General features: G+C 51.8%; 2 protein-coding genes across 2 annotated transcripts; both read left to right on the top strand.

The window, feature by feature from the left end:
• The first annotated feature begins 17,955 nt into the window (after positions 1-17,955).
• LOC148815956 (uncharacterized) lies at positions 17,956-25,195 on the top strand. The gene is made up of 4 exons (XM_088904822.1): positions 17,956-18,372; positions 19,802-19,977; positions 21,344-21,443; positions 22,598-25,195. The coding sequence occupies exons 1-4, from the start codon at positions 18,138-18,140 to the stop codon at positions 23,788-23,790; spliced, it is 1,704 nt and encodes a 567-aa protein (XP_088760948.1). The 5' UTR covers positions 17,956-18,137; the 3' UTR covers positions 23,791-25,195.
• A 2,188-nt stretch (positions 25,196-27,383) lies between these two features.
• LOC148815955 (immunoglobulin superfamily member 11) lies at positions 27,384-43,305 on the top strand. The gene is made up of 6 exons (XM_088904882.1): positions 27,384-27,465; positions 33,787-33,944; positions 35,143-35,341; positions 39,424-39,579; positions 41,019-41,141; positions 43,085-43,305. The coding sequence occupies exons 1-6, from the start codon at positions 27,402-27,404 to the stop codon at positions 43,303-43,305; spliced, it is 921 nt and encodes a 306-aa protein (XP_088761008.1). The 5' UTR covers positions 27,384-27,401.
• Positions 43,306-53,249: the final 9,944 nt, after the last annotated feature.

Genomic DNA, 53,249 nt, shown 5'->3' with positions numbered 1-53,249 from the left:
CACCCGTATTCTCCGCCTCGGTCGGTCCACTGCCGTCAGTGCCTTCCGGGCTCACGCCTGCCTGTGGATCGTCCGTATCCGCTGATGATCTCTGGAGCTCCGCTTGTGCGTTATCCTCCGGTTCGGAATCCTTACTGATCCTCCTCCTCTGCTCCCAGGCCCTGAGCACTTGGGTTCTGACCTGTTTCCTGTCCTCGTGCCAGACCACCGACAACCACTTCTTGTGGTTGAGACTGACCTCTCCAAAGACTCGCTGTGCCAGTGCGGACCAAATACTCTCCTGCCAGTGCATTCTTTTTTCCAGCTTGGAGCACTTCAAGAATTCGCGGATCAGATTCCGAACTCCACCGGCCTGGGCCCAGAGGTCTGGTCTCCCTGACCCCCGTCCTCTGCTAACACGTGGCATCGCAGCCGATCTGCAAAATCACAAAAGCACATGGGAGAGCGAAGCTGAGACATCGTTGACATTCAACACCACATGGATGTTAAAAAGTGTGACAGTCGTTCATATAATTATCTTGTTTCTGTCTTTCCCTATTGCGGGACCCTACCCTTTTATTATGGGAGTTATTACAGAATTGCCGTTTCAGTGGCCTATGATGAAAACATCTCGGACCAGAATTTTGAATTCCATTCAACAAGGTATTTATTCGGACAGGCTGTGACCTGCCTATCCTCCAGGACCTTTACATCTCCAGGACTAACAAGTGTGCTGGCAGGATCATCGCAGACGCCTCTCAGCCTGGCCATCATCGTTTTCAATATGTAATATAATAATAATATAATAATATAATATAACGTTTTTCCCCCCAGGCAGCGACTCGTATTAATCACTCCTCTTAATCACTGAACGGTACTTAAATGTGCATGATTAAAACTGAATACTGATTACTTCGTTTACAACTACGGTATTCCGTGCATTAATAACATTATTATCTGGTATATGGATATTTATTATGGACAGCTTATTTATCATTTACAGATATGTATGTATGGGGTTATCACACGTAGGCAGCAGCAAACCAATATATCTGTTTTTCCTAGCTAGTTTTGTATTATTACTGTTTATACTCATTAATATACAGAAATAAAGATTGCTATAATAAACATGGTAGTATGATCTTCTAATTTATCCCTAGCTTGTTTTACAGACTTAACAGTTTCCTACCATTTGTAATCAAATAATAGAGGACAGAAATCAACATTTCTATAATAGACATCATAGTATCATCTTTGTTGTGTTGGGATAGGCCACATTTAATAATAATAATATTAATTGCTTTCACTTCTGTTGCTCTTTTCTGGACATTCCACTCAAAGCGCTTTACAGGTAATAGGGATCCCCTCCACCCCCACCAGTGTGTACCCCCACCTGGATGATGCGACGGCAGCCATAGTGCGCCAGAACGCTCCCCACACATCAGCTCTCAGGGGGGAGGAGAGCAGAGTGATGGAGCCAGTTCAGAGAGGGGGGTTATTAGGAGGCCATGATGGGTAAAGGCCAGGGGGGAAATATGGCCAGGACACTGGGGTAACACCCCGACTCTTCTCGAGAAACACCCTGGGATTTTTAATGACCACAGAGAGTCAGGACCTCAGTTTTACATCTCATCCAAAGGACGGCGCCTGTTTACAGTCTAGTGTCCCCGTCACTATACTGGGGCATTAGGACCCACACAGACTGCAGGGTGAGCGCCCCCTGCTGGCCCCACCAACACCTCTTCCAGCAGCAGCCTCAGCTTTCCCAGGAGTCTCTCCTCCAGGTACTGACCAGACTCACACCTGCTTACAAATTACAAGATTTACGCAAATAAGTAACACAAGGAGATATGGTAGGAATAAGAGGTTAGAAATGTCTCTTCTGAAACTCTCAACCGGCGGTGTATTTAAAAATGACACACACTGTTCTGCAAATCCTGCTTCTATCCCAAGCCCTTAAAAATTGAGGCCGTTGAATGATTTAATCAAGACAATGGCTTACAAATAAAGGTATTCAAAGGAATAATTTCGTGATGGAGCTCAGTATATTTAGCCAGCAGCCATATCACCCTGCAACTCACAACTGGCAGCCCCCACTGGAGCTCAGCAGGTGTGAGCCTGGCCAGTACCTGGAGGGGGAGACTCCTGGGAAAGCTGAGGCTGCTGCTGGAAGAGGTGTTAGTGGGGCCAGCAAGGGGCGCTCACCCTGTGGTCTGTGTGGGTCCTAATTTCTCGAAAAGAGTAGGGGTGTTACCCCAGTGTCCTGGCCAAATATCCCCCCTGGCCTTTACCCATCATGGCCTCCTAATAACCCCCCTCTCTGAACTGGCTCCATCACTCTGCTCTCCTCCCCACTGAGAGCTGGTGTGTGGGGAGCGGACTGGCGCCTCATCCAGGTGGGGGTACACACTGCTGGGGGTGGAGGGGATCCCCATGACCTGGAAAGAGCTCTGAGTGGAGTGTCCAGAAAAGCGCTATATAGGTGTAAGCAATAATAATAATTTGGCAATTGCAATTTGTTGTATCCGACTCTGTAACCTTAATTCTAATCAGCTTCTGTCCTGTCTCTCCTGGCGAGCTTGCGGGAAAGGCATTTCATTACCGACAACCACCGCTGTAGGCTGTATTGTTGTGCATCGATCAATAAACCTTGATTGATTGATTGGAGAACATTTCTTGTGAGATGTCTCCATGAATGAAAGCCTTTATTTCATGTTTGATCACCAACTGGTTATGCTCTCTTCTGACCTAACCCCAACTCTGCTCCAGTTCATTGTGGTTTAAAAGGATTTTCTCAAAGACCAGATAAGTAAATATTATATACTCCGTATTTTATCATATATGTACATATAATATACAGGATGTATTATATACTCTTTATAATATATGTACATATAATATACTGTATATAATGATTGTTTTCACCTCAGAAATATCGCTAGACTACGCCCTGTGCTATCACTAACTGTGGCTGAAAAGCTGATCAACACATTTGTGTTCTCTCGAATTGACTACTGTAATGCTCAACTCGCTGGGGTATCTAAATCTACTCTGAACAAACTGCAGTAATTCCGCAGCCAGAATCCTGACCAGGTCTAGTGCAAGTGTTCACATTACTCCTATCCTGGAGTCCTTGCACTGGCTTCTGGTCAAATTCCCTGTGTACTGTAAAATCCTCCTGCTCACCTACAAGGCTCTGCATGGCTTGGCACCTCAGTACCTGTCTGAGCTATTATCGCCCTACTCCCCAGCTCGCAACCTTCGCTCTTTGAATTCTGCTCTCCTTACTGTCCCCCCAAGCCCGTCTACACTCTGGGGGTGACCTCAGGACCTTCTCCTGTTATGCCCCCAAGCTCTGGAACTCTCTGCCCAAGGATATCAGAGAGTCACCTTCTCTAAACTCCTTCAAATCCAGACTCCAAACCCTCTTCTTCAGAAGAGCCTTTACTGAACTGGCTCCATTCTTCACCCCTCTGCTTGTCTTAGTACCACCATCCACGGTCTCCTCTGTGTATTGTCATTGTGTTTTATCTTGTGTATTCTTCTTATTTATTGTTGTTGTCATCCTGTAAAGCGCTTTGAGAAGCCACCTTTAAAGGCGCTATATAAAATAAAGTTTATTATATTATTATTATTATTATTATTATTATTATACTGGATGTATTATATACTTCATATAATATGTTATAATTCTAACTAGTTATATTGTAATATATCAGTAGTGTAGATTTAGAAACACTTGCAAACAGGTAGATGGTACAATGGAGAACTGGATTCTTATTCAGAGAAACTGGTATTTTTATCTCTCTTTTGATGGTTGGGTGGAATATCAAAGTCAGCGTTTGACCTCAGTTTTAATACATGTTGAAGTCTTGAAGCATTTAGTGATTTCAAACGGGCTGCAGCCCATGAACAACCAGTTTCAGAACTGGGAGAAATTTAGAAACAGAATAATCTCCAACAGCCACTGTAAAATACAGACGAACTCAGAGACGAGTTAATGCAATTGGAAAAGGTACTTACAGTTCTGGGAAGAGCAAAGTTTTGTTGTTGTCCTTGACTTAATCGGTGAAAAAAACGTTAATTGTGTCCCAGAGAGCTGGAAAAGCAGATGTGGTGATAATCCTTCGGCCTTTTAGAGGTTACTTATGGATTGGGCATCAGTGGTATAATTGAGAAAAAAGTACTTTTTTTCCCCACTCGGTCAGCTTTTGGGATGTGAGATTGTGTCCACAGCAGCAGATCAGAAGCAGCGAAAGACACAGACACTGCCTACAGCTCATTTATCACCCTCCTAATGCAAACAACAACTTCAAACAACTTGACTACTATGGAAAGGGTTGTGCTCACAATGGGCTCAACCCATCTGAAGCATGTTTTCCTGGGAACATGAAGTTTTATACAGTTGAATGCTATTTAAAACCCCCCAAAATATATTATGTTTAACCTCACCTAATAAACACAACCCCTTTAAACCAGAGGCAGATACTCTACACTGTCACACTGTCGGAAAAGACACCTTTTACAATAATTTGGGGGAGATACGTTTATCATTAATTCAACTATTTTAAGTTTTGTCATTCCAAAGTCTTTAAAACTTCGGACATGTACAGTAACTCCCATATAAGAAGTTTTCAAGATTCAAGAGTCACCACGTCTGTTATCTGTATTTTTGTATGTTTGCATGGAAATATTGCTGGGTATACAGTACATTCCATGTGTTAATCTGAAGTGCCTTTGACTTTATGTGGTGTTTTTACAGAACAAAACTTCACACTTCTACTGAGCTGCTACTTTGAATTGAAGTTCTGAGCCATGTTGTGTGTGTGTGTCCCAGTGGGAGAGGCAGTGTTGTCCAGTGTGCTCTGCTGCAACCCCTGTTCTGGGTCCAGATGGGCTGGCAGTGCCCAGGTGTGACAGTACTGCTCCAGCAGTGCCAGGCTCTGCTCCTGACCCTGTTCTGGGTCCAGATGGGCTGGCAGTGCCCAGGTCTGACAGTACTGCTCCAGCAGTGCCAGGCTCTGCTCCTAACCCTGTTCTGGGTCCAGATGGGCTGGCAGTGCCCAGGTCTGGCAGTACTGCTCCAGCAGTGCCAGGCTCTGCTGCAGTCCCTGTTCTGGGTCCAGATGGGCTGGCAGTGCCCAGGTCTGAGTACTGCTCCAGTAGTGCCAGGCTCTGCTCCTGACCCTGTTCTGGGTCCAGATGGGCTGGCAGTGCCCATGTCTGACAGTATTGCTCCAGCAGTGCCAGGCTCTGCTCCTGACCCTGCTCTGGGTCCAGATGGGCTGGCAGTGCCCAGGTCTGGCAGTACTGCTCCAGCAGTGCCAGGCTCTGCTCCTAACCCTGTTCTGGGTCCAGATGGGCTGGCAGTGCCCAGGTCTGGCAGTACTGCTCCAGCAGTGCCAGGCTCTGCTCCTGACCCTGTTCTGGGTCCAGATGGGCTGGCAGTGCCCAGGTCTGAGTACTGCTCCAGTAGTGCCAGGCTCTGCTCCTGACCCTGTTCTGGGTCCAGATGGGCTGGCAGTGCCCATGTCTGACAGTATTGCTCCAGCAGTGCCAGGCTCTGCTCCTGACCCTGCTCTGGGTCCAGATGGGCTGGCAGTGCCCAGGTCTGACAGTACTGCTCCAGCAGTGCCAGGCTCTGCTGCAGCCCCTGTTCTGTGGACCAGGTCATCAGCGTAGACCAGGAACGTGATCTCTGTGTCGTGTAGTGTGAACACAGCTGCTACAGACTGTTCCAGCCTGTGCTGTAGACAGCTCTCCGGTAACTCATTTATACAAGCATTGGACAGTGTCTGACTGCAGCCCTGTCTCACCTGAATGAAGAATTCTGTCCTTTTGCTAATGATTTTCTCCAAAAACACTGACTTAATTACTCGGTAGACTTTGAAGGAGTTTGTAAAACAATCCCAGGATTTTAAGGCCTGAATTTAGAGGGGTCCAAAAAAGTTATTGAACTGTTTCACGACAGGAACTGGAGGCGGAGAGATGAGCACCTAATTTGTCCGAAGATTTTTCCTGCTTTCTGGAATGTGAGCGCATGAGCGCAGCTCCTTACCGGCTGTGAGCTACCAGACCAGGAGATCTACTCGGCTAGATGTCTGAAGAAGGCCAGGTCCATTCTCAAGGACCCCAGTCATCCCAGTCACAAACTGCTTTCCCTCCTACCGTCCGGTAAACGGTACCGAAGCATTCGGTCCAAGTCCAACAGACTACGGCACAGCTTCTACCTCCAGGCAATAAGACTTCTAAACACCCAACCTGCAGCTCCTTCAGCAGATCACCTGTAATGGCTTCATGGACACACAGTCTTCACTGTATTCAGCATAACTGCACTACTTGGATATATATTGCACACACCATGGACACATAACAGCCCTATTCATATTGAGTTTGATTCAATTTCTATTACATCTATTATGTAACCTTATTTTCGTAACCTCATTTTTGTGTTTTTGTGAATTTTGTGATTTTTGTGAGCTTGCAGAACAGACGTTTCATTACCAGCGACTACCGCTGCACGCCGTATTGTTGTGCATTGGATAAATCAATTTTGATTGGATTCAATGATGGGGGAAAAAAATACCAGAATTAATCACCAGACAACTCGAGAACTGAAGGCACAGTCTTACGCCACACGATAAAGACGTTTGAGGAGAAACTGCAAGAGACTCACGGGCCAAAACAGGCGTTGCTGTGGCACTGTGGCTCAGGATCAGTGCCTGTGGCTGGGAGGTTGCCGGTTCGAATCCCGCGGCCAGCAGAGGAATCCTACTCAGTTGGGGCCCTGAGCAAGGCCCTTCACCCCAGCTGCTACAGGGGTGCTGTATAAATGGCCGACCCTGCGCTCTGACCCCCAGCTTCTCTCTGCCTGTCTTTGTGTCTCCTGGAGAGCAAGTTGGGGTCTGTGAAAAGACACATTAGCCAGCAGCCATATCACTCTGCAACTCACAACTGGCAGCCCCACTGGAGACTCAGCAGGTGGGAGCCTGGCCAGTACCTGGAGGGGAGACTCCTGGGAAAGCTGAGGCTGCTGCTGGAAGAGGTGTTAGTGGGGCCAGCAGGGGGCGCTCACCCTGCAGTCTGTGTGGATCCTAATGCCCCAGTATAGTGACGGGGACACTAGACTGTAAACAGGCGCCGTCCTTCGGATGAGACGTCAAACCGAGGTCCTGACTCTCTGTGGTCATTAAAAATCCCAGGGCGTTTCTCGAGAAGAGTAGGGGTGTTACCCCGGTGTCCTGGCCAAATTTCCCCCCTGGCCTTTACCCATCATGGCCTCCTAATAACCCCCCTCTCTGAACTGGCTCCATCACTCTGCTCTCCTCCCCACTGAGAGCTGGGGTGTGGGGAGCGGACTGGCGCCTCATCCAGGTGGGGGTACACACTGGTGGTGGTGGAGGGGATCCCCAGGACCTGTAAAGCGCTTTGAGTGGAGTGTCCAGAAAAGCGCTATATAAGTGTAAGCAATTATTATTATTATTACATTCCTAATACAAGAAATTGTATATGGCCAATAAAGTGATCTGATCTTAAAAAAAACAACAGCTGAGGGATACCAAAAATAGTAACGCAGGAAAAATATGACAGGGAATATGAAACCATAGAGGTGATGGAAAAACAAGGAGAAGCCCACAGAAATTTGGCCAACAGCACCAAAATTCTGTAATTATTCTGTAAAGTGCTTGGAGGAGCCAACTTTAAAGGCGCCATCTAAAACACAGTTCCTTTTTTATTATAAAAAGGAACAAAACAGGAGGAATAGAAAACTAATAACAAAAGCAAGAAAAGGCAGGATAAATTGCTTTCCTTCAGAAAAACCATCAATCTCCCTAGTTTTTTTTTCTGTTTTTATTTCCCTTGTTTTTGAAAGGGTGATTGTATTGAAAACATTTGCACCAGAGAGCCTGTTTAGATATCCCCTTGCCTTCCTGCCTGGGCTGATGGCACTCAAACAAGATAGGAGCTGAATCCAGCTGGGATTGTCCTCAACCAGCCCTGACCTGCCTCAAGCACAGCTCCAGATTGCTTGTAAAACCAGTGTCAATACAATGACCATAAAACTGAAATCTACAGACCTTTACAACAGACAGAGAGAGAGAGATAGAGACAATACACACTAGCTGAATATTTGACCAAAATAAAAAATAACAAACAGAAACAGACCCTGACGAAGTACAGGCTCAGTGACCACAACCTGGCCATAGAAACTGGGCGACACAGGCAGACCTGGCTGTCCAGAGAGGACAGGCTGTGCTCCCACTGCCAGCGGGGAGAAATAGAGACAGAGGTGCACTTCCTACTGCACTGTGACAGATACTCTGGGATTAGAGAAACATTCTTCCCTAAATTCAGAAATCTAATCCCAGAGTTCCCACACCTGCCAGAATCACAACGGGTCCCAATCCTACTGGGAGAGGGAGGAGGGAACTCAGTTGAACTGGCAGCCCAGTATGTGATCTCCTGTCACAGCCTGAGGAACAGTGAGTCTGTCTCCCAATAATGCTCCAGCCGCCTACAGAATATGTCAATATTGTATAATATGTCTTTGTTGTAAATGTCTGTAATATGTCTGTAGATTTTATTTTACTTCTATTTTTGTTTTGTTTCATGTAAATATCATTACTTTCATTTGCTTTGGCAACACTGATTGTACCCATCGGTCATGCTAATAAAGCACCTTGAATTGAATTGAATTTAATTGAGAGATAGAGCAAGGAGACTTTTATTGATGCCAAAATGATGAGAAATTGAAGTGTTGCAGCAGCCCAGCCCAAGATGAGCAAAAACAGACATCAGAATAGACTCAAAATTAAAATCAATTAAGTAATAATAATAATAATAATTGCTTACACTTATATAGCGCTTTTCTGGACACTCCACTCAAAGCGCTTTACAGGTAATGGGGATCCCCTCCACCACCACCAGTGTGCACCACACATCAGCTATTAGTGGGGAGGAGAGCAGAGAGTAATGAAGCCAGTTCAGAGAGGGGGGTTATTAGGAGGCCATGATGGGTAAAGGCCAGGGGGGAAATTTGGCCAGGACACTGGGGTAACACCCCTACTCTTCTCGAGAAACGCCCTGGGATTTTTAATGACCACAGAGAGTCAGGACCTCGGTTTTACATCTCATCCGAAGGACGGCGCCTGTTTACAGTCTAGTGTCCCCGTCACTATACTGGGGCATTAGGACCCACAAAGACTGCAGGGTGAGCGCCCCCTACTGGCCCCACTAACACCTCTTCCAGCAGCAGCCTCAGCTTTCCCAGGAGTCTCCCCTCCAGGTACTGACCAGGCTCACACCTGCTGAGCTCCAGTGGGGCTGCCAGTGGGGACCTGCAGGGTGATATGGCTGCTGGCATATGAGAAAAATTTCATAGTACAGCAATGAAATTTGATGAATTTCAATGAAATACTGCAATGAAATACTTCAGCAATGAAGTACAGCAATACAAAAGGAAATATATAGAGTTAGGTGTGTGCAGAATATGCTCATAGTCACTGGAAAGCAATAAAATATGGGCAAAATGCACATAAGTATATACAGATTGAAAGTACCACAGTATAAATAGGATATTAATGCAGTGTCCAACATGTACAATAGTGCAACAGGCTGTCCATAGATGAGCAGATGAGGGGTTAACAGTCCTAGCCTAGTCCTAGGGCAGTGTTATACACCCTGACAGCCCCCGGGAGGAAAGACCTGTGGAAATACATCTTAAGAGCCAGCAGCCCTGTCACCCTGCAGCTCACCACTGGCAGCCCCACTGGAGACTCAGCAGGTGGGAGCCTGGCCAGTACCTGGAGGAGAGACTCCTGGGAAAGCTGAGGCTGCTGCTGGAAGAGGTGTCAGTGGGGCCAGCAGGGGGCGCTCACCCTGCAGTCTGTGTGGGTCCTGATGCCCCAGTATAGTGACGGGGACACTAGACTGTAAACAGGCGCCGTCCTTCGGATGAGACGTAAAACCGAGGTCCTGACTCTCTGTGGTCATTAAAAATCCCAGGGCGTTTCTCGAGAAGAGTAGGGGTGTTACCCCGGTGTCCTGGCCCAATTTCCCCCCTGGCCTTTACCCATCATGGCCTCCTAATAACCCCCCTCTCTGAACTGGCTCCATCACTCTGCTCTCCTCCCCACTGAGAGCTGGGGTGTGGGGAGCGGACTGGCGCCTCATCCAGGTGGGGGTACACACTGCTGGGGGTAATAAAGATAATAAATAGGCCACTACATAATGCAATACTGCTGACAGCAGGAAAGATCAGCTTTTGTACTCTGCAGATTTTTAAGAAGGACATCTATGAGGTTTCAACCAAGCGCTTTACTTAGTAAACATGAAGACATTTTCAAGGGTCAGGGGTTAATTATTATCATTTTTTTTAATTTTTAACCATTAGACAGGCAATAGAGTGGGGTAAGGGGTGCTCTTCATGAGTCAATAGCTCTTTCGCCACAACACTCAAGATGATCAAACAAAGCGTTTGACACAGTAGGTAGGCCCCCTGACCTTCCTTTAATTTGTAACTTTTATTTCTTTTGGGGATTTGGGGAATATGGCACCATTACACAGGCAATACGCTGGGAGAGAGGGGGGGGTGCTCTTCATGAGTCAGTATTCTGTTCAGCACCCAAGAATCTCATACAGATCATACAGAACACAGCAGACCCGTCACAAACTTCCCAGACACCCTAAAAGACGTCACATTGGCCTGACCCCACTTGGCTCTTACAACCCACTTGAGTGGGAGATGTTTCGTGATGCGTTAGAAATGTTACATGTCGTTATGTGTTAGACAGGTGCGGTAGAGTGAGGGGCAATGTTTTTCTTATTTTTTTTGTAATAGAATAATGTAATAATAATAATAATAATAATAATAATAATAATTGCTTACACTTATATAGCGCCTTTCTGGGCACTCCACTCAAAGCGCTTTACGGGTCATGGGGACTCCCCTCCACCCCCAGCAGTGTGTACCCCCACCTGGATGAGGCGCCAGTCCGCTCCCCACACCCCAGCTCTCAGTGGGGAGGAGAGCAGAGTGATGGAGCCAGTTCAGAGAGGGGGGTTATTAGGAGGCCATGATGGGTAAAGGCCAGGGGGGAAATTTGGCCAGGACACTGGGGTAACACCCCTACTCTTTTCGAGAAACACCCTGGGATTTTTAATGACCACAGAGAGTCAGGACCTCGGTCTTACGTCTCATCCGAAGGACGGCGCCTGTTTACAGTCTAGTGTCCCCCGTCACTATACTGGGGCATCAGGACCCACACAGACCGCAGGGTGAGCGCCCCCTGCTGGCCCCACTAACACCTCTTCCAGCAGCAGCCTCAGCTTTCCCAGGAGTCTCCCCTCCAGGTACTGGCCAGGCTCACACCTGCTGAGCGTCAGCTGGTGTGTGGGGAGCGGACTGGCGCCTCATCCAGGTGGGGGTACAGGTGTCTGGATGGGCCGTTAAGCGCAGCTCAGCGCCCCCTATTGGAAACCCACAGACCCAGCACCTATTTTTATTTCTATCTCCTGTGTTCTGGAGATCAAACGAGCAGTTCTGTGATCTTGGTGAGGTTTTCTTTTGTTTGGGACTGAGGTGGGACGTGTAAAAATCGAAATTGAAAATCCTTGGGGTGATATTCGATTCTGGCTTAATATTCGACCCACATGTGCAGCATATTGTCAAAACATTTTTTTTTCACCTCAGAAATCTCGCTCGACTACGCCCTGTGCTATCACTAACTGGGGGCTGAAAAGCTGATCAACACATTTGTGTTCTCTCGAATTGACTACTGTAATGCCCTGCCCGCTGGGGTATCTAAATCTACTCTGAACAAACTGCAGTATGTCCAAAATTCAGCAGCCAGAATCCTGACCAGGTCTAGTCCAAGTGTTCACATTACTCCTATCCTGGAGTCCTTGCACTGGCTTCCGGTCAAATTCCGTGTGGACTGTAAAATCCTCATGCTCACCTATAAGGCTCTACATGGCTTGGCACCTCAGTACCTGTCTGAACTATTATCGCCCTACTCCCCACCTCGCAACCTTCGCTCTTCGAATTCTGCTCTCCTTACTGTCCCCCCAAGACCGTCTACACTCTAGGGGTGACAGGGCCTTCTCCTGTTCTGCCCCCAAGCTCTGGAACTCTCTCCCCAAGGATATCAGAGAGTCACCTTCTCTAAACTCCTTCAAATCCAGACTCCAAACCCTCTTCTTCAGAAGAGCCTTTACTGAACTGGCTCCATTCTTCACCCCTCTGCTTGTCTTAATACCTCCATCCACGGTCTCCTCTGTGTATTGTCATTGTGTTTTATCTTGTGTGTTCTTCTTATTTATTGTTGTTGTCATTCTGGAAAGCGCTTTGAGAAGCCACCTTTAAAGGCGCTATATAAAATAAAGTTTATTATTATTATTATCTCACATGTCCAGCCTTGCAATATGACCCCTTCAGCCCACTGTGGATAGGGGTTGCTGGGGTCTGTTCATTTAGCCTTCAAACAAGGGGTAGGCTGAGATGCCATGAAGCTGACTTGTTTTACCAGCCCCAGTGACCTAACGCTACAGAACAAAAGACAGGACCCACACCCACACCCACACCAACACCCCACACAGGATAAAACAGATCAATGTCTGCTGCGTGTCAAAGGACAGAGCCCAGAGCAGGACAGGAAGTAATTATATATCGAAGAACACCTGAGCGGAAACGTTGCGTTTTCTCTCTTCTCTTTTCAGCCTGGAATAAACCTATTCCTTGTTCCTTATCAAAGAACAGGACAAGCACTCAGATTGGGAGACCCTATATAAGTGCTGGGAAGCCCCTGCAAGGCATCTGTCCTGTGGGGCAGACCCAGTGGGGGCTGCGGTCTTATTTAGGCTCAATCACACTGAATCTGCACAAGACTTGTGTCCCTGTGACTCTGTCCTTCATCCCCTGTCCCTGTGACTCACTGTCCTTCACCCCCTGTCCTGTGACTCTCTGTCCTTCACCCCCTGTCCCTGTGACTCTGTCCTTCGCCCCCTGTCCCTGTGAATCTGTCCTTCACCCCCTGTCCCTCTGACTCGCTGTCCTTCACCCCCTGTCCCTGTGACTCTGTCCTTCACCCCTGTCCTTGTGAATCTCTGTCCTTCACCCCCTGTCCCTGTGACTCTGTCCTTCACCCCCTGTCCTGTGACTCACTGTCCCTTTAGCCTCTGTCCTATGACTCTGTCCTTCATCCCCTGTCCCTGTGACTCACTGTCCACCCCCTATTCCTGTGAATCTCTGTCCTTCACCCCCTGTCCCTGTGACTCACTGTCCCTGTGACTCTGTCCTTCCCCCCTGTCCCTGTGACTCTCTGTCCTTCACCCCGTCCCTGTGAATCTCTGCCCTTCACCCTCTGTCCCTCTGACTCGCTGTCCTTCACCCCGTCCCTGTGACTCTGTCCTTCACCCCCTGTCCTGTGACTCACTGTCCCTGTGACTCTGTCCTTCATCCCCTGTCCTGTGACTCACTGTCCCTCATCCCCTGTCCTGTGACTCACTGTCCTTCACCCCCTGTCCCTGTGACTCAGTCCTTCACCCCCTGTCCTGTGACTCACTGTCCCTGTGACTCTGTCCTTCACCCCCTATCCCTGTGAATCTCTGTCCTTCACCCCCCGGTCCCTGTGACTCACTATCCTTCACCCCCTGTCCCTCTGACTCACTGTCCTTCACCCCCTGTCCCTGTGACTCTGTCCTTCACCCCCTGTCCCTGTGACTCACTGTCCTTCACCCCCTGTCCTGTGACTCACTGTCCCTGTGACTCTGTCCTTCACCCCCTATCCCTGTGAATCTCTGTCCTTCACCCCCTGTCCCTGTGACTCACTGTCCTTCACCCCCTGTACTGTGACTCACTGTCCCTGTGACTCTGTCCTTCACCCCCTATCCCTGTGAATCTCTGTCCTTCACCCCCTGTCCCTGTGACTCACTGTCCTTCACCCCCTGTCCCTGTGACTCACTGTCCACCCCCGATCCCTGTGAATCTGTCCTTCACCCCCTGTCCTGTGACTCACTGTCCCTGTGACTCTGTCCTTCACCCCCTGTCCCTCTGACTCACTGTCCTTCACCCCCTGTCCCTGTGACTCTGTCCTTCACCCCTGTCCCTGTGAATCTCTGTCCTTCACCCCCTGTCCCTGTGACTCTGTCCTTCACCCCCTGTCCTGTGACTCACTGTCCCTTTAGCCTCTGTCCTATGACTCTGTCCTTCATCCCCTGTCCCTGTCCACCCACTGTCCATCACTGTCACTGTCCACCCTCTATCCCTGTGAATCTCTGTCCTTCACCCCCTGTCCTGTGACTCTTTGTCCTTCACCCCCTGTCCCTGTGACTCACTGTCCCTGTGACTCTGTCCTTCCCCCCTGTCCCTGTGACTCTGTCCTTCACCCCGTCCCTGTGAATCTCTGCCCTTCACCCTCTGTCCCTCTGACTCGCTGTCCTTCACCCCGTCCCTGTGACTCTGTCCTTCACCCCCTGTCCTGTGACTCACTGTCCCTGTGACTCTGTCCTTCATCCCCTGTCCTGTGACTCACTGTCCCTCATCCCCTGTCCTGTGACTCACTGTCCTTCACCCCCTGTCCCTGTGACTCAGTCCTTCACCCCCTGTCCTGTGACTCACTGTCCCTGTGACTCTGTCCTTCACCCCCTATCCCTGTGAATCTCTGTCCTTCACCCCCCGGTCCCTGTGACTCACTATCCTTCACCCCCTGTCCCTCTGACTCACTGTCCTTCACCCCCTGTCCCTGTGACTCTGTCCTTCACCCCCTGTCCCTGTGACTCGCTGTCCTTCACCCCCTGTCCTGTGACTCACTGTCCCTGTGACTCTGTCCTTCACCCCCTATCCCTGTGAATCTCTGTCCTTCACCCCCTGTCCCTGTGACTCACTGTCCTTCACCCCCTGTCCTGTGACTCACTGTCCCTGTGACTCTGTCCTTCACCCCCTATCCCTGTGAATCTCTGTCCTTCACCCCCTGTCCCTGTGACTCTGTCCTTCACCCCCTGTCCTGTGACTCACTGTCCCTTTAGCCTCTGTCCTATGACTCTGTCCTTCATCCCCTGTCCCTGTGACTCACTGTCCACCCCCTATCCCTGTGAATCTCTGTCCTTCACCCCCTGTCCTGTGACTCTTTGTCCTTCACCCCCTGTCCCTGTGACTCACTGTTCCTGTGACTCTGTCCTTTCCCCCTGTCCCTGTGACTCTGTCCTTCCCCCCTGTCCCTGTGACTCTCTGTCCTTCACCCCGTCCCTGTGAATCTCTGCCCTTCACCCTCTGTCCCTCTGACTCGCTGTCCTTCACCCCGTCCCTGTGACTCTGTCCTTCACCCCCTGTCCTGTGACTCACTGTCCCTGTGACTCTGTCCTTCATCCCCTGTCCTGTGACTCACTGTCCCTCATCCCCTGTCCTGTGACTCACTGTCCTTCACCACCTGTCCCTGTGACTCAGTCCTTCACCCCCTGTCCTGTGACTCACTGTCCCTGTGACTCTGTCCTTCACCCCCTATCCCTGTGAATCTCTGTCCTTCACCCCCCGGTCCCTGTGACTCACTATCCTTCACCCCCTGTCCCTCTGACTCACTGTCCTTCATCCCCTGTCCCTGTGACTCTGTCCTTCACCCCCTGTCCCTGTGACTCTCTCCTTCCCCCCTGTCTCTGTGACTGTCCTTCACCCCCTGTCCCTGTGACTCGCTGTCCTTCACCCCCTGTCCTGTGACTCACTGTCCCTGTGACTCTGTCCTTCACCCCCTATCCCTGTGAATCTCTGTCCTTCACCCCCTGTCCCTGTGACTCACTGTCCTTCACCCCCTGTCCTGTGACTCACTGTCCCTGTGACTCTGTCCTTCACCCCCTATCCCTGTGAATCTCTGTCCTTCACCCCCTGTCCCTGTGACACTCTGTCCTTCACCCCCTGTCCCTGTGACTCACTGTCCACCCCCGATCCCTGTGAATCTGTCCTTCACCCCCTGTCCTGTGACTCACTGTCCCTGTGACTCTGTCCTTCACCCCCTGTCCCTGTGACTCACTGTCCCTGTGACTCTGTCCTTCACCCCCTGTCCCTCTGACTCACTGTCCCTCAGCCCCTGTCCCTGTGCCTCTGTCCTTCACCCCCTGTCCCTGTGACTCTGTCCTTCACCCCCTGTCCTGTGACTCACTGTCCCTGTGACTCTGTCCTTCACCCCCTGTCCCTCTGACTCACTGTCCCTCAGCCCCTGTCCCTGTGCCTCTGTCCTTCACCCCCTGTCCCTGTGACTCTCTGTCCTTCACCCCCTGTCCTGTGACTCACTGTCCCTGTGACTCTGTCCTTCACCCCCTGTCCCTCTGACTCACTGTCCCTCAGCCCCTGTCCCTGTGCCTCTGTCCTTCACCCCCTGTCCCTGTGACTCTCTGTCCTTCACCCCCTGTCCTGTGACTCGCTGTCCTTCACCCCCAGTCCAATAGGCACATGGTGCTACCACCCCCTGAAGAAAAAATATCCCTTTCAGAACAAAAGAAGCAGAATTTCCCATTGACCTAAATAATCTCCATCAGGCTGTCCGAAGTGCCACTATGTCCGTTTCTATATGAAACAACGGGGGGTGGAGAGTCGTTGAATTCGACTGCTCTTGTTAAGAGCAAGGACATCTCTGAAGTGTCGGGTGTGAAAAATAAAAAGGTTTTACCTGTTACATGGGGGATTGTAATGAATTTAAGTCACACTTCTAAATAGAGTTCATTCAATGTTCATATTGACAGACATCAGGTTTTACTAGAATGTCTTCAGTGTGAGAGTTTAAGCCGGAATTCATTACGTACGTTATTTGTCGTCATGCTTTTTAAAAGTGTCTTTTTATTAAAGGTCTTTACTGGGTTTTTTTTGCGAACGAATTGTCTCTACAGAAAAAAAAAATCCATCATTTGTTGAAGAGAAAACATCCCCTAGATAATGTAATTTCCAGCGCATTCACAAAAAAAAATAACCTGTTCTTCAACGTTTCAGAGTTTATTAAGACGAAAACACAACAGGCCCGCGAAAATTATGTTGTACCGGCGGGGGATTAAACATTGAGCACCCTGTTTGTCCTACAGTACAGACGTGTTCTGGAATTGCGGGAAATCATGTTTCAAAACTCTCACGAAAACGAGAAACCCCACACTGACTTCTATTCAAAAATGAAAATGGTTCGCAAGATGAAACCATTTACAATTTCAGCCGAAGAAACGTTTCAACTCTTAAAGGGTCAGTGTCGCCTGCCCCAAGTTCTGAATTATAACTCTGAAAAAACGTGATTCTCTTCTTCAGCTGAATATCGGTCCCCTCTATATATTGAAATTGTGTTTTATCTTGTGTGTTCTTTTCATTTATTGTTGTTGTCATCCTGTAAAGCGCTTTGAGACGCCACCTTTAAAGGCGCTATATAAAATAAAGTTTTTTTTATTATTATATAATATATAAACTTATATATTATATAATATCGCAGTGGTCACTCTAATTGTGGACAGTAGAGGAATTTCGATGTTTCCTGTAGATAGATCTTGCTCAGTTTGAGGAATTTGAAAGCTAAAATATTGTGCCGCCCCACGAGTTACTCGTACTTAAAAGACTATCGGCCGTCTTTCACATGTCAGACGCACTAAATATTCGCCTCAGGTTTGCGTCGAAGTATGAATCTCATGATTATTTGGTGAACTTTCGGCGGGTTGGGAGTTTTAATTCGATAAAAATCGCACCGCCAGCCCTGCGCGTCCGGTTTTGTGAAAGAGGTGGGGGGGGGGGGGGGGGGAGCTCGTTTGTAAGGGGAATTAACCGTCACGTCGCGACCAGGAGGGATGGGGAACCTTCAAAAGACCTGTGGCTATTCACGCCGACCAAAAATAAATAAAAACTTGTACAGTTTTCCGCTTGGCGTCTCTTTGCGGACACGGCCGGGCGCCCAGGAGGCGGCGCTGCGGAGTCGCGCTAGGCCGCCCCCCAGCTACGGACATGCGCACTGGCCACGGCCGCGGAGGCGCCGGCCGACCATAAAGAAACACTGGGTGACGGTGCAGAAGCGGCTCCCCTCCTAAGTCCAGAAACAGCTGGAGCGTTGAAAAGCATAAAAGCTCAAACAAGAGGAGGAGGAGGAGGAGAAGAAGGAGAAGAAGAAGGGGGGGAACCTGGGCTCGGCCCGCATTTCCCAGCAAGGATGTCGGATACCGCCGCAGCGTTTCACACCCAGCTGGCCTCCGTCCTGGAGATCCTCGTCCGGGCCGCCGTGTGCGAGATAACCGAGCTCGTCCGGGGCAGTTTCGCCGACTTCGAGGTCCAGATCGCGCGAATCAAGGAGGAAAACGACACCCTGAGGTGGCGCTTGCAGCTGTGGCAGAGCGCGGCGGCGGTGGGGCAGCCCGGGGAGGCTGTCTGCCGGCGCCCCGCTGCCGGTAAGATCGCCTTCACGGGTGAAAACCCGGGTCTCTCCCGATCCTTTCATTCAAACCCCGGGCAGTTCAGAGACGAGGCGTTATCATGGGTCCCCCTCCTCCCCGCCCGTTCGTCCGGTCGTTATCTGCGTCGTGTTTTATTCACCTTTGGCCCTTCTTGCCGGCCGGGGCCGGCCCGCCCCGTCTCTCCTGTGGGGGTTTCTCAGATCGGACTCGGCTCAAGTCTTTTTTTTGGGGGGGGGAGTCACGCCGAGCCCACCCCACCCTTTCGGCCTCTCTAATAAGCCGTGGCGTCTCAAACGCAGAAGATAAGAACGCCGGGAGGTAGTTCGCTGATTTTCTCGGAAGAAGCCCGACGTTGTGGGCAGCCTGTTCCACCCTCCCACCACCCTTTGTGTAAAGCGCTCAATTCGCTTCGGTTTCTTTTCAATATAGCACACAACACGGTTGCCCCAGGGCGCTTACCAATGCAAGGGACCACACATTTTGTGAAGACAGAACAGAAAAGACCCGAAGACAAAGGAGGAGAGGAACCAAAACAGTCTTAATAAGGAGGAAAAAAACCTCTAGGGGGTCCAAGGTCAACTGGCCGCCCAACCCATTTGGGCATGCTAACATTATAGAATTAAAAAAAAAAGGAAATAAATTAATAAGAGTATTAATCCATCCATCATGTCTTCTGTGTGTCAGTACTCCATGCAGATCTCTGTAGACCAGCAGGTGCCATGAGCTGAGGATCTCAGGGGGGTTTATGAAAACATGGCTGGGCGGCCTGTTCCCTCTCCCCGCCACCCTTAGCGCAAAGACGTGACTTCCGGTCGCGCTTCTGAGTTGCCATTCTCAGACTCATTATCAGCCAGCAGCCATATCACCCTGCAGCTCCCCACTGGCAGCCCCACTGGAGACTCAGCAGGTGGGAGCCTGGTCTGTACCTGGAGGGGAGACTCCTGGGAAAGCTGAGGCTGCTGCTGGAAGAGGTGTTAGTGGGGCCAGCAGGGGGCGCTCACCCTGCGGTCTGTGTGGGTCCTGATGCCCCAGTATAGTGACAGGGGACACTAGACTGTAAACAGGCGCCGTCCTTCGGATGAGACGTAAAACCGAGGTCCTGACTCTCTGTGGTCATTAAAAATCCCAGGGCGTTTCTCGAGAAGAGTAGGGGTGTTACCCCAGTGTCCTGGCCAAATTCCCCCCCTGGCCTTTACCCATCATGGCCTCCTAATAACCCCCCTCTCTGAACTGGCTCCATCACTCTGCTCTCCTCCCCACTGAGAGCTGGGGTGTGGGGAGCGGACTGGCGCCTCATCCAGGTGGGGCTGCACACTGCTGGGGGTGGAGGGGGGTCCCCATTACCTGTAAAGCGCTTTGAGTGGAGTGTCCAGAAAGGCGCTATATAAGTGTCAGCAATTATTCTTCTTCTTTCTGTCCACAGGCACGGACGACAGGAGCGCGGCGGCTGCTGGGGAGGTCCTCAAACCTTCTCCGGATAGTCACCGGGCCGCAAGAGACACCGCCTCCGTTGCAGCTGAAGAGGACATCGCTGATCTCTATCCTGCTGGTTTCATGGAAGGGGTTGCCGACCAGCGGGCCGAGACCATTAAACAGGAGGTACGTGATCAGAACAGATGTAGTCTACTTTACAGCCACAACATCCAGTCATGCTTTATCCAATTTCAGTATTGTGGGGTGGGGCGAGCTGGAGTCTATCCCAGCAAGCAGGAGGCACAAGGCAGGGCACACCCTGGATGGGACGCCAGTCCGTCACAGGGCAGACACACAGACACGCCAGGGCCAGTTTTCCCAGAAGCCACTTCACCTCCCAGCAGGTCTTTGGGCAGTGGGGAACACGAGAGCACCTGCAGGAGACCCTTGCGAACCGAAGGAGAACATGCAAACTCCACACAGACAGCACCCCCGACTCAGGATGTTTCCCCTAGGGGGCCCCAGCTCTGCCAGGCAGCAGTGCCAAACCACTGTACCTACAGTGCCACTCTCCTTCAATGGAGGCCAGGGAGAACATGCAGACTCCACACGGACAGCACCCCAGGTGTGGATTAGAACCCAGGGGTGCCGAAGCCCCTGAACCCAGAGCGTCTGCACTGCTCTGATCTCATGATTATTGTCCCTTCCACTGTCGGCACATAAACGGAAACCTCTCAGCTCTATTGCTTCTCCACTCTGAGCTCTTTCCAGGTCATGGGGATCCCCTCCACCCCCAGCAGTGTGTACCCCCCACCTGGATGAGGCGCCAGTCCGCTCCCCACACCCCAGCTCTCAGTGGGGAGGAGAGCAGAGTGATGGAGCCAGTTCAGAGAGGGGGGTTATTAGGAGGCCATGATGGGTGAAGACCAGGGGGGAAATTTGGCCAGGACACCGGGGTAACACCCCTACTCTTCTCTAGAGACGCCCTGGGATTTTTAATGACCACAGAGAGTCAGGACCTCGGTTTTACGTCTCATCCGAAGGACGGCGCCTGTTTACAGTCTAGTGTCCCCCGTCACTATACTGGGGCATCAGGACCCACACAGACCGCAGGGTGAGCGCCCCCTGCTGGCCCCACTAACACCTCTTCCAGCAGCAGCCTCAGCTTTCCCAGGAGTCTCCCCTCCAGGTACAGACCAGGCTCCCACCTGCTGAGTCTCCAGTGGGGCTGCCAGTGGGGAGCTGCAGGGTGATATGGCTGCTGGCTGATAATGAGTCTGAGAATGGCGACTCAGAAGCGCGACCAGAAGTCACGTCTTTGCGCTAAGGGTGGCGGGGAGAGGGAACAGGCCGCCCAGCCATGTTTTCATAAGCCCCCCTGAGATCCTCAGCTCATGGCACCTGCTGGTCTACTGCAGGGTGATATGGCCGCTGGGTATAATTGGCAAAGGATCCAGACTTGATATATTATGAAGTGCGATCTGGACTGGTCACAGGGCCCTGGTCTTTGGCGCGTGATTTTGTCTGAGTAAAACGTGCTCTTCTGTCCCAGGCTGCAGATCTGGAAGAGTCTCTCCTTCTCAAAGAAGAGGACCTGGAAGAGGAGTCCGTCGGCGGCGATCCGGAAGGAGGGCTGTTGACTTCCGACATAAGTAAGAAGACTGGAATTTAACTAACGAACGTCCTGAGCACGTGTTTGATGACGAGAGCAGGCACAGTTCAGTTCGCACCGTGTGTTAAGTGCTACTTGGGCCTTTGAGCTGGTGCAAGGAAAATTGATCAAGTTTCAGATCCGAAATGTTTTTTTTCCATTGTCTGCTATTGTGATTTCCTGGATCGGGAATATTCCGATTCCAGCAGGCATATCGCCCTGCAGCTCCCCACTGGCAGCCACACTGGAGACTCAGCAGGTGGGAGCCTGGCCAGTACCTGGAGGGGGAGACTCCTGGGAAAGCTGAGGCTGCTGCTGGAAGAGGTGTTAGTGGGGCCAGCAGGGGGCGCTCACCCTGCGGTCTGTGTGGGTCCTGATGCCCCAGTATAGTGACGGGGGACACTAGACTGTAAACAGGCGCCGTCCTTCGGATGAGACGTCAAACCGAGGTCCTGACTCTCTGCGGTCATTAAAAATCCCAGGGCGTTTCTCGAAAAGAGTAGGGGTGTTACCCCGGTGTCCTGGCCAAACTACCCCCTGGCCTTTACCCATCATGGCCTCCTAATAACCCCCCTCTCTGAACTGGCTCCATCACTCTGCTTTCCTCCCCACTGAGAGCTGGGGTGTGGGGAGCGGACTGGCGCACTATGGCTGCCGTCGCATCATCCAGGTGGGGGTACACACTGGTGGTGGTGGAGGGGAGACCCCATTACCTGTAAAGCGCTTTGAGTGGAGTGTCCAGAAAAGCGCTATAGAAGTGTAAGCAATTATTAATTATTATTATTATTAGCGGCTAAAGATAAGATTTCACAGCTGGGAGGGTTGCGGCCTGGGTCCTAGGAATATTTCCGAGGATAACTGGGATTCTGCGGCAGTTCGCATTGGCAAGGCCCTGGATTCACTTCCTGAGGGGCTGTCTGGGTGGAGTTTGCACGTTCTCCCCTCGTTCGTGTGGGTTTCCTCTCGATATCCCATAGATAAGGGAATGAGGTACATCTGGCCTCTTCTTCGGTCTCGGTCGCCGAACTCGCTCATTTGTACCACTTCCTCCAGTTTTAACTGCTCTGCTTTCCTGACACCTTCCTATTGGCCACCCCTGACCTCTGACCCCTGACCCCTGACCTCTGACCTCTCTTCTCTCCTCGGCGTTCCTAGGCCCCGGTGACGACGCTGGACGGGCTCCAGCCGAGCAGCCGGGCTGCGAGGGGCTGTGGGTCCCCAGTCTGAGGCAGGACGCCCACCCTGTGCCGACCGAGAGCGAGAAGGAGTGGCTGGGGCCCCGGAGTGAGGAGGAGATCGGTGAACCGCAGTCCGCGTGCGTCGGAGAACCAGGAAACGGGAATGTGACCCAGAGACTCAACGCGCTGGGATATGAGCATGGTCTAGAGGGGGCTAGCAGCCACACTGGTATCCAACCACAGCATTGCAGCCCAGCAGGAACTGTGGTGACCACAGGGCATGACCAAGAGGTACTGAAGGAGCAGGGCATCGGGTTTTGGTCGGATCACGCCGAGCCACAGCCCCTCCGTTCGAACCCCAGCGGGCCCGGCGAGAGAATCCCGCAGCCCTGCGCCGGGGCCCCTGGTGGGCACCCGGAGCCGGATCCCGTCCGCATCAAAGAGGAGACCGAGCCCGAGGGCGACGGGGACGGCGGCGGCGGCGGCCCGGAGCCGGATCAGAACCAGCAGATCGGGCCGTGGGGGTTTCTGGGCCGGACAGGGGGGAGAGGGGAACCGATCGCCGGGGAATCCTGCCTGGAATGCGGGACCTGCCGGGGGGGCCCGCCGGGGGTCCCGGGGCCCCAGCGGCGGGCCGAAACCGGGTCCGGGGCCGGCCCGTTCCCGTGCGCCCTGTGCGGGAAGCTCTTCGGCCAGCTCAGCCGCCTGTGGACCCACCAGCAGATCCACGGCGCCACCAGGAGCTTCCAGTCCGCCCCGCCCCCGGCCCCCGCCAGGCCCAACGTCTGCCCCCAGTGCGGCAAGGGCTTCCTGCACCCGGACAGCCTGAAGACCCACCTGCGGGTGCACACGGGCGAGCGCCCCCACCCCTGCGGCCTGTGCGGCAAGGCCTTCGGCCACCTGCGCAACCTCAAGCGCCACCTGCGCATCCACACGGGCGAGCGGCCCTACGGCTGCCCCTACTGCGGCAAGCGCTTCAACCAGTCCAACAGCCTGAAGACGCACCAGCGCATCCACACGGGCGAGCGGCCCTACGGCTGCGCCCAGTGCGGCACCCGCTTCATGCGCCTGGTGTGCCTGAAGAAGCACCACGCCGTGCACCTGCGCGACCGGGCCCCTGGAGGGCCGGTAGGGGCCCCCCCCCTCCGCCCCTATCCGGTTCAAGCCTAGGAATCGCACTGCTGCTGCTGCTGCTGATGATGATGATGATGATGACGCCCGCCGCGATTCCACTGCCGTCCACAAGGTGGCGCTGTCGAGACCGGGCCCCCGAACCCTTCACAAGGAGGCGGCGTGGGTTCGAGGGCGAGGGACTGGATCTGGCCCAGTCTGCCCGGTTGGGGAAACCTACAACGTTGCAGGCCGGGGAGGTGGGGGAGGGGGTCAGGAGCAGGGCGGGTCGGATTCACTTCGGCGTTTGGGTGGGGGGGGACGGACCGCCCGTTGGCGCGTCTCCCAGAGCCCAGCTGCGATTCAAACCCCCAAATCCGCCCGGGTGGCAAGAACTCCAGTGCGGAACCCGTGGGTCCGGGCCGGGTTCCTGCGCCCCGAGACATCCTTACTGGTGTCAGCGGTGGGATCGGCTCGAACTCTGACGCTTGGACGTTTGCCGTTTGCTCCACGCCCGCCCGGGCTGCCGAGCCGGCATTGCGCGCATCTCGGCTCGGATCGGCCTGCAACTTTGGCTCCGACGCCGACACGTCGGACCTCTGTAGCTCCCCGGTGTAGGTGTGGAATTGGAACTGGCTGTGCTGGTTTAGGCGTCCTGTTTTCCGAAAAACACTTTTGCACCATAGCGTTGGCCATGTGTTAGCACCAAGAAATCTGAGCTCTTTACTGTGCAGCGAGTCTTGCATCTGACTCGCTACGGTCCCCCTTAAAAAAGAACTTGAGCCATGTGATCACAGTTGCTCTCTCAAGTAAGAAGATGCAACACATCTCAACACGAGAGATGGACGTAGCAGAGATTTTGCGTTCAGAGTCCCTAAAGCTTAGAACAAGAGACGCTCGCGTCTGGCGAGACACAGCTGGTCCAGATCCTCCCAGCGGAACAGGAGGAAATGGGGGTGGTGGGAGTAAGGCACAAGCCGCCCCCCCCCCTGCACAAAGGGTGGTGGGAGCAGGGAGCAAGCTTCTCAGCCGTGCTGTTGAGACCGCTGCCCTGGCTTCCTCCAGGAAACTCCTGGGTGAGAACCTCTGCTCGCAGCAGGAACCACTCCTTTACACCGAGGGGTGTGGGAGTATGGAACAGGACGCCCAGCAGTGTCGTTGAAGCCGATCCCTCGGTTTTCTTCCAAGAGGCAGCCTGACGAGATCCTCCGTTCAGAACAGGGGGCGCTGTCTTTGCACAGAGGGTGGTGGGGGCGTGGAACAAGCTGCCCCGTCAATGCCTCGGTTTTCTTCAAGGAACAGCTGGATGAGACCAACCAGCTCCTAACTTCTGAATGAGGTCGACAGGCTAGATCAAGTTTTTCCTCTGTTCTCACTTTTAAAGTTGCAGCAGCCTGCCACCATGTGTAAGGAAGTCTTCCTGATGCTGCTTCTAAAACAAGATTAAAGACATTTAATGACCCAGCCTTTATTTGTGTCTGATCTTGCTTTTGATATATAGTATTATTATTTTCTAGGAAGTTCTCCTTTAACCAGAAGATGAAAGCCATCCCCACTGCCTCCTGGGTAATGTAGTTCAGACAGGAGCCGCCATCTTGTCAGACCTTACACTAGATTCGGTGTAAACAAAAAAAAACGATGCCTTGGTCATGATTATTGGGTTTCGATTCTCGAGTTGTGGAGGGGTTGGAGCCCCTCTTATGTAGCAACCGGTGTCCTTGTTCTACCGGAGTTTCCATTATTCCAAAATCCTCAAATAGGTGTCCTGTGCTTCACCATAACCTGTCTCTCTTTAAGGAAGAAGAAGTAGGTTTATTCCCTGCTGAAAAGAGAAGAGAGAAAGAGGTGTTAGTGGGGCCAGCAGGGGGCGCTCACCCTGCGGTCCGTGTGGGTCCTGATGCCCCAGTATAGTGACGGGGGACACTAGACTGTAAACAGGCGTCGTCCTTCGGATGAGACGTCAAACCGAGGTCCTGACTCTCTGTGGTCATTAAAAATCCCAGGGCGTTTCTCGAGAAGAGTAGGGGTGTTACCCCAGTGTCCTGGCCAAATTTCCCCCCTGGCCTTTACCCATCATGGCCTCCTAATAACCCCCCTCTCTGAACTGGCTCCATCACTCTGCTCTCCTCCCCACTGAGAGCTGGGGTGTGGGGAGCGGACTGGCGCCTCATCCAGGTGGGGGTACACACTGCTGGGGATGGAGGGGATCTCCATGACCTGTACAGAGCTCTGAGTGGAGTGTCCAGAAAATTATTATTATTATTATCTTTCAAGGCACAATGGGGTGAGCTGACTTGGGCCTAGCAATATTTATTGGACCTTTGTGTGTTTCTCACACAAAGGAATATGGAATAAGAAACCAGAAGGAATACCGTTTCTTTACAGGAGACTACCAGGAGCATCAATAAGAAACTTCTATTTATGCAGTGCCATGAAAAGTGGCTACTAGGAGCTCTTTACAGTAAGAAAACGGCACACCGTGAGAGGAGACTGCAGCATTAGACGATTACAATGAGGTTTTGGGAAACAGTTGGAAAGCAGAGGGACAGACACAGAGCCAGTTAGATCAAACCATTCTGAAGGAGAAGGAGGTCAGGGGAGGTGACTCTCTGCTACTCTTGGGAGTAGCTCTCTTGCTCTGGGGCGCAGCAGGAGAAGACCCTGATCTTGCGCTTATACTGGTAATAAAACTTTAAAAGTTACTTTACAGTAAGGACACAGAGGAGACTGCAGGATTAGACAATTACAGTGAGGTTTTGGGATACAGTTGGAAAGCAGAGGGACAGACAGAGCCAGTTAGATCAAACCATTCTGAAGGAGAAGGAGGTCAGGGGAGGTGACTCTCTGCTACTCTTGGGAGTAGCTCTCTTGCTCTGGGGCCCAGCAGGAGAAGACCCTGATCTTGCGCTTATACTGGTAATAAAACTTTAAAAGTGGCTTCTTAAAGTTACTTCACAGTAAGGACACAGTGAGAGGAGACTGCAGGATTAGACAATTACAGTGAGGTTTTGGGATACAGTCGGAAAGCAGAGGGACAGATAGAGCCAGTTAGATCAAACCCCTTCTGAAGGAGAAGGAGGTTTGGAGTCTGGATTCGAAAGCGCTCAGGGGAGGTGACTCTCTGCTACTCTTGGGGACAGAACTCCACAGCTCTGGGGCGCAGCAGGAGAAGACCCCGATCTCGCGCTTATACTGGTAATAAAACTTTAAAAGTGGCTTCTGAAAGTTACTTTACAGTAAGGACACAGTGAGAGGAGACTGCAGGATTAGACCATTACAATGAGGTTTTGGGATACTGTCGGAAAGCAGAGGGACAGACACAGAGCCAGTCTGGATTTGAGGGAGTTTAGAGAAGGTGGCTCTCCGATATCCTTGGGGACAGAACAATAGAGAGAGAGAGAGAGAGAGAGAGTGTGTGTGTTTCAGGGCTCTCAGGACTATCTGACTGTGTGTGTGTGTGTTTCAGGGCTCTCAGGACTATCTGACCGTGTGTGTGTGTGTTTCAGGGCTCTCAGGACTATCTGACCGTGTGTGTGTGTGTGTGCGCGTGCGCGTGCGTGCCTGTTCACCCAGGTCAATCCGCAGCTCTCTTCCGCCCACCCTGTGGATCGGATCGGGACACACTCCCGACACAGCACCAGCCAGAGGCAGAGGACGGGAGCCGGGCGACAATGGGTGCCCTCAGAAAGTTACTGCTCTGGACGGCGTGCCTGGCGAACTCCTTTCTTCGGAAGGGTGAGTGGGGGGGGGGGGTCGTCGTCGTCCCCCAGGTCCGGACACCGTGCTGCTCCGGTTGGGATTGTGCTGTTAGTATGTAGGTGGAAGATTGGAAAAGGGGTTAGATTCCATTCCACTCCGAGGAGGGGTAGCCATCCTGGGCTGGTTAACACATTCAGGGATTATTTTATTGGGGGTACATTGAAAGGAATAATACTGGTGGTCTGACATTAATTGATTAATTGATTAATTGTATATTTACAGCTCTGCGTTAGACAGTGATGTGATGTTTCACAGGACATAACCAGACATGCAGCACTGTGGGGGAAAAACAGGGCACTTTTTAATTAAGCCAGTCTTTGCACATTTACAGATTTGTTTAGAGCCATTGCTGGTTCACAGTGCTGGGGCCCTGGGCTCCATTGCAAATCCGGGGGTGCTGTCTGGGTGGAGTTTGCATGTTCTCACTGGGTTTGTGTGGGTTTTCTCCGGCTGCTCCAGGTTTTTACCCACAGTGTGTGTGTTCAGAGCTGTGTTTCAGAGCTCTCAGGACTATCTGACCGAGTGTGTGTGTGTGTGTGTGTGTGTGTTTCAGAGCTCTCAGGACTATCTGACCGAGTGTGTGTGTTTCAGGGCTCTCAGGACTATCTGACCGTGTGTGTGTGTGTGTGTGTGTGTATGTGTGTGTTTCAGGGCTCTCAGGACTATCTGACCGAGTGTGTGTGTGTGTGTGTGTGTGTGTGTGTGTGTGTGTGTGTGTGTGTGTTTCACACCCTGCCTTGATCCTGTTGCTTGCTGGGATAGGCTCCGGCTCCACACGTGACTCTGAATTGGATAAACTTATTGAAATGGCCATGGTAGTGTGATAATAACTAAACGAACGAATGAATGAATGAGCACGTCTCTTCATTCCTGAGACGCAGCATAAATGAACTATATCGGCTAACACCTTCAAAAAACAAGTCAGTTTAGTTGTTTTTGTTTGTCATTTGCGCTACAGAGCTGTGCAGGAGCACAGCGGGTGAGACAATGCTAATACAATTCTCGTGACGTTGTTGTGGACCCTGCATAAGCTTGTTGAGTTAATTTATGTTGGCAAACGGGGGGGGTGCATCTTGGATAGAACTGCTATTCCTGGGACCTGGGTTCGATTCTGGACTTAACCACCTTCTGGGTGGAGTTTGCATGTTGCTCTCCACGTTCACAGGCCTTTTGTACCAGGTCCCTCTGGCTGCCAGTGATACCAGCTTGGTGAAAGGGGTGTCTCTGAAGTGCTCTTGGGCATTGCGAGTGTATACCCAGGGATGGGCAGGCGTTTCCAGTCCTGCCCCAGACCGAATTAAAGAATGGGCAAACCTCAATGAGAATTGAACATTTCTTTCTCTACTTCGCTTAATGTGGCTTGGTCCGATCACCTAAATGATCCAAACTGCGCATTTAAATCTATTTCCAAAATGTTATCAACGTCTTTCGAACAGCACACTGTCACTCAGATAGTTGCTGTATATGTATTCAAACATAAATCTTAATCAGTAGCCTCCCCGCCCGATCCGATCTCTAATTTCTCCTGTCTTTTCTCGCAACTACTTTTCGTGTGTTTTCGGGGGTTTTTTTTTTTTTATAATTATTTCCAAGGTTCGTGTTTGGTTTAACAAACCCAGCCGGCGATTGGCAAGAGCCCAGAACGACTCGACAATGGGGGGGAAAAGACGAAAAATACAAAAAGACGTCAAATTCGGCGGGTCTAACCGGCTGGGAGGCGAGGCGCGCCGTGGAAAAGCGGTCGCGTTGTGAATATCTAATTATTTCTCGATCCCCCACACTCACCGTCTCTCTCTCTCTCTCTCGGCCTCATTAATTTAACTTGGCGCCCCGCGGCTCGCTGTCTGTGTCTGTGTGGGAAACGGTCAGTGCCGCCCGTAGTTAATCAGACATGACACCTCGCCTCAAACCGGGGTCGAGAGAGGCGGGACACAGCCAGGCCGCAGCCTTGATCTGCCCAGATAAAGCACAATGGAACTTATTATCAAGAGATTCAGTTGTTAACTGAAAAACAAGTATCTACGGTTTTGGATCATATTACTGAGGGGGCACTGTGTCTGCAGCAGGGGTGTCCAGTCCTGGTCCAGGAGGGGGCGCTGTGTCTGCAGCAGGGGTGTCCAGTCCTGGGCCAGGAGGGGGTCAGTGTGTCTGGAGCAGGGGTGTCCAGTTCTGGTCCAGGAGGGGGCGCTGTGTCTGTGGCAGGGGTGTTCAGTCCTGGTCCAGGAGGGGTCAGTGTGTCTGCAGCAGGGCTGTCCAGTTTTGATCCAGGAGGGGGCGCTGTGTCTGCAGCAGGGGTGTCCGGTCCTGGTCCAGGAGGGGGTGCTGTGTCTGCAGCAGGGGTGTCCAGTCCTGGTCCAGGAGGTGGTCAGTGTGTCTGCAGCAGGGCTGTCCAGTTCTGGTCCAGGAGGGGGCGCTGTGTCTGCGGCTGGGGTGTCCAGTCCTGGTCCAGGAGGGGTCAGTGTGTCTGCAGCAGGGGTGTCCAGTCCTGGTCCAGGAGGAGTCAGTGTGTCTGCAGCAGGGCTGTCCAGTTTTGATCCAGGAGGGGGCGCTGTGTCTGCAGCAGGGGTGTCCGGTCCTGGTCCAGGAGGAGTCAGTGTGTCTGCAGCAGGGCTGTCCAGTTCTGGTCCGGGAGGGGTCAGTGTGTCTGCAGCAGGGGTGTCCAGTTCTGGTCCAGGAGGGGGCGCCGTGTCTGCAGCAGGGGTGTCCAGTCCTGGTCCAGGAGGAGTCAGTGTGTCTGCAGCAGGGGTGTCCAGTTCTGGTCCGGGAGGGGTCAGTGTGTCTGCAGCAGGGGTGTCCAGTTCTGGTCCAGGAGGGGGCGCCGTGTCTGCAGCAGGGGTGTCCGGTCCTGGTCCTGGAGGGGTCAGTGTGTCTGCAGCAGGGCTGTCCAGTTCTGGTCCAGGAGGGGGCGCTGTGTCTGCAGCAGGGATGTCCAGTCCTGGTCCAGGAGGGGGCGCTGTGTCTGCAGCAGGGGTGTCCAGTCCTGGTCCAGGAGGGGTCAGTGTGTCTGCAGCAGGGGTGTCCGGTCCTGGTCCAGGAGGGGTCAGTGTGTCTGCAGCAGGGGTGTCCAGTCCTGGTTCAGGAGGGGGCGCTGTGTCTGCAGCAGGGGTGTCCGGTCCTGGGCCAGGAGGTGGTCAGTGTGTCTGCAGCAGGGCTGTCCAGTTCTGGTCCAGGAGGGGGCGCTGTGTCTGTGGCAGGGGTGTTCAGTCCTGGTCCTGGAGGGGTCAGTATGTCTGCAGCAGGGCTGTCCAGTTCTGGTCCAGGAGGGGGCGCTGTGTCTGCAGCAGGGATGTCCAGTCCTGGTCCAGGAGGGGGCGCTGTGTCTGCGGCAGGGGTGTCCAGTCCTGGTCCAGGAGGGGTCAGTGTGTCTGCAGCAGGGGTGTCCGGTCCTGGTCCAGGAGGGGTCAGTGTGTCTGCAGCAGGGGTGTCCAGTCCTGGTCCAGGAGGGGTCAGTGTGTCTGCAGCAGGGCTGTCCAGTTCTGGTCCAGGAGGGGGCGCTGTGTCTGCAGCAGGGCTGTCCAGTTCTGATCCAGGAGGGGGCGCTGTGTCTGCGGCAGGGGTGTCCAGTCCTGGTCCAGGAGGGGTCAGTGTGTCTGCAGCAGGGCTGTCCAGTTCTGGTCCAGGAGGGGTCAGTGTGTCTGGAGCAGGGGTGTCCGGTCCTGGTCCGGGAGGGGTCAGTGTGTCTGCAGCAGGGCTGTCCAGTTCTGATCCAGGAGGGGGCGCTGTGTCTGCGGCAGGGGTGTCCAGTTCTGGTCCAGGAGGGGTCAGTGTGTCTGCAGCAGGGCTGTCCACTTCTGATCCAGGAGGGGGCGCTGTGTCTGCGGCAGGGGTGTCCAGTCCTGGTCCAGGAGGTGGTCAGTGTGTCTGCAGCAGGGGTGTCCAGTCCTGGTCCAGGAGGTGGTCACTGTGTCTGCAGCAGGGCTGTCCAGTCCTGGTCCAGGTAGGGGTGCTGTGTCTTCAGCAGGGGTGTCCAGTCCTGGTCCAGGAGGGGTCAGTGTGTCTGCAGCAGGGGTGTCCGGTCCTGGTCCAGGAGGGGTCAGTGTGTCTGCAGCAGGGGTGTCCAGTCCTGGTCCAGGAGGGGTCAGTGTGTCTGCAGCAGGGCTGTCCAGTTCTGGTCCAGGAGGGGGCGCTGTGTCTGCGGCAGGGGTGTCCAGTCCTGGTCCAGGAGGGGTCAGTGTGTCTGCAGCAGGGCTGTCCAGTTCTGGTCCAGGAGGGGTCAGTGTGTCTGGAGCAGGGGTGTCCGGTCCTGGTCCGGGAGGGGTCAGTGTGTATGCAGCAGGGCTGTCCAGTTCTGGTCCAGGAGGGGGCGCTGTGTCTGCAGCAGGGGTGTCCAGTCCTGGTCCAGGAGGTGGTCAGTGTGTCTGCAGCAGGGGTGTCCGGTCCTGGTGCAGGAGGGGTCAGTGTGTCTGCAGCAGGGGTGTCCAGTCCTGGTCCAGGAGGGGTCAGTGTGTCTGCAGCAGGGCTGTCCAGTTCTGGTCCAGGAGGGGGCGCTGTGTCTGCAGCAGGGGTGTCCGGTCCTGGTCCAGGAGGTGGTCAGTGTGTCTGCAGCAGGGGTGTCCAGTCCTGGTCCAGGTAGGGGTGCTGTGTCTTCAGCAGGGGTGTCCAGTCCTGGTCCAGGAGGGGTCAGTGTGTCTGCAGCAGGGGTGTCCGGTCCTGGTCCAGGAGGGGTCAGTGTGTCTGCAGCAGGGGTGTCCAGTCCTGGTCCAGGAGGGGTCAGTGTGTCTGCAGCAGGGCTGTCCAGTTCTGGTCCAGGAGGGGGTGCTGTGTCTGCAGCAGGGGTGTCCAGTCCTGGTCCAGGAGGTGGTCAGTGTGTCTGCAGCAGGGGTGTCCGGTCCTGGTGCAGGAGGGGGCGCTGTGTCTGCAGCAGGGGTGTCCGGTCCTGGTCCAGGAGGGGTCAGTGTGTCTGCAGCAGGGGTGTCCGGTCCTGGTCCAGGAGGGGTCAGTGTGTCTGCAGCAGGGCTGTCCAGTTCTGGTCCAGGAGGGGGTGCTGTGTCTGCAGCAGGGGTGTCCAGTCCTGGTCCAGGAGGGGGTCAGTGTGTCTGCAGCAGGGGTCTCCAGTCCTGGTCCAGGAGGGGTCAGTGTGTCTGCAGCAGGGCTGTCCAGTTCTGATCCAGGAGGGGGCGCTGTGTCTGCGGCAGGGGTGTCCAGTCCTGGTCCTGGAGGAGTCAGTGTGTCTGCAGCAGGGCTGTCCAGTTCTGGTCCAGGAGGGGGCGCTGTGTCTGCAGCAGGGGTGTCCAGTCCTGGTCCAGGAGGTGGTCAGTGTGTCTGCAGCAGGGGTGTTCAGTCCTGGTCCAGGAGGGGGCGCTGTGTCTGCGGCTGGGGTGTCCGGTCCTGGTCCAGGAAGGGTCAGTGTGTCTGGAGCAGGGGTGTCCAGTCCTGGTCCGGGAGGGGTCAGTGTGTCTGCAGCAGGGGTGTCCAGTTCTGGTCCAGGAGGGGGCGCCGTGTCTGCAGCAGGGGTGTCTGGTCCTGGTCCAGGAGGGGTCAGTGTGTCTGCAGCAGGGGTGTCCAGTCCTGGTCCAGGAGGGGTCAGTGTGTCTGCAGCAGGGGTGTCCAGTCCTGGTCCAGGAAGGGTCTGTGTGTCTGGAGCAGGGGTGTCCAGTCCTGGTCCAGGAAGGGGCTCTGTGTCTGCAGCAGGAACTGTTCTCTTTGAGGAACTGAGTCTCTTTAGTCTAAAGGGAGTGTCCCACACTGACAGGCTGGAGGAACTGAGTCTCTTTAGTCTAAATTTACTGCAGTAAATTGGACACACCTGCCCTGATTGACTGATTGGAAAGGAAGTCCACAGGCAGGAAAGGGATCAGCTTATTGGCCATGTGCTTAATTGGTACGTTCCACCGGAGTAGTAACAGTCACTATAACAGCAGACGGGGAGCTGTGATTAAGCTCCTACAGTTCAGCGGGGGGTGAGTGTGTTAGTGAATTTCTGAATCTTAGGGGGGCTTAGCTAGCACAGGAGTGTTTGGATCTGTTGCTTTAACATCAGCTATCCAGCAGTCCACACCAGGATTAGGCTTGAAAAGTTAGGAAGAGATCAACAGAGTCCCCCAGTGGACATCTTCAGAATGAACGGTGAAACATGAACCATAGGACACGAATGGGGAAAACGGGGGGCACCCCTTTACACAAAGGGAGGTGGGGGCGTGGAACAAGTGACCCAGCCCTGCCGCTGAAGCGGATACCTTGGCTTCTGCCACGAAGTGGCGGGGTGAGATCCGCAGGTCAAGAGGCTTCTAGATCTCAAATGGGCCGGCTGGTCTTCTCTCGTGAATGTTAACGTGACTTCATCTGCCCCTCCTGCAGGGGGCGGTGTGAGGGTTACAGTCCGGGAAACGAGCGTGGAAGTGGTGCGCGGGGACTCCGTGGTGCTACCCTGTTCCTTCCTCACCATGGCCCCCCTCAGCCGTCTCAACATCATCTGGACAGTCGCCCCACTCTCCGACCCCAGCTCCCCCTCGCAGGTAGGACAGGTCTTGACATATTGATAATAATAACTTCTTACACTTCTATAGCGCCTTTCTGGAGCCTCCACTCAGAGCTCTTTCCAGGTCATGGGGATCCCCTCCACCCCCAGCAGTGTGTACCCCCACCTGGATGAGGTGCCAGTCCGCTCCCCGCACACCAGCTCTCAGTGGGGAGGAGAGCAGAGTGATGGAGCCAGTTCAGAGAGGGGGGTTATTAGGAGGCCATGATGGGTAAAGGCCAGGGGGGAATTGGGCCAGGACACTGGGGTAACACCCCTACTCTTCTCGAGAAACACTCTGGGATTTTTAATGACCACAGAGAGTCAGGACCTCAGTTTGACGTCTCATCCGAAGGACGGCGCCTGTTTACAGTCTAGTGTCCCCGTCACTATACTGGGGCATCAGGACTCACACAGACCGCAGGGTGAGCGCCCCCTGCTGGCCCCACTAACACCTCTTCCAGCAGCAGCCTCGGCTTTCCCAGGAGTCTCCCCTCCAGGTAACTGGCCAGGCTCACACCTGCTGAGCTCCAGTGGGGCTGCCAGTTTTGAATTGCAGGTGCTGCTGGTGATACTGCTGTTTCCCATCAGAATGATGAATTCTGCATCCTCTCGGTGGAGGTATTAATGTCTTAATGGAGTTCAACAAAGATGCACAGCTGTAGGAGAAAGGCGAAATTAATTTTAATTAAGTTCCACACAGTGATCATTGTGCTCCAGCATACCGAGAAATCTAAAACGCCGTCCTGCGGCTAACTATTGAGCCTAAGCACTTTTTTTTGCATTTTTAAAGCACCATTATTATCAATGCTACCATTTGCACTAGTGCTCTGAGACTGGACAGATCCTCTGAGGTTATGAGCTACATTGCAAGAGAGGGGAGGCCATCTCCGTCTCCACACTTCAAGCTAACTAAATCACCGTGGTTCAGACCCAAGAAGGTCATTCACAAACCGAACATTCCCTACATTTTCTCCTGTGAGGCGCCAAAACGTCACGGTACTTCAGGAGACGTCCAGCAAGTGTAAGACCTGCCAGAGGAGCATTTACAAAATGCTTAACTACAGAGGTGTGAATTAGTCCAACCTTATGTGTTTTCTGGGCGTGTGTTATTTGGATCAGAATGATTAGTTAAGTGGTCCAAGGGTCTCATCTAGTCCTCCTGTAAACCGGTCTGACCCCCCCCTCTCTCCTAGGTAATAGTGTACGATCACAGGGAAGTGATTGAGAGCCCTGCCTTCGCCGGCCGCGTAGGCTTCGTCGCTCTGCCGTGGAGCGCCGACATCATCCTGAACGGCACCCGGCTGTCTGACGCAGGAACGTACCGCTGTGTGGTGAGCAACCCTCCGGAACCCGGGTCCCCAGGGATCGGGGAGCTGAGCCTGACGGTCCTTGGTAATTCTCCTCCTCCTCCTCCTTTTGTTTTTCCTTTGCCCTCCTCCCTGAATACTCCTGCTTGTCCGTACAGTGCCCTGCGGATCTGTTCATACCCCCGAACCGATTAAGAACACCGCGCTGCACAGAAATATTGACAAGATTGGGTCTTGCTAAAGGAAATCTGTAAGGGTCCTGTGATTATAATCCTCCTGTCCAGAGCAAGTTGGGGGAGTGGGGAATCCAGAAGGGTCATATTTCTTCACACCTCTGTAGTTAAGTATTTTGTAAATCCTCCTCCGGCAGGACTTACACTTGCTAGAAGCCTCCTCTGGCACTTCACAGCAGAAATTGATCACCACTCAACCCCCCCCCCCATGAAGAGTTTCTCCACTTCACTCGGATCCATCGGCTTCAGTCTGTGATCGACCTTCTCGAGTCAGAATCCCGAAGATTTGGTTGGATTGAAGAAGTGTGGCAACTGAGATGGCCAGCTGCTAACACTGGTGTCCAGTTGACCATGCCCTTGTCAATTTCCGTGCATGCTTTGGACCACTGTCCTGCGGGAATGTCCGTTTTTTGGCCAAGTTCAAGCAAACTTACCAAGAGGAAACCGAATGTCCGGATATCTGTTCAAGTTAATGATTTTCCCTTATCCTGACGAGCTCCAGGATCCATACAAAACATAACGGACCTCAGGCAATATATGGCAATGAGCATGAGTGTTTTCTCCACATGAGCCTCACTGTTCTTGCACCAAACCCTACTCAGCATGTCTCAAAGTTCCTTTTTCATGGCATGTGACCATAAGACGTTTCTAATTGTGATTCAAATTTTATTTCGGCAAATTTGAATACTATATCACCCTGCAACTCACAACTGGCAGCCCCACTGAAGCTCAGCAGGTGTGAGCCTGGTCAGTACCTGGATGGGAGACCTCCTGGGAAAAACTAAGGTTGCTGCTGGAAGAGGTGTTAGTGGGGCCAGCAGGGGGCGCTCACCCTGCGGTCTATGTGGGTTCTAATGCCCCAGTATAGTGACGGGGGACACTAGACTGTAAACAGGCGCAGTCCTTAGGATGAGACGTAAAACCGAGGTCCTGACTCTCTGTGGTCATTTAAAATCCCAGGGTGTTTCTCGAGAAGAGTAGGGGTGTCACCCCGGTGTCCTGGCCAAATTTCCCATTGGCCCTTACCCATCATGGCCTCCTAATAATCTCCATCTCTGAACTGGCTCTATCACTCTGCTCTCCTCCCCACTGATAGCTGATGTGTGGTGAGTGTTCTGGCGCACTATGGCTGCCGTCGCATCATCCAGGTGGATACTGCACACTGGTGGTAGTGGAGGGGATCCCCATTACCTGTAAAGCGCTTTGAGTGGAGTGTCCAGAAAAGTGCTATATAAGTGTAAGCAATTATTATTAATTATTATTATTATTATTTTGAGGTTCACTCTGGGACTAGGCTTATTCCTTGCCGCCTGACCATGAATGATTATTATTAAGACTCCTTATAAGTGAAAGAGCCCGTCTGTGCTGGAGATCTCCAACTGGTGCCTTTGGACTTATCTCGTATAGGCTACATGTGATCCCAGTGTAATTTCCAGCTCATGCTACCAGAGCCGCATCTCAACATGGGGGGGGACTGCTACTGGAGCTGTCTGTATGTGGAATGGGAAATTGTCAGTTACACTTGCCTCAAATTAAGTACTCACTTTATTATCCATGGTCTCTGGTATTAAAGTCTTGCTTCATCCCCTGTTCAGCGCTCAGTCATCGACTTTATCCCCTTGAGTCACCAGAGTTTCCCATGGCACTGCTTGTCTTTACCCACAACCATTTTCCAGCTTCTCTTACAACCTCTGCTCGTCTCCTAGTATCAGCCCGTTGTGTACTGACCCTTGCTCGTACCCTCGACCATGCTTCCCAGATTTTCTTCACATTGTCTACCTCTTCTGATCCCAGCTAGACCCCTGCCGGCTCTTTGACCATGACTTCTGGATCTTGCTGTGGGCTGGGAACTGCATGTCAGTGCTGTGACGCACAGCGCTGCGATCCGTGTTGGTATTTTGTAAATCCTCCTCTGGCAGGGCTTACACTGTCAAGACTCCTCCCGTAGTGTGAGTGGCTGACACTTCACAGGAGAAACTGATCAACTTTCCCTCCAAGTCGAACCTCTCCATTTCCTTCAGACCCATTGGTTTCTGGTCATGAGCGACTTTCTTGAGTTTGACTTTCACCTGCCTGCTCGTTGATTTGCACTGAGCCCAGCTATTGGTTTCATTCTCCCATCCTTCAGCTACGGCACATACAGGGTTAGTGCAGGGACATGAGCTTTACATTTCCTGGCACTTACTGTAACTACAGTGGAAGATGTTGTGTCCAGCTTTTTGTGGATTCTTTTACAAACGCCTCCCAGCTTGTGCAGGTTAGTTAGCATTTGCCTGTGACCTTCAGAGAGCTCTCAGACAACCATGATAACGACTGGTCGCCTTCTGGAATTGGGGAATGTCTTCTGTGTGTGCGTTACCACCTTTAATACCCCAGAAATCATGAACCCCTAGAGACCATTATACTTAGAGGTGGGAATAAATGTGACCGTTCTGCTTGAATTCATTCATTTATTTATGACTTTTTATACTGTGCAACTGTGTAAAATGACAATGTTTTAGATTTACCCAGAATATAACGTATTCGATTATATGAGGTTGTCTCCTTTCCTGTTTAATTGGGGAATTTCTCAATAATAGAGTGCAGACAGCCACTGTATACAGTACGTCTCCAAATCAATTGTGTTTAAATTTAGGGCCAGATCAATCAAAGAAATCGATGCGTTTCGCAGAACCAGGCAGCTACCAAATCTAAATATCCCTGGACTGGATATCTAATCAATGATTACTTGGTACCATACATCACTCATATGAATTACAGAGTGCACTGGGTCAGACAAAGACATTTCAATGAATGTCTTTTTAGGGATGAGTAAAGAGCATGCAACCACCATATTCTCAGTTTAAGCTCGAGTAATAATAATAATAATAATAATAATAATAATAATAATAATAACTGCTTACACTTATATAGCGCTTTTCTGGACACTCCACTCAAAGCGCTTTACAGGTCATGGGGATCCCCTCCACCCCCAGCAGTGTGCAGCCCCACCTGGATGAGGCGCCAGTCCGCTCCCCACACCCCAGCTCTCAGTGGGGAGGAGAGCAGAGTGATGGAGCCAGTTCAGAGAGGGGGGTTATTAGGAGGCCATTATGGGTAAAGGCCAGGGGGGAAATTTGGCCAGGACACTGGGGTAACACCCCTACTCTTCTCGAGAAACGCCCTGGGATTTTTAATGACCACAGAGAGTCAGGACCTCGGTTTTACGTCTCATCCGAAGGACAGCGCCTGTTTACAGTCTAGTGTCCCCCTCACTATACTGGGGCATCAGGACCCACACAGACCGCAGGGTGAGCGCCCCCTACTGGCCCTACTAACACCTTTTCTAGAAGCAACCTTAGTTTTTCCCAGGAGTCTTCCCATCCAGGTAGAGTGCCTTCAGAGAGCAGGGCTGTTCCAGGATAGATCGCCGTGTGCAGAATTTTGGCAGGAGTTAGGGTAATGAGAAATTGTGTTGAGACTGGAGTTGTAATGAGGACAGTAGGACCCACACAAACCACAGTGTGAGCGCCCCCTGCTGGCCCCACTTACACCTCTTCCAGCAGCAGCCTCAGCTTTTCCCAGGAGTCTCCCCCTCCAGGTACTGGCCAGGCTCCCACCTGCTGAGTCTCCAGTGGGGCTGCCAGCGGCGATATAGCTCCTGAACATCAATCACAGCTGGTCTGACTTGGGACTACTGAGTGTGTGTGCGTGCTCCTTGCTCAGCCTGGTCCCAGAAACCCACAGCGCTGGGTTATTTCCCGTGTGCTACTTGAGGTTTTCTTGACTCGGCTGCCTCTCGCCCAGCTCTTGGCCTCTCTTCCAGTCCCACCGCAGTAGCCAGACATTCCCATGATGCCCCTTCATTTCCGAATCTGAAAAACCGGTCGTTGCAAATTGCAATTGTGCCTGTGAGAAGCTACGACAGCACGCTCAACGATTTTTCCTTCCACAGCTCCCCCCTCAACCCCCCACTGTCTCCCGGATGGCCACCCGGACGAAGGAGGCAGCGTGACTCTGTCTTGTTATGTGGACGAGGGGGTGCCCACTCCGCAGATGAGCTGGGACAAGCTGGAACCCGAACACATTTCTCTGCCCGTTATCAAGGAAGGTAAGAACACGCACCCGTTGGGGGAAATATTAGGATCGCGATTTCCCCTTAGGAGGATACAAAGGATTCCGATTGGAACCAGCTCAGCTCAATAGTGGGTCTGAAACCAAAAAGTCCTACACTCTTGAAAGGAGATGTCCAGTCCTAAAAGGTCTTTGTTGCTCCTGATTCGTGTATACAACTGAACCAAGAGGATGTCAAGTGGGGAAAAAGGAAAGATGCCATGTACTGGGGGCGGAAAACAAAAGGGGCTTTACGTGAAGAGTGGCGGGGGTCTGGAACGAGATGGCAAGGCCAGAACGTTACAAGCTTTCCAAGCGCGCTGGTTGACCCTGGCTCTTTTCGCAGCTTTCCGTTATAAAAATGAAATGTCAGTGGAGTCACGTGCTCGGAGCACGTGAACCGAATGTTTGGACAGGACAGGACATAACGAGAGAGGTAGCGCACACCCAGGTTCGAATGGTGAATATGACACTATAGCGATTGCCACAGCTTGGAGATCGGTAGTTTGAAGTCAGACCGGGGATCATCTGACCTGACCATTGCTGTCTGGGCAAGCTGAGCGATTCCTGATCTTAATTAGACTGATCCGATATGGCCAGCAGCCATATCGCCCTGCAGCTCACCGCTGGCAGCCCCACTGGAGACTCAGCAGGTGTGAGCCTGGCCAGTACCTGGAGGGGGAGACTCCTGGGAAAGCTGAGGCTGCTGCTGGAAGAGGTGTTAGTGGGACCAGCAGGGGGCGCTCACCCTGCGGTCTGTGTGGGTCCTGATGCCCCAGTATAGTGACGGGGGACACTAGACTGTTAACAGGCGCCGTCCTTCGGATGAGACGTCAAACCGAGGTCCTGACTCTCTGTGGTCATTAAAAAAAAACAGGGCGTTTCTCGAGAAGAGTAGGGGTGTTACCCCGGTGTCCTGGCCAAATTTCCCCCCTGGCCTTTACCCATCATGGCCTCCTAATAACCCCCCTCTCTGAACTGGCTCCATCACTCTGCTCTCCTCCCCACTGAGAGCTGGGGTGTGGGGAGTGGACTGGCGCCTCATCCAGATGGGGGTACACACTGCTGGGGGTGGAGGGGATCCCCATGACCTGGAAAGCGCTTTGAGTGGAGTGTCCAGAAAAGCGCTATATAAGTGTAAGCAATTATTATTATTATAATACTGTATCTAATAACGGCAATAATACCGTAGAATAATTACAGCATAGTAAAGAAAATCACGTCCCTGTCCAGCTCCAAGAATTCTTCGGCTCCGTAGAAATAACACATACATCCCAGAATGCCTGGGAGCACTCTGGAAAAAATCATTGAGCGATTGTTGATTTGTCCTTGCAATCATAGCGACGGGCACTGCTCTCTGAAAAAGGGCTTTTGAAAATTGCTTTGATGAACTTGGTAAAGTGCTGCTGCTGCTTCTTCATTCCCAACCCATCCCAGGCGACCTGAAAGGGACCGTTCGGATCCTCAACGTCTCCTCGCAGACTGCCGGGCTGTACCGCTGCTCCGTCTCGAATCCCCTGGGGACAGGGGCCTGCCTGCTGCATCTTTCCGTTCACAGCTGTGAGTATCCACACTTGGCCAGTTCCTCGTTTGCCAAGGGCGACTGGCAGACTCCAATCCGATCCATTAAAATATCCTTACTGTCCCCCAAGCCCGTCTACACTCTAAGGGGTGACAGGGCCTTCTCCTGTTATGCCCCCAAGCTCTGGAACTCTCTGCCCAAGGATATCAGAGAGTCACCTTTTCTAAACTCCTTCAAATCCAGACTCCAAACCTTCTTCTTCAGAAGAGCCTTTACTGAACTGGTTCCATTCTTCACCCCTCTGCTTTTCTTAGTACCACCATCCACGGTCTCCTCTGTGTATTGTCATTGTGTTTTATCTTGTGTGTTCTTCTTATTTATTGTTGTTGTCATCCTGTAAAGTGCTTTGAGAAGCCACCTTTAAAGGTGCTATATAAAATAGTTTATTATTATATTATCCATCCATCCATCAAGTTTTTCGAACTGCTTGTTCCAATTCGGGGTTGCAGGGGGAGCCAGAGCCTATCCCAGCGAGCAATGGGCGGAGGGCGGGGTACACGCTGGATGGGACGCTCGTCCATCGCAGGGCACACACAGACAGATACTCACATACACACCAGGGCCAGTTCCCCCCCGAAGCTAATTAACCTCCCAGCATGCCTTTGGACTGTGGGAAGAAACCGGAGCGCCCACAGACAACCCACTCGAACACGGAGGAACATGCAAACTCCACACAGACAGCCCCCCCCCCCCCCGGTCCGGATTTGAACCCGGAGTCCCAGTACTGTGAGGCAGCAATGCTCAGCGGCCACACCACCTTCCTGCTTCCAGTCAGCTAGCATCTTAACGAGTAAAAAAAACAAACTAGGCTTCCATGCAATAAGCATATTTTTTTTAAAGATGGCTCTTCAGCTTAGTTCCTTTGTCCTTTGGTGTTTTGACTAACGCATTTCCAAAAGCTAATCTGCATTTCAGGTCAGACCCTGAGTGAGACACACTTTGGAATTTCTTCTTTCTGAGCTCTGAGGGCTGTGATAGAGTAGGCTGGGCTCTGGCTCACTGTAACTCTGTATTCACTGAGCAGATAGTCTGCTCCAGGCATGGGACAAATCTCCAATTAGCACTTCTCTAATAATAATTATAAGAAGAAGAATCCTTACACTTCTATATAGCGCCTTTCTGGACCCTCCACTCAGAGCTCTTTCCAGGTCCTGGGGATCCCCTCCACCCCCAACAGTGTGCAGCCCCATCTGGATAAGGCGCCAGTCCGCTCCCCACACCCCAGCTCTCAGTGGGGAGGAGAGCAGAGTGATGGAGCCAGTTCAGAGAGGGGGGTTATTAGGAGGCCATGATGAGTAAAGGCCAGGGGGGAAATTTGGCCAGGACACTGGGGTAGCACCCCTACTCTTCTCGAAAAACGCCCTGGGATTTTTAATGACCGCAGAGAGTCAGGACCTCGGTTTTACGTCTCATCCGAAGGACGGCGCCTGTTTACAGTCTAGTGTCCCCCGTCACTATACTGGGGAATTAGGACCCACACAGACCACAGGGTGAGCGCCCCCTGCTGGCCCCACTAACACCTCTTCCAGCAGCAGCCTCAGCTTTCCCAGGAGTCTCCCCTCCAGGTACTGCCAGTGGTGAGCTGCTGGCAGTTCTCACGTCTCATCTACTTTTAGTTATTTAATTGAATTCTGAAGTCAACAAGTCAAATAAAAAGCCAAGCTTAGGTCCTACATTTCAGCAAGCTGAGGCCAGCAGTTCTGTCTCTGCCCTAGACAGATCTAGCACTAAGATATTTGGTTTTTATAGGGCTATGTGACTGCCACTGGCAGTCAATGTATTGACTAATCAGCCAATGAGAAAGGGTCATTCCTGACATTGCCCCGCCCCATTCCTTCTCTGGCCCAATCCGACGCCTTGGCTCATGGGGTGTCATCCCCCTTGCTCCGCCTCACTCTCTGTATGTCATTTCCTGTTCCAGCCCCCCACCCTTCCTCCGGGATCCTCCAGGGGGTGCTGCTCACCCTGTGCATGGCCCTGGTGCTCCTGGCGCTCCTGGCCCTGGTGCTGTGGCTCCACCGCTCCGCCCGCGAGAGGAAATGGGGCCACAGGAGAGGTGGGGGGGGAGAGGAGGAGGAGGAGGAGGGGTGCTACAACGAGATCGGATCTACCCCCACCTTCCTCCGGCGGTCCTTCGTCTAGCTGTCTCCCTCCTCCCCCTGCCTGCCGCCGATCAATAAACGCTGAAATCTCACGGCGCAGTTGTGCGTCCTTTTGTGTCTCTCTGTGTAGGCGGTATTCAACCATTTTTGTCCTCGCCCGCTGGATTAGGGTGTTGTAAAGCGTTAACAATCGACAAGACATTCACGGTACAAACTCTATTTACAGGCCACACAGGAGAGACGGTTATTCGAGAGGGTCAGTCGCTGCTCCTCAGGCTGTGATGGGAGATCCCGTACGGGGCTACCAGCACTGTTGAGTCCCCTGTAGCACTGGGAGCTGTTCTGATGCTGAGCAGGGCGCTCGGGGGTGTCTCTGTGCTGCCCTCTAGTGGCTGAGCTCTGTAGCGGATCAGCCAGTTCGACCCCTGCGTTCGGGTCACACCCATTTTCAGACCCGTTTTCAGGAAAGCGGATCCGGAAGCAGTTTGGCAGTGCTAAGGGCGGGTCAGGCTAGATCAGCAGCAGAGATGCCACAGAACGGATCTACCCCAGGGGTATGTACAGCTAGTCAAAGTTAGATAAACAGCGGACTAAAATATAGCGATTAAGAGGGAAAGATGGAGAAAGGGCGGTGCAGTAGCATAGGGGGTCAGGATTGGGGTCCAGGGTTCAGTTCCAGCCCTGGGGTGCTGTCTGGGTGGAGTTTGCATGTTCTCCCTGTGTTCGCGTGGGGGTTTCCTCTGCGGGGAAATTTAGGAAAATTTGTCCTGGTGCGAGTGTGTGTAAAATATCACCTGAAGAAGCTCTACAGCCAGAAGTAGTATGTTTTTTTTTTCCTTTCCCTTTTAGCATTAAATGAATCTTTATCCGTTCCTTGGCACAGATGTTGACTTGGGCTTGTATTATATCCAGTGTTAATTTAATAATTAATAATAATAATAATTGCTTACACTTATATAGCGCTTTTCTGGACAGTCCACTCAAAGCGCTTTACAGGTAATGGGGACTCCCCTCCACCCCCACCAGTGTGCAGCCCCACCTGGATGAGGCACCAGTCCGCTCCCCACACCCCTGCTCTCAGTGGGGAGGAGAGCAGAGTGATGGAGCCAGTTCAGAGAGGGGGGTTATTAGGAGGCCATGATGGGTAAAGGCCAGGGGGGAAATTTGGCCAGGACACCGGGGTAACACCCCTACTCTTTTCGAGAAATGCCCTGGGCTTTTTAATGACAACAGAGAGTCAGGACCTCGGTTTTACATCTCATCTGAAGGACGGCGCCTGTTTACAGTCTAGTGTCCCCCGTCACTATACTGGGGCATTAGGAGCCACACAGACTGCAGGGTGAGCGCCCCCTGCTGGCCCCACTGACACCTCTTCCAGCAGCAGCCTCAGCTTTCCCAGGAGTCTCCCCTCCAGGTACTGGCCAGGCTCACACCGCTGTGCTCCAGTGGGGCTGCCAGTGGTGAGCTGTAGGGTGACAGGGCTGCTGGCATAAATTTAGACTGCTTTATTTAATTCAGGGTCCCCGACTAGCTCTGTTGGTAGAGCATAAGACTTATAATCTCGGGGTAGTGGGTTCGTGTCCCACGTCAGGCGCCAGGTTCTCTGATAACCCATACTGGGCAGCAGCAGCAGGGGGCGGTGTTGGTGGCGGAGGGCTATATTTCCGTGACGACAACAACAACACTAGCACTATCTGTGCGGAAGAGATCCTTCCACAAAAAAACTCTATGGATAGTGACAAGAGACGAGTCGACACTCACTCGACAGCAACAATCCAATTCAGGGTTGTGGAGGAGCCAGAGCCTATCCAGGAATGCAATAAGGCGGGCTACACCGTGGAGAGGACGCCAGTCCATCACAGGACACACACAGACAGAGACACACTCACACACCTGGGTAGGTTTTCCAAGAAGCCAATTCACCTCCCAGCATGTCTTTGGCCTGTGGGAGGAAACCCATGCAAACCCAAGGAGAACATGCATGCTCCACACAGACAGCACCCCGAGTCAGGATGTTTACCCTAGGGCCCCAGCTCTGCCAGGCAGCATTGCCAAACCGCTGTACCTACAGTGCCACTCTCCTTTAATGGAGACCAGATGTGGAACTGGCTTTGCAGGCAGATACTATGAGATGCATCATATATTGGTCACAACCTGAGGCCAATAACAGAGGAAAAAACGGCAGATTAAAAACATCACAAGCTTTAAATAGATGAATAAAAAAGCTGAATCGTCTGGTGAGTGAAACAGATACGTAAGATGCATACAGGATGAAAATAATGAGCTTGGGAGGAGTTCAGACTTATAGTGCGAGGGGTGGGCATATCGGTCAGTGATTATTCTGGCCTTCAGCACTAATTGTTTAGTATAGATGTCCGGCAGGTGTTCACGAAGAGCGCCGAGAGCATCGTTCATTATCCGATGGCGGCAGGTTAAGAGCGTTTTAGTCCTCAACAAGAGAGGACATGAGTAATTAATTAAGGGAAATGAGTAAGTAGAGGAGAAAATGTGTAGTTCTTGATGCGGGGAGGTATGAAAACGAATGGCCGGGTAATTGCTGGAAGTTTGGAGTGCGGCACACAAAAACTTCCAAACCACCACGCAGAAGCACTCATCACCTGGAGCTAAAGACCAGCAGACACAAGGGTCTCACACAATTCCCTCGGTGAATTAAGGATTTCATCCCACCCCCAGAAAGAAGCGCGCCATCAGAAAATCCCAAAGTAGCGCCGAATATGCAAACAGAACCAAACTGATATCATGCCCAACACGTCAAAGCTTTGTTTTTAAAGAAAAAAAACTCGAAAGTGTTGTTTTACAATCAAAAAAGCCTGACTGGGGGGTAAATCGGTGAGTTATCAGCAACGATACGCGCTTACCCGATATAGCCTTGTTGTTAACCAGGTGAGCCGAGGACGCAGGCCGTCCAGCAGAGGGCAGTGTGCAAGAGGAAATTGTGTATCTATATCGGAGCTTAATCTCTGTCACTGTCCTGCAGTACATCGTCTTTTCCTTTCTGAGGGGCGCTCTTCGTCTTATTGTTTTATCACTGGGTCACTAAGACCGCGTTTTTACTATAACACTCCTCATTCTGAGATGTGTGAAGCCTGTACTATAAGGGGGTTAGTTAATCCCACGTGAATATCGACATCGCAGACGTTTAAATGGCGTGTCTTGACGGGGAAAATATTTCACACATGTTGAATCACTCGTATAATAAATAGCAAATAGCAAATATAAGGGTTATTGCCAAAAATGGCTTGATAACCTAAAAGCCTTCAGGTGAACCTGTATTTTCTGGGCCTGGCAAACAATTCCAGTTCACTTTCAGTGTCAAGACAAAGCATGTTTTTGTTCATTTCACTGAATAAGTTGACAGCATGTCACTTTGAAGCAAAGCTGTTCGAGTGACATTATGAATCCGTTAAAAAGAGGCGGTGTCGCAGATCAGTATTTGCCTGGGAAAAGCTCTTTTAAAGTTCGTCCACTGCTTAAGGACGCTGGAAGAATGTAGGGGAGTTATCTTCACAAACATTGGGAATGGTTTGCCCTATGGAAGCCCGTTCCCGCCAGGGAGTAAAAAAAAAAACGCGCTATGGTATCTCAGAATTGCGACTTGAAAATTCAAAATTCCGACTTTTAATCTCATATTTTATCTCGCATCTCATAATTGTGACTTAGTATTCCAGAATCTCTTAATCTCTGTCACTGTCCTGCAGTACATCGTCTTTTCCTTTCTGAGGGGCGCTCTTCGTCTTATTGTTTTATCACTGGGTCACTAAGACCGCGTTTTTACTATAACACTCCTCATTCTGAGATGTGTGAAGCCTGTACTATAAGGGGGTTAGTTAATCCCACGTGAATATCGACATCGCAGACGTTTAAATGGCGTGTCTTGACGGGGAAAATATTTCACACATGTTGAATCACTCGTATAATAAATAGCAAATAGCAAATATAAGGGTTATTGCCAAAAATGGCTTGATAACCTAAAAGCCTTCAGGTGAACCTGTATTTTCTGGGCCTGGCAAACAATTCCAGTTCACTTTCAGTGTCAAGACAAAGCATGTTTTTGTTCATTTCACTGAATAAGTTGACAGCATGTCACTTTGAAGCAAAGCTGTTCGAGTGACATTATGAATCCGTTAAAAAGAGGCGGTGTCGCAGATCAGTATTTGCCTGGGAAAAGCTCTTTTAAAGTTCGTCCACTGCTTAAGGACGCTGGAAGAATGTAGGGGAGTTATCTTCACAAACATTGGGAATGGTTTGCCCTATGGAAGCCCGTTCCCGCCAGGGAGTAAAAAAAAAAACGCGCTATGGTATCTCAGAATTGCGACTTGAAAATTCAAAATTCCGACTTTTCATCTCACATTTTATCTCGCATCTCATAATTGTGACTTAGAATTCCAGAATTGCGATTTGAAAACTCAGAATTGCGACTTGAACATTCACAATTCCGACATTTTATCTCCCATTTGCGACTTCGAAATAGCCCATATTTTATTGTCCGTCCTTTTGTTATTGTAATGGATTCGGGTTCTAGGGCTGGTGCCCCTCGCCGCTCCTACCCTACTTCGTGCATCACTGTAATGACTCGAACCCAGGTCTTGCCAGCTGAGCTAAAGAACACTTTCTTTAAAGAACATTTTCTTTAGCCCCGGCGGCCAGCATCCCTGTTATGCGCAGGGGAGGGCGGTGCCGTCACCACACTGCAACCAGATCGTACAACCTGTGTGTCGGCCGGTCCGTTACACTTAATTCATAAACTGTACAGGATCGTAGGATCTATAGGCCTGAAGACTTGTCTTGTACAGTGCCCTGAAAAAAAAATCAAATTAATTACAATAATTTTTATGGAATCCCATTTCCGCCAGTGAGGCTTCCACAGTACCCTGATGGAATAGTGGACGGTGGGCTTTTGAAAAAAAGTTATTATTTAAACGCCAGAAATAGAGAATATGAAACAAAGATACAGAAATAGACACTTCACATCCAGGGGAATTCACAGTTATAGAAGCTGAAACTGATACTTTGTACATATTTCTTTTGTATGTCCTTTTTGACTTTAAAAAAGAAGGTCTTCTTTAGCTCAGGTGGCAAGACCTGGGTTCGAGCCCATGCAGAGAGGCACCAGCCCTTGACCCCGAATCCGTCACAATAACAAGAGGACAGACCATGAAATGTGGGCTATTTCAAAGTCGCAATTCCGAGATATAAAGTCGCAATTGCAGAGATACCATAGCGCGTTTGTTTTTTTTTACTCCCTGGCGGAAACGGGCTTCCGTAGTTTGCTGTGTTTTCAAGAAAGGGGGGATCAAAATATCATTTTAAGCGGAAAAACAATGAAGCGAAGTAAAGGGAAAAATTCAAACGGTTCGGTATGTATTTCAATTTCAAACAAAGGTCATATAAATATAGTTCTGCGGTGTGCCGTTACGTTCAAGTCCTTAAAATCGCCGTTTATCCAACGGTAACAGTGTATGTATTCAGTTCGGGTTGGGGGGGGTGTCAAATGCTGCCTGGAAAGCCGAAAGGCAAAGAAAAAGGGAGTTCGGGACACAAAGGAAATCCTGGTTTGTCTTTTTTTGTACGAAAAGCAAAAACACAAGGCCTGTGGCCTAGCGGTGCGGTAACCGTGGCAACCGCCGGCCGGGAGAGCAGGCCTCACACTGAGCTGGAGAAGAGGCCTCTGTGTGTCGTGTGTGTTCTGCCTCCTTAACGGTCTTTTTTTTTTTTTGTCGTCTCCAACAGAAAAACAGTATGTCTCTGAATGGAAGCCCTCGCACGCAACAGAGATTCTTGTTTATATCTGGGCTGTTTTTCAGAGCACCGCGGTTAATCGGGTTTGCAGCTCACAAGGGAGGCACAGGGGTTAACCTGTTGCCAGTCCTCCCAGCTCAAACACTGACGGTTCCTTAAACTACGAAGGGAACAGACTTCACACAAGCTCCTCAACAGTGAAAACTAATTAAGACTTTAATGTTTTTTGGCAGCCCCACTGGAGACTCAGCAGGTGGGAGCCTGGCCAGTACCTGGAGGGGAGACTCCTGGGAAAAACTAAGGTTGCTGCTGGAAGAGGTGTTAGTGGGGCCAGCAGGGGGCGCTCACCCTGCAGTCTGTGTGGGTCCTGATGCCCCAGTATAGTGACGGGGGACACTAGACTGTAAACAGGCGCCGTCCTTCGGATGAGACGTAAAACCGAGGTCCTGACTCTCTGTGGTCATTAAAAATCCCAGGGTGTTTCTCGAGAAGAGTAGGGGTGTTACCCCGGTGTCCTGGCCAAATTTCCCCCCTGGCCTTTACCCATCATGGCCTCCTAATAACCCCCCTCTCTGAACTGGCTCCATCACTCTGCTCTCCTCCCCCCTGAGAGCTGGTGTGTGGGGAGCGGACTGGCGCCTCATCCAGGTGGGGGTACACACTGCTGGGGGTGGAGGGGATCCCCATGACCTGTAAAGCGCTTTGAGTGGAGTGTCCAGAAAAGCGCTATATAAGTGTAAGCAATTATTATTATTATTATTATTATTATTATTATTATTACTCAAAGTAATAGGGCTTTCATAGAGGCTCGAGCGGGAAAGACTGAGCTCTGTGAGCACGGGTTCGAGTGGATCGTGACCCTAATTGGCGGTGACCGAGAGTGGCCACAGGGGGGGTGCCACAGGCTGAGAGTGGGGTGGGAGTAATTGGCCAGAGCTCTCTCTCGGCTCCTGTGAAAAAATCCTGTCCTTCCTCCTCTCTCTCACTGTCTCTCCTCTCCCCCTTTCCGGCCAAGAAAGAAGCGCTTCAGTCCCCGTTTCTCAGACCCTTATGAAATCTCCGTAAAAACAAAATAAATTCGGCATGGCAGGAAACGCACAGATTTCAAATTAAGCGTAAAATTGTGACTTGAGAGGGAGAGTTCGAGCCCTTCCTGCTCACTAGTCCCTGTAACCAAATGAGAAATGGGGTCTCCTAACATCATTAATTATTATGAGCTTGTTTTAGTTAGTTGGCAGGTTGCTCTTTTTTTTTAATACTTAAAAGTGCCTAAAAAACATGTCAGTTTGATTAAAATATTCATTGCCGTTATCGCGGCGAAATTCGCTTGGTCCAAAGCACGTTTACGGTGTTGAGAGGGCTCCTTTTGCGTCATTGGAAGTCTTTTTGCCTCGTTCTGAAGCGCAGATGAGCGCAGCAATATGGTGTTGCGCGTACTTTGGAACTTTGTCTCTTCAGTGATGTAAATTGGGAGGTTGTACATGCTGTCGTACGTGGTAGTTTCACCGTGGTTTGAAATGCCCTCATTGTTGCCCATTCATTCTAACCCCAGAATGTAGAAAGAGCGTCTCAGTTCTCTTTCATCCTCCCCTCCTCTCCTAACAGGAGAAACTCTCTCTCCTCACTAGGCCTTGGGCCTGAGTCTCTCTCTCCGCCCTCTCGCCCGCTCTGCCTTGGTCCTTCTCTCACACTGCGTCGCCCCCTCTCTGTCCCTCTTCTGCTCCCTCTCCTTCTCCCCCTAAGTTCCCAGGCTCTCCCCCCCCCCCTCCCAGGGTCAGGAGCTGTGCTTTTCCGGAGTCCCTCCCTTAACAAAAGGCCGAGCTGGCTGGCGTCCCAGGACTGTTCAAACAGGACAGAGCATCGGTGCTGACAGGGCAGGACAGGGCCAGAGACACTCGGCCTCACTGAGTCTCGCGCACACACACACTTGCTAACTCTCTCACACACACACACGCTTGCTAACTCTCTCTCTCTCACTCACACACACACGCTCGCTAACTCTCTCACACTCACACACACACACACGCTCGCTAACTCTCGCACTCACACACACTCTCACACACACACTTGCTAACTCTCTCACACACACACACACGCTTGCTAACTCTCTCTCTCTCACACACACACATACACACGCTCGCTAACTCTCACACTCACACACACACACTCACACACACGCTCGCTAACTCTCTCACACTCACACACACACTCGCTAACTCTCACACACAATTACCACACGCGCTCACTTACTTGCACACGCGCTCACTAACACTCACACACTCGCTACCACTCACACACACAATCTGCACACACACTCGCTAACTCTCACACACACACAATCTCCCACGCTCTCACACAATCCCTAACTCTCTCTCACACACACACACACACTCAATAACTCTGCCACATAATCTCCCACACACACTCCCTATATCCTGCTCGCAGAGAAAGATGAAGCCCTCTCGTGTCAGTGACAGCGGGCTCCAGCTGGAGGCTCAAGACGAGGGCCGGCTTCCCCACTGTCCTCTCCTCATCCATGCATGAATACATCTGTGTTAATGCTGAACGATTCAGTACTCTCAGGGTGGACAGCTCTACTAATTGACATCTGCCTGTATTATTCAATCTATAGTTTTTTTTTTAAATTCCTTTGTCCTGCTGCCTGTGGGTTGTCAAGTTGTGGCAGTTGTGTTGCCTTTTCATTTTCACTCAATTATCAATTTTTTTTACCATTTTCAGTCATCGTAGATGGGTTTTTGGGCTGGCCAAGCTGCTTGACAGGGGGCCTGTGGGATAGATCCCTAAGTGCGCTGTAGCAGTGCGATGAGAAAGGGGAGTACAAAAGTGAGACTAAAGTATCACCTGCCCTCCCCATCTTGTTAACCCCGAGAGTCTGCTTGCCGGTATGAAAAACAGCTTCGGGTTGGTTTCGCAGTGACCTGACCCCTGTCTCTTTAGAATTCCTCTGTAACGCATCGACAGAGCAAACTGAGAGGACGTTACCTTCTGGTAAAGATATGGGTGCTCAGAATTGGTGCAGAGAAGAGCAACCAGGTATTTTCCAACCATTCAGTTACCCCCTGCGCTGCAATCTCTCCCGTTCGGCTCAAATGCGGCTCGAATCGCCACGCCCCTCTCTTAGTTTCACTTCAGAATCCTGCCTGCCACCTGGCTGACAGTCAGAGCCCGGCTCAACCTGTGCCAACTGAGCTCTCCTCGTCTCGGATGGCTTTACAACTCCACCTACAGGTGCTCCACTCGCTCCGGGCTCCCGCCGTTCCCTTTAGCCCAGACGCTGCGGGTTCGAGTCCAGGCTGTCGTCACGGAGGTGACCCACCTAGCTGGGTGCGGGAGTCGGTGACGCACTTCTGGTCAAGCCCAGCCGGGAAAAACCTGAGGGTCACCGGCAGGTCTGACAGCAGCGTTGGCTGGGTAACCGGTGAGCCGGCAGTGACATCAGCGCGTGCCGCGCGGCTCCTCCAATCGGGGCTCACTCTCCTGCAAGGCGCTGGGGAGCTCGCAGCCGGTCACATGACCAGCGGCGTTGGCAGGTGGGTGTGTCAGAGAACACATTGCGCCCACGCAGTTCAGAGACTCCGGTCGCCCAGCCCACACGCTCACCAGCTGGTCCTTCACAAGTGGAAGGCTGCCGGATAATTTCCCCCATTTCAGAAAGGAAGAAAACGTCACGAGGGCTGCAAATTCCAAACCCACTCTCCTCTTTCTTTTCGTCTCGTGCCGGTTGCAGGGACAGAGGGACCCACTGTTAGGGGAATCTTTTAGAATTCGCTTTTCTGATCGGATCAGGGCCTCCTTTGTCTCCTGAACTATCACGGAAGCTTAATTATATCTTTTTGTGATGTTTCGAGCCCTCTGCAAGGTGGAGGACTTCAAGCCGGCCGAGAATCTCGGACTGTTCAGCCACAGAAAAAAAAACAGTCAGAAGTTTTCTTGAAGCTGAGGTGGCAATCTCTAAAGGTAGATACTGAAAATGCTGTAGCCCCCTTTTCCTGTGATTTGCCATTATGTTTTGCTTTGCTTAACACCACCAATATGAGAAGATTACCCTGCCCTATCAAAATGAGAGTGCTTCATCCCATCCAAAGTAGGCATGTTCCACAAATCTTAGTAAAAAAAGATCGGATGTTTTCATTGTCGCGCCTCTCGAGCATTGCTGAAGGCAACAGCAGACCTGGCTAATGGGTCAATTCACACTGCCCCAGT

This window comes from Atractosteus spatula, chromosome 24 (genome assembly GCF_055471065.1).
Source record: "Atractosteus spatula isolate fAtrSpa1 chromosome 24, fAtrSpa1.hap1, whole genome shotgun sequence".
NCBI classification, from domain to species: domain Eukaryota; kingdom Metazoa; phylum Chordata; class Actinopteri; order Semionotiformes; family Lepisosteidae; genus Atractosteus; species Atractosteus spatula.
Note: the sequence above shows the minus strand (reverse complement) of the source record. Positions and strands in the feature narration are given on the sequence as shown.

Excerpts from the sequence above, each read along its gene's own strand:
- LOC148815956 (XM_088904822.1), top strand. The coding sequence starts at position 18,138 with ATGTCGGATACCGCCGCAGCGTTTCACACCCAGCTGGCCTCCGTCCTG. Across the intron at positions 18,373-19,801 it reads CTGCCGGCGCCCCGCTGCCG|GCACGGACGACAGGAGCGCG; the intron begins GTAAGATCGCCT and ends TTCTGTCCACAG. Across the intron at positions 21,444-22,597 it reads GCTGTTGACTTCCGACATAA|GCCCCGGTGACGACGCTGGA; the intron begins GTAAGAAGACTG and ends CGGCGTTCCTAG.
- LOC148815955 (XM_088904882.1), top strand. The coding sequence starts at position 27,402 with ATGGGTGCCCTCAGAAAGTTACTGCTCTGGACGGCGTGCCTGGCGAAC. Across the intron at positions 33,945-35,142 it reads ACCCCAGCTCCCCCTCGCAG|GTAATAGTGTACGATCACAG; the intron begins GTAGGACAGGTC and ends CCTCTCTCCTAG. Across the intron at positions 35,342-39,423 it reads GCTGAGCCTGACGGTCCTTG|CTCCCCCCTCAACCCCCCAC; the intron begins GTAATTCTCCTC and ends TTCCTTCCACAG.